The 72,089-nt window shown below is 41.4% G+C and overlaps 1 protein-coding gene across 1 annotated transcript; it reads right to left on the bottom strand.

Moving 5' to 3' along the window:
• Positions 1-13,908: 13,908 nt before the first annotated feature.
• Positions 13,909-44,837, bottom strand: ST8SIA3 (ST8 alpha-N-acetyl-neuraminide alpha-2,8-sialyltransferase 3). Its single transcript, XM_014066092.2, has 4 exons — positions 44,459-44,837; positions 39,084-39,209; positions 16,779-17,336; positions 13,909-14,191 (listed from the first exon to the last, which is right to left on the bottom strand). The coding sequence occupies exons 1-4, from the start codon at positions 44,635-44,637 to the stop codon at positions 13,909-13,911; spliced, it is 1,146 nt and encodes a 381-aa protein (XP_013921567.1). The 5' UTR covers positions 44,638-44,837.
• Positions 44,838-72,089: the final 27,252 nt, after the last annotated feature.

Raw genomic sequence — 72,089 nt, 5'->3', positions numbered from 1 at the left:
CCTACTATACTTCTATTCTATTCTATTCTATTCTGTTCTGTTCTGTTCTGTTCTGTTCTATTCCATTCCATTCCATTCCATTCCATTCCATTCTATTCTATTCTACTCCATTCCATTCCATTCCATTCTATTATTCTGTTGTTGTAAATTGGCCAGAGTCACATGCCATGTGAGGTGGCCCATACAGAAATTTAGTAAATAAATGAAATATAAATATAAAATAATAGAATATGAAGATTGTATACTTTTGCCAGATGATGTGGAAGAAATACTTCCAACCTCATGTAAGAACAGCATTGTTCCGCCTGTTGTGAAATAGCCTGACTGACTTTTTCCAATCATTTGCACAAGCCTAAAAAAACACTTTCTGCTTGCAACAGACTCATGTCAGGAAAACAGAAGTAAATCAGATAACCAAACTTTACTGAATAATAGACAAGTGGCGCAGCGGGTACAAACCTGCAAAAAATTCATTCAGATCATTTTCAAGACTTGGGCTGTCCTATAAGACAGGGGTCTCCAACCTTGGCAACTTTACGACCTGTGGACTTCAGCTCCCAGAATTCCTCAGCCAGCATGTGCTGGCTGAGGAATTCTGGGAGTTGAAGTCCACAAGTCGTAAAGTTGCCAAGGTTGGAGACCCCTGCTATAAGATACTCTTGCAGCTATTTCCTTGAGGAGTCAATCTTCGAATTCATATTACTTGAACAGCGCTGTCAACTTAAGATTCATAATACATATAAAATACAAGTGATGCAAGATTGGAAGGTCCGCCCACCCCCTCCGCCCAACCTTGCGATTCCACAATCTGTTACTGTCCAATATTTAAACTATTGTTCAATTCCACAATATTTTTGTTTTGGGCAAACACCACCAAAATCCAAGAAGAACCGATTTCTGAAGAAAGGTCAAAACTAGCTTGTTTTATGCTGCTTTCAGATTGGTTTTACTTAGACTGGTTTTTCAAACCAAGAGGCACATAGCAAAATAGACAGTTATAAATCATGTAGATTTCTTTAAGATGTGATTTTTTTGCATCAAAATGGAAAATATTAGTTGTTTCAGAAAATCTACTTCGGGCAATGCTGGGCTATCGATCCTGAGGTTAGGTTCCTTAATGAAAGTTGCAGCTCTAAAATATTCAAATACTGAAATATTAGTGATGAATATCACATGCAAATAAATTATTGCAGTAGGACCCTTGCTTGTTAATATGGTTCTGAATTCCCATTTCTAATGCTTGAATGATTTGCCTGCCTGCCTCCCTCCCTCCCTCCTACTTTGCTCTTCTTTACTCTTTTCTTTTTTCTTCTCTCTCCTTTCCTCTCCCTCCTCCCCTTCTCTCATTATCTTTGTCCTGTCCTGTCCTGTCCTCCATGTCATCTCTTCACCTCCCCTCTCCCCTCTTCTATCTTCTCCCCTCCCTTCCTCTCCTCTCATCATCTTTGTCCTGTCCTCCATGTCATCTCCTCCCCTCTCCCCTCCTCTTCCCTCCCCTCCTCATCTTTGCGTGTCCTGTCCTGACCCCTCCCCTCCACTCATCATCATTGTCCTGTCCTGTCCTCCATTTCATCTCCTCTCCTCTTATCATCATTGTCCTGTCCTCTCCTCCCTGTCCTCTCCTCTCCTATCTCCTCCCCTCCCTACCTCCCCTCTCATCATCTTTGTCCTGTCCTCCATGTCATCTCCTCACCTCTCCTCTCCCCTCCTCTCATCCTCTTTGTCCTGTCCTGTCCTCCATGTCATCTCCTCTCCTCTCATCATCATTGTCCTGTCCTCTCCTCCCTGTCTTCTCCTCTCCTATCTCCTCCCCTCCCTACTTCCCTCTCATCATCTTTGTCCTGTCCTCCATGTCATCTCCTCTCCTCTCCCCTCCCATCCCCTCCTTTCATCATCTTTGTCCTGTCCTGTCCTCCATGTCATCTCCTCACCTCTCCCCTCCTCTCCCCTCCTCTCCCCTTTCCTCCTCATCTTTGCATGTCCTGACCCCTCCTCTTCTCTCATCATCATTGTCCTGTCCTCTCCTCCATGTCATCTCCTCTCCTCTTATCACCATTGTCCTGTCCTCTCCTCCCTGTCCTCTCCTCTCCTATCTCCTCCCCTCCCTTCATCTCCTCTCATCATCTTTGTCCTGTCCTCCATGTCATCTCCTCACCTCTCCTCTCCCCTCATCATCTTTGTCCTGGCCTGTCCTCCATGTCATCTCCTCTCCTCTCATCATCATTGTCCTGTCCTTTCCTCCCTGTCCTCTCCTCTCCTATCTCCTCCTCTTCCTTCCTCTCCTCTCATCATCTTTGTCCTGTCCTCCATGTCATCTCCTCACCTCTCCCCTCCTCTCCCCTCCTCTTCCCTCCCCTCCTCATCTTTGCCTGTCCTGTCCTGTCCTGACCCCTCCTCACCTCTCATCATCATTGTCCTATCCTGTCCTGTCCTCCATGTCATCTCCTCTCCTCCCCCTCCCCTCCCCCCTCTCATCATCTTTGTCTTGTCCTGTCCTCCATGTCATCTCCTCACCTCTCTCCTCCTCTCCCATCCTCTTCCCTCCCCTCCCCTTCTCATCTTTGCCTGTCCTGACCTCTCCCCACCTCTCCTCATCATTATGCTGTTCTCCAGGTCATATCCTCACCTCTCCTCTTCTCTCCCCTCCTCTTCCCTCCCCTCCTCATCTTTGCCTGTCCTGTCCTGACCCCTCCCCTCCTCTCATCATCATTGTCCTGTCCTGTCCTCCATATCATCTCCTCTCCTCTCCCCTCCTCTCCCCTCCCCTCCCCATCTTTGTCTGTCCTGTCCTGACCCCTCCTCTCCTCTCATCATCATTGTCTTGTCCTGTCCTCCATGTCATCTCCTCTCCCCTCCCCTCCTCTCCCCTCCCCTCCTCATCTTTGCCTGTCTTCTCCTGACCCCTCTCATCCTCTCATCATTTTTGTCTTGTCCTGTCCTCTCCTCTTTTGGGGAAACCATTAAATTGAAGTCAATGAGAAACAGCAAGTAAATGTCTTGAAAATGAGAGCCATTGAATTAAATAAAACAAAGCTGGAGAATCTGGTCCTTCAGTTATTGAACTACAGAACCTGTCCTGACCCCTGAACCCAACATCTTATACTAGTGATGGCATGCGCTTGCACCCCACTCATCTGGGCCACAATTTGGAAGAGGAACTGCCCAGGGGGCATCTGTGTGCTGGAAAATGAACTTCTGGTTTCTGGCACATGCATGTGTGCTGGCCAGCTAGTCTTCCGGTTATTTGTGTGCATGCATGTGCAACAATCAGCTGGCCGGCAAACATGCTCATGCCAGAAAATGGAAGACCAGCTCTTCCAGTTTCCGGCACTGCCGCACGCACAAAGGTCAGCTGATCTTTGTGCTGATCATTGTGCGGACATGCGCGCCAGAAAGCCAGAAGAAGAAGGGACAACGCTGCATGTGCCAGGAGACATAGCTCCGCATGCCATTTCAGGCACATATGCTCCCGGAGCCTCTGCATGGGCACTGCACTTACCTGGCATGACGAACGGGCCGCGTGGAGACTCCTGGGAGGGGAGTGGCCAGCCAGTCCTTCCAACTACTGGTTCAGTGAATCAGATGCAAAATTAGCATCCAGGTTCGCCCAAACCGGTCCAAACCAGCTGAATTTCACCCCTGGATCTCACCCACTTTTCCAAGACATTCTTGGCATCCTTATGGGCCTCTGTCCCGGGGAAGCACTGGTAAGACTTGATGATATCAATAACCTCTTCTTCATCTGCCTAGAATTCATCAAAGAGTATGGCTTAAGCATTGCAACCCGGCATTGTGTGTTCTGTACTGACAGTTCTTGGCAATGAGGGCTGTAATGGAGAGTCTCATTTTGTAGCTATTCTTTCTCTCCAGCTTGGTTTTTTTCCCCTCTTGGAATGCAAACTGATTAATTTTAGGTTCAGGTATTTCCACAAGATGGCTATGGGGCTGAAGGTAATTTAATGTTAATAATGACTGAGTCTCTTTAGGGTTAGATCCGACCCTTGGGAGTTAACTTAGTTGGTCAATAAAAAAAGAGTGTGCTTAGAAGTGGGATTTGCCTGGCTCAATCCACCTAGTTAAAGGCCATGAAGTTTTAATGAGACGTTTGCAATTCTGGGCTCTTTGGTATAATTGAGCGTTGACTCCCATGTTGGCTAGAGATTATGACAAGTCAACTGTAAGGTTCTGTGGGAATATTCTGGAGAGATAGGAGAAGGAAGACCAGTGGTGGGTTTCAAAAATTGTTCGAACCTACTCTGTGGGTGTGGCCTCCTTTGTGGGCGTGGCTTGCCGCCCATGTGACCGGATGGGCGTGGCTTGCTGCCCATGTGACCAGATATGAAGATGTTGATGACACTTGTCAGAACCACCTTAAATTACCTCACACACAGCACAGAGCATGCATAAGAATATGATGTAAACTTGTTTTTTAAAAGACATCTTTGGTTTGCGTTAAAACAACTTCAACACACCCAATGTTCTGATTGCACCACAAATGCAGTAGTCATCCTTACCTTTCACAGAGGCCCTGAGTTTTATAAATATGAGCATGATAGTGTAGAATAATCATATCCAAGGACCAGTGGTGGGTTTCAAAAAAGTTTTGGAACCTCTTCTGTAGGTGTGGCCTGCTTTCCAGGTCCACTGGTGGACCCTCTTCTAACCAGTTCGGTAGATTTGACGAACCGGTGCTACCCAATAGGTGCAAACTGGTAGGAACCCACCTTTGAGGAAGACTATATTGGGGCTATAAGAAAAGGGATAACTCACAGAAAGAATGGTGTGTGTGGAAAATATCTCAGAAGAGACCCTCCCTAGTTATCTGGAAAGGCAAGGCAAGGGGGAAGAGATAGGCTTAACAAGACTTTGTTACTGTAACCTTAGGAACTAGCCCTCATGCTTTTGGGGTTCTTGTCCCCGACTCTTTTGAAGGGCTCGCAATCTTGAAAGTCTGAAATCCAATCTGTTCCCTTTACTTTCCATCAACACAACTGGGGGGATATCACATTGAAAACTGTCTAACTGATCAGTACCTGTTAAAAAAAAACATGAACTCTATTGTGAAAAATGAGGGGTGTGTGGTCTGATGGCTCAGTGGTTAAAGACGCTCAGCTTGTCAACTGGAAAACTGACAGACCAGTTTGAGACCCAAGCACCATACCATGGGGTGAGCTCCCATGACTTGCCGCAGCTCCTGCAAACCTAGGAGTTTGGAAGCATGCAAATACGAGTAGCTAAATAAGTACCCTTTTGGTGGAAAGTTAACAGTGTATAGTTATTCTGGCCACATGACCATGGAAATGTCTTTGGGCAATATGGAATTCCTTGGCTAAGAAACAGAGATGAGCACCATGCCATTGAGATGAATATGACTGGACAGGGGAAACCTTTAACCTTTGAGCCACGGTGGCACAGTGGTTAGAGTCCAGTACTGCAGGCTACTTCTGCTGCCTGCTGGCTGCCTGCAATTTTGCAGTTCAAATCTCACCGTCTCACAGTAGACTCAGCCTTCTATCCTTCCAAGGTAGGTAAAATGAGGACCCAGATTGTTGGGGACAATAGGCTAATTCTGTAAACCGCTTAGAGAGGGCAGGAAAGCAGTGTGAAGTGGTATATAAGTCTAAGTGCTATTGCTATTGCTATCACATGTCCATGGAGATTCTCGTTCATCCAGGTCATGGTTGTCCCAAAGGTGCTTTTTGAAGCTGAAGCAGCTTTTTGGATGAGAAGAAAAAAGTCTTCAAAGAAAAACCAGAAAGTCCAGTTGCTTCTTGAAAAAGCACCTTTCGGACTCTAATCTTTACCTATTGTGAAGAACATGATAAAGTGCCTGTGATCCAGACTCGACAAAATAATTGAGTTCTTTGAAGTTTATGTAGCATGATTTACATCAACCCCATCTCAATGGCACTGAAATGACTGTTTCTAAGGACAAATGGCCTTGTATTTTTCTCTTAGATTATAATTTTTAACTGCTGTTTTGGAAAAGAAAATATTTAGAAAACAGCTGTACAACTGTTTTTAGAAAACTGTACAAGTTACTTTAAAATTTTTGATTAACTGCGTAGGATTTATAATCTTTCCTCAGGGAATAGTAGTCAAATCTAAATCCTATCTATCTATCTATCTATCTATTATCTATCTATCTATCTATCTATCTATCTATCTATCTATCTATCTATCTATCATCTATCTATCTATCTATCTATCTATCTATCTATCTATCTATCTCTCTCTCTCTCTCTCTCTCTCATCTATCTATCCATCCATTATCTTTTAATGACCTCATAATCCCTTGCAGGTGGAGTCTGGGCAACTGAATGGAGCTGAGTGTTTATTGGCCAGATGCCCTTCCTGTCACCAATGTGGAGTTTTGTTCAGCAGATATATTCTCAGTGTGCCCACAGAGAGAAATATCTGCCTCTACCTAGGATCGAACTCATGGCCTCCTGACCGTGAAAGCCTCAGATATAGCAAAGCAAAAAATGAGAATGAAGAAGTGGAGATTTGTGTAGTTGAAAAAGCAACTAATGAAACTATGGACAGGAGTTGAAATGACTACTACCTACCATACTATCTATGGCTACATGTGAAAAGAAAATGGAGCCAGGTAATACCTACTGAGAACATGGTGGCTTACTATTGCTGGAGCCACTGACAGTGTTGATCTAAAGCCTGACAGGAGAGTGATTGAACTTCACTAACATAGAGGGACTTCTCTTCCCGCCACCCAATGCATTACAGGTTAGAATTGCACAGATAAGCAGTTAATCATTTTAATTCATTGATTCGCATTGATTTTAGATGGATAAAATATTTCTGAAGCAAGATTACATTATGGTTTTTGGATAAAGCACATATGTCACAGCAGTGATCCTATTTGAAGATACATTCACATTTATTCTTGGATGAGGAGACGGGACAAGCACCTCCTTCAAGGTGGTTCCTTGTTTGTTTATTTGGTAAACATGTCTTGCAAAACACATGTTTGTGTGTTCACACACATGCATCTAACCCAGCCAACTCATGCTGCCTCTGCTGCTGTTTGGACCAGCAGGAATACTCTTTAATTGCTGTGATTTTTAAAATCCCAGTTGCAAAAACATCCTTGATCAAATGCTGTATCCTTTTTCCTCATGCTGGGGAATTCTGGGAACTGAAGTCCACATGTCTTGAAGTTGCTGAGTTTGACCAAGTGCTGTTTTAGAGGAATAAATATTAATACCTATCTTCCCAAGAAAGCAGCGATTTACAGTGGATTAGAGTGTCGATATAGCATGAGTTATCCAAACAAACATTCTAAAAACCATTCCAGGTGTTTTGGGGGGAAATCCTTTGAATTTTGGAAATCTTGCTTATCTCTGAGCTTAGTTTTATTACCCAACTGGGTTGTCCCAAAGGTGCTTTTTCAAGAGGCAACTGGACTTTCTGGTTTTTCTTTGAAGACGTTTCCCTTCTCATCCAAGAAGCTTCTTCAGCAGCTTCTTGGCTGAGAAGCAAAACATCTTCAAAGAAAAACCAGGAAGTCCAGTTGCCTCTTGAAAAAGCACCTTTGGGACAACCAGGACCTGGATGACTGAGAATCTCCATAGACATTTACTCAACCAGGTAACATCTTCAGTGTAGCCTGAAGTGTAGCATGTTCTTCATAGAATGCTAGTAGCAATGAAGATGTAATTTAATTGCCTAATGCCATATCTGCAAGAAAGCAACCAAGCTCAGAGAGCACCAAAGTCTCCACAGTTCAGCCCTAAGCTACAAAATATTCTCTTCTGTTGATACTTTTACAAACTTTTAATTCCATCAGAGAAGCATTTGTAGCATATTCACTGAAGGAGCAATATGACATCTGGATACTTTGGGTTGATGTGAGAACCAGGGAATGTCCACCAAATCCTACTAGTTCATTATTTCTTAGAACATTAGTCTTCAATAGGAACAATGGTGTAATCCAATAAAGCATCAAGGAGCGAAAGGGCTACCAGATATAGGCTGCAGAAAACCAGACACTCACTAGATGGCAGAAGAGTAATGCAGAACTGCTGCTTCTTTGCTGCCATCTAGCAGCATCTGAATTTTTTGCTGCTTAAATTTGACAGCCCCGTTCAATTTCAGCAGTCGCTTATCTTAATGGAAAATTGGAGAAATGCCCAACATCTCACTGTAAGATAATGCAAAATTCTGAAATATGGAGCATAATGGACATCTTGAGGCTCATCTGCTCAGCCAAATGGCTTAGGGAATGGATCGTCGCTTCTTTGTAATTCACATCCAAGGCCTCATCAGTTGAAGACATGGAAGGGTTTTGTGCCAGGAAGGGTTTCCCACCTTCCTTGGGAAACAATGTTTGAAAAAAAAACCAGACTGACCCCAACTTCTACTTTACTATGTACAGAGAACCATGGAGATGCCCTTGGATAAAGAATGCAACAGTTAGCAAAGATGAATTAAGTGCAGGAAAAGAAAAATGCTTTAGAAAGAATCTTAAAATGACTCTGTCATGACTTTGTTTAGTATAAGAAAGGAAGGAAAATACTGTTAGGCTTTCAAGGATCTTCCAAGCCTTTTGAGGTATGCCAGGTCAGAAAACAGATTCAACAGGGAACTACTACCAGGACCGCACATACAGAGAGTTTGGGAGCAGGCAATCACTAATCATCACTACTACCACCATCATCATAGCTAAACATCTGACTAACTGACCTAGAGGTGCATTTTGAAAAGGCAGCTGGACTTCCTTGGTTTTCCTTGAACTTCAGAACACAAGAAGCTTCTTGGATGGGAAGTCAAATGTCATCGAAAAACAAAGTCCAGTTGCCTTTTGAAAAAGCAGCTATGGGACAACCATGACCTGGATGACTGAGAATATCCGTAGACATCTGACTAACTGTGTTTCCAACAATAATAATATCACCTGCCTGAGAACAATCACCTAGAGACAAGGAAGATCACGGAACCACTGGTATTAATAAAGCAGCAAGTAGCCAAGAAGGTCAGTAAATATGAAGCTTGAATTGCACATTATAGGCAGAATTTCCAATTTCAGTTGAATCAGAAACACTTCTATCAATCCATCAATGGAGAGAGAGAGAGAGCAACGAACCACTGAAGATCTGACAAAGAAGAAACAGTGCAGTTCTGGGTGCAAATATGGCCCCACCCAAAGAAATACAACAGGAATGCAGCTTCAATAAAGGAGGATAAACATAAAAAGAAGTTAAAATGAATGAACTTGTAATAACAACAGAAATAGTGGACAAAAAGACAAGGAAGATCAAGGATTGGTCAGCACCAGATGAAGATGAACTGCATGGCTTTTGGTTGAAACATCTGACTGCTCTACACCTACTCATTGGCAAGCAGTTTAACAATTAACTATAGGGAGGTGAAATTGAAGATTGGTTAATACCTGGCAAAAACTATCTGATAAGATCTAGCAAAAGAGGCAGCACAGACAGTTACAGGCCAATTACCTGTTTACCAACAACTGATGTGATAGTGAATGCAATTCAGCACTGTTTAACTCAGGGGTCGGCAAACCTAAACACTCAAAGAGCCATTTGGACCCATTTCCCACAAAAAAGAAAACACCGGGAGCCACAAAGGTCCTAACTGGAAGCTCCCTGTTCAATTCTGGAGCTGACCGGAAGTTCAGTTCCCCCACCATAGAGTCTCCTCCTACCGCGGCATACTTTTTCCTCTACCTGTCATAACCGAAAGCCCTATCAATTGTGGAGATAACTGGAAAACCCATAGAGTCTTCTCCTGGCACACTGTGCTTCTCCCCCCACCCAACCGGAAGCTCCTCTCAAAATTTTGGCACCAACCGATGACAGAGCTGCAGCAGAGGGAGGAAAGAGCCACATGCGGCTCCAGAGCCGCAGTTTGCTGACCCCTGGTTTAATTGAAAAGCAGGTCTTTCCAACTGAACAGAAAGGAAACTCTTCAAACAGCAGAGGAACAAAAGATCAGCTCCTAATTTACAAGATGATTCTGGAAAATTGCATGAGAAGGAAGACCAACCTGGATGTAGCTTGGATTACACGAAGACATTAGACTCCCTGCCATGTGATGCAATAATCAAATGCCTAGAAATAACAAGAGACAATAGAAAACATCAGCAGCTTTGGGCAAAGGTCAATGGAACAATGGAAGACACCGTTGCTGGTCAATGGTGATAGATTGGAAGAGGTTAATATCAAGAGAGGAATCTTTTAAGTAGACTCACTTTCCCCACTATGGTTTGTCATTTTCATTTGATTGATTCCTCTGTCAACAATACTGAACAAGTCGGGCTATGACTATCAAACATCTGCCAAGCTATTTTACTTCTTTACATGGATGGTCTGAAGCTGTATGGAAAAATGCCATCTGAAACAGAATCCCTGTCTAACACTGTCCAAGCTATATTGTAAATGTTGTCCAATACATTTTGGACTGGATAAATACACCACCCTTACTATCAACAGTGGGCAAAATAGCGACAGCTGAAGGTATCAAGATACCCTATGGAAATAACATCAAGAGTGAGGATGAAGATCACTACAAATACCCGGGCATCCTTCACACTGACAATATCAAGCTCAGTGAAGTTAAGAAGGAAGTAATGAATCCATCCGAAGAATGAAGAAGATCTTAAAGACCAAACTCAGAGGTGGAAATGCTATGAAAGTGATTAATATTTGGGCAATTCCAGTCATTAGATACACAACTGGAATAATGAACTGGATGCAAGCTGAGCTAGAAACTTGGGTAGGAAGACCCCAAAAATAATGACAGTGAATCATGCCTTCATCTGCATAAGGATGATGATACACTCTGTTTACCAAGGAACATAGGGGCATATGGGATGTTGCAAGATCACAAGATAGTTGAAGAAAATAATAGAGCATTGGAAGAATACACAAAAGTTTGAAAAAGAGTCACTGAAGCTAATATACCATGAAGGTTTACTAAATATCAAAAAAATCAAATTAGCCTATTAAGGAAGACCTAATGAAGAACAGAATAGAAACACCATGGGGCAAATTAATATATGGTCAGTGCATTAAAAAAACCTAATAGGTCAAGCAGATAACAAGAAGACCTTGTAATAGCTAAGAACAGGAAAGTTGAAAGAAGAATCAGAGAAGCTACTTCTGGCTGCACAATACCACATCTTAAGAACAATTGCTTATAAAACCAGAATTGAAAAGTTAGCAACAGACACCAACTCTTCCCCTGCAAAGAATCTGAAGAAACAGTGGATTACTTAGTTACCGTATTTTTCAGAGTATAAGATGCACCAAGATTTTGAAGAGGCAAATTAAAAAAAGTTTTTGCACTCTGCAGATTTCCACCCCCCCCCCTGTTTTTCACGAAAATGGGCCCATTTTTTTAAAAAAAGGAGCATGAATAGCCTTTAGGAGGCTTGTAGAGTGCTCCTGGAGGGTGTCCCCCCCCCAAATGAGCAAAAAAGGGGCTCATTTCTTTGTCAAAAAGAGCATACATAGCGTTTAGGAGGCTTATAGATCCTGGGGGCTGGGGGGGGGCAAAATTGAGCAAAAAATGGCCTGTTTTTCACTCATTTCTGCCCTCCCCAGCACTCAGGAGCACTCTGAAAGCCTCCTAAAGGCTATACACAGCCATTTTGGTGAAGTGGGGTTTTGGAAGGCCAAAAATGCTGTATTCAGTGTATAAGACACCCAGATTTTCACCCTCTTTTTGGGGGGGAAAGGTGCGTATTATACTCTGAAAAATATGGTACTTGTTGCAAGAGGATTGAACAGGCAGACTACAAACAACAGCATGAAAAGTAGAAACAATGGGACATTTGGATAGCTTCAAGCAAGAACTGGTGGAACCACAAAATAGACCAAAATAATAGAAAATGAAGAACCTAACGTGTGCTGGGAAATTGCCTGAAATTCAAAAGGCAAGCATGCCCCAGATTTAACAATGGTGGGTAAGAAAGACTGAAAAAAAGTCTGGTTAGTGGACATAGTAATACCTGGAGACAGCAGCAGAATAAGAGAAGCCACTGGAGAAAAACACAAAATGCAAAGACCTGTAAATGGAGTTAGAACAACTGTGGCAAAAGAAAGCAAAAGTTGTACCCATAGTAATAAGGCCCTTGGGTCCAATTCTAAAACATCTGGAGCAGTGGTGGGTTTCAAATTTTTTTTGAACCTCTTCTATAGGTGTGGCCTCCTTTGTGGGAGTGGCTTGCTGGCCATGTGATTGAGTGGGAGTGGCTTGGCAGTCACGTGACTGGATGGGTGTGGCCAACTTGTAGAATGTAGTGAAACTCACTTAACAAAACTCTTGCTTAACAACCAAAATGTTGGCTTAGAAACTCTGGCATTGAAGTGTGCAAGTCTTAAAGCTGTCAAGTTACAAGATCCTTGCACCCCTAAACCTTTAGAAAAAAACCCCAGGGATGTTCAGACTTGACAGCTTTAAGACTTGTGGATTTCAACTCCCAGAATTCCTCCTCTCGCTCTTCATCTTGATGATGTGCGGACGGGCGGGGGGGAGGGAGCTGGAACTGGTTCTAAATGGCACTGTAGATTTGTGGAACCTCTTCTATAGAAGATATTAGAACTGGTAGGAACCCACCCCTGATCTAGAGCATCACTTGAACACAATTGGCATTGACAAAACCACCACCAGTCAATTCCAGTGGGCAGCTTTACACCTTACATCCCATGACTTTAATTATTAGACAGCAACTGCCTATCCCAGGTCCTTGGAAAGGACTCCTTAGGTGGACAAAAATGGCAAATTCAGTCTAAACCTGTGGCTGACTGTGTAAGCAACCATAATAATACTGTAATCAAATCATGGTTTGCCAAATGCTGCCACATTCTTTCTCCAAGACAATCTCTGTAGTTTTCTACATATGGAATCATGCAAGGGAAAGGGATTTTTTTTTTTAAATTTGCAAGAGATAATTGGCAGACCAGAAACATGCTGCTTTTATTTAAGCAAACACACTGTGTGCAAAACGATGGTGTTCTTGCACAGATACCACGTGCACAGAATTATTTTTATATACTGATAGTGCCACAGGACCACATTAGCTATTTAGTCTGAATTGCACGGATAGTAGCTTGAGCAAGTACTTTCAACAGGAGATCTGAAAAGAAGACACGGCTTTGAAAATTGGGTCAAGGGCCAAATTGCCTTTCGGGGTACTCCGCCGATCATCCCTGCCAGATAGAGATGCTTAATTGCATGGAAAATATTGTTGACCTTTCCTTGATTTTGACCTGCAAAGAGAAAAACTAGACTTTGGGAACAGTTCAATCGTCTCTTAATCAGGAGACCTTCTTGGTGATCTTAATAGGGCTACTGCCTATTCATACTGCCCTAAACCACCATTCAGTCCAAACGTCAGGAAAAATTCTCAGGCTGATCATGAATAAACACAGGCATGTTGCACTATGGATAGAGATAGCATAAATTGACCCCTCCCCCAAAGAAATCCAGAAACAACAATAAGCTAGTCTGAATAAATAAGCAAACACAGTAGTTCTAACCTTTGAGAATGTCCACCCTTTTTTGTTTTTCCTTTCGCAGAATGTGAAAAATATATGACTATGAAAATACTTTAATATTCTTGGCAGCATAGCTAAGACATTCAAAACTTTTTTTCTGCTATAAAGAAGCCTGGATTTTCCTACTTCAGGAAGATAAGAAATACTTCTGTCTTGCAAAACTGGCAAAGCCACCCTCCTAGGCTTTGAAAACAGGTAATTATAAACGGGTGACTTCTCCAGAATTAAATGCCTCCCCTCCTTTTTCCCACCAATGCCTTTCCTTTTAGAATTCTGCTTCGAAGAATCGCAAATTCAGTGGAGGGGCACTTTTCCCCCTCTTTAAAAAAAACGACAGCAACAATCTTTTGGCACTTCAAGTATGAAATCCTTAGGCACAGTGGGATAAAGTCAGTTTCGCAAGTCCTTCGCCGTGCATTCGAAAGAGCTGCTGGAATTCGGCGGGCAGCTGATGGGACTCTTGCCATTTTGTGGTAAACTTGGTTCCTTTCTTGTCAAAATAGTGGTAGGGAAGATCCTCTCTATTGTTTGGGTTGAAGCCAAAAGGCCAAAACCCATACAGGTGGATTTCATCACAAATAGCAGATGCAAGGGTGTACATCAAGATACCTGTGCTGAGACGCTTGGGGGCCAAATGCTTGTTTTTCCAGTACCTGTAAAATAAGAATCCATAAAGTATTATTATTTTGGGGGAATCCTATTTCACATTCATATTTTTTTTCTGAGGTTCTTGAATGCTTTTGCAGAACAGGGGCTTTTTGTTGGGGGCAATTCTCAAAGTTCCTCTACAGAAATATCTACCCATCTCCTAACTTCTAGCTTTTAGTTATTTGTTAAATGTATATGTTCCCCTTCTCATTGTCCCAAGTGACTGGGTGGCTTACAATAGTATAAAGTCATAGATATAAAAACATTAAAAGTGTTAAGATTAACAACAATGTGTTCTCTGATGGGGCGGCCTCTCTGCTTTAGGTTGCTGAGTTCCTCTTCCGCATATGAGTCCTCCTCCACCTCCTCAAATCTGGCCTCTAGCAGTTGCAGGAAGTCATCTATGTCTTACAGTTGGGGGGCTCTCCTCTTGTGGAGGGTGGCTAGCCATTCTCTTACTTCTCTCTCTAGACCCTGTGCGATGGTATTCACCATGGCTTTGGGGGATGGGTAGAGGTGCCCATAGCATTCTAGGTGGATATCAGCTGAATCAAGGAATAGGGCTAGCTGGTCTGAGTCTCCATTAAACTTTCCCCTGAATTGGGGTGGGTCATTCAGCCCTAATCCCCCAGCCTCCTGTTGCCCTTGGTATTCTTGTGACTGATATGGCTGGTCATCTTCTTCACCCCTAGTTTGGAGAGAGGGAAGGGGTTGCCTGCTCTTGGCAGCTTGCCTGCAGCATGGGAGAGGCACTAGTTGCCATTTTGGGCTCCCTTTCCTTCTATCAGGAGGGGGAGGGGGGCTGCGCTCCAGTCTGCATCTCTTCCCCCCAGCAGGATCAGATGTCCCTCCCCTCTCTTTTGGGCAGCATGATGACCCCTCATCAGCAAAGGTGGCCTGGTCAAGATCCTCCTTCAGTTGCTCTATTGCACTCCCTAGGGATTCCATCTGGGACTTTTGGAGCCTGGCTTGTTTCCAGTCCCACCTCCAGTCCACCCTTGCCAGCTTGCTTGAGACCTTTCCCTGTATCTGGAGACTAGGGCAAGGGAATTCCAGCTCAGCTGCTTTAGGGGTTGATTTCCAAAAGTACTCATCTGTTCTTGCTTCTGCTGCTGGGGAAGACATCACTGCTTGGCATTGCCGCATACCTCCAGCTGTAATCAGTCTTGTTTTTCAGCCTCCTGTTGCCTGATTTTCCCTCTAAGCACCCCAAATATTGGGGGAGTGCTCAGAGAGCCCGGGATTCAGAAAACCCAGAAATCTTAATAGATTTTTAAAAGTCAGTTTTGGCTCTCTGTGAAGTTCCCAGAAGATAACCTAATTAATTTATGAGCCTCCAGACAAAGTTCAAAAGAAATCCAAGCATTTATTGGGATCGACATTCTGGCATGGACTCCTGTGGAGCCGAAACTGCTTTCACTTAATTGCGTTTGCACTTTACCCCCTGTATCTCCTCCCTTCTTCTGTCCTGCGTCATAATTCATATTCTCCAACTAGGCTGTAGACATGAGATCTGACTCCATCCGAAGGCATGCATGGAATTTTCCCTTCCATGCCAGCCTGATAATAGTCATGGCAATGCTTTAGAAGTTGACATTCAGGGCATGAAGGAGGAAGGGCTGAGCCTTCTCCACCAACAGCTCCCCCCCAACTTCCAACTATGCAGAGGTCAGGGTCTGGAATGGGTTGAGAAAACGGGTGGGGGGGTGATTGGGCAGTACCGGCAGTAACCCAACAGCGGTTGAGAGATATGGGGAGGGGGAAGGAGAAAGTGGGCTTTCCTGGTATTGGGGGAAAACGGCCCTTGACTCGTCCTGGAACTTCTCAGCCAGTACCTGCCAGGCAGAAGCATCGCCACCCTCGGAGAGCTCATTTAAGTTGTTGTTTCTTCTCCAATCTATTCATATACTTCTTAGTTTTTTCAGGTAGCCAATAGGTTCACCAATTTCCCACCTCTTACAACTGCCATAATTTGAATAACCTTTGGTTACATCGAAAACAATCTAAGCAAACCATTTTTGTATTGAATTTATATTTTACAGACAAAGAAATAAGAATATAAATGTAAATGAAATATAAAATACAAAGTCAACACAAAAATAGTTTGTTGCGAAAGTGACTGCCTGCGAAGGATTCTGTATTGGGTCTGAAAGGCAAAAATGGAAACAGTATGCCCCATCTCATAATTTAGTAGACCAGGTCACCTTGATAGACCAGTCTCACTGGAAGAAGCACTTAATGTATTTTTGGACTATAAGATGCACCGGAGTATAAGATGCACCATGATTTTGAAGAGGCTTGTAGAGTGCGCCTGGGGACTGGAGGAGGGTAATGAGCGAAAATGCCACGGTTTTTGCTTGTTTTTGTCCTCCCCAGCCCCCAGGCGCACTTTGCAGGCCTCCCAAACTCTCTGCACATCATTTTTGTGAAGCGGGCGGGGTTTTGGTAGGCCAAAAATGCTGTATTCAATGTATAAGATGCACCCAGATTTTCACCTTCTTTTTTTGGGGGGGGGGTGTCTTATACTCTGAAAAATACATAATGTAAACAAATAGCACCCAAAACCTATTGATACACAACAACAAATCGCACCTGTTAACATGTTGCATTATATTTCCTGGCCAAGCCAACTGGACTTTTAATTGTCCTCGATGCTCAATGAAGAAGTCTACCAAAGTTCTAGTAATAGTGGCCGACGTATGGAAGAAAAAAGCTGGAATCCAGAGAATAGCTCCATCCAGCTTCTTCAAGCTTAGAAAAAAGTTATTGCGATCTTGAATGGTCAAAAGATTATTGTAATACTTCTCCAGAATGCTCGGGTTAAAAGTGGTGATGTTGGTTTTCCTTCCAACGTCTTTCTGGAATGCTTCGGTGGGCGCAAAATTGCAACGCAAAACAAAATCGTATTTGTCTATTTCCTGCCCACACTGGCTGCCGAGAAGAATCCCACTGTTTCCCACAACAGCGCAAATGTTGTAGTGCTTGTTCTGAATCGGCGAGACATCTGGAAGCAACAAGCGGAAGCTGTTGCTAATGGAGAAGACGTACTTGTGGCTGGAATAATCGTAATGCATCAGCTGTCCAATCCGTACCATGCTCTTTGTCAAAGAAAAGTTTTTGATCACGTCAACGTGCTGAAGGATTTCTCGCCTGAAAATAATAACAGAGAAACAATGACAATAAATGGTCTGAAAAATACATCGATTGGCCTTGTTTTAATATTAAAAAAAAGACACGGGGATCTTGAACCTTTCATATACAGGCACTCCTCGACTTACAACCACAATTGAGCCTAAAATTTTTGCTGCTAAGTGAGACGTTTGCTAAGTGGATTTTGCCCCATTTTATGACCTTTCTTACTTCAGTTGTTTAAGTGAATCACTGCAGTTGTTAAATTGGTAACACGGTTGTTGAGTGAATCTGGCTTGACTTTTGCTTGTTTGAAGATCCCTGTCAGTCCTCCAGCCATCTTTTCTTTTGGATCTTTGGCCTGCCGCACTTTCTATTATTCTACTGTGGGAAAATGGGAGGGGGGATTGTATGGAGTTAGATGATATGTAGCCATAACAAAATTCTTTCTAGAAAACCAAGGTCATCCTTTGTCTTTGCACCTCTGCACCTGATCAGAATTGGATGGGTGGAACTGCTGGCATGGCAGTGGAAAATTGGACCATGTGATGGACGCGTGGGTGTGGGGGAAAAAGATCTTGAACTTTCAATTGTGTGGGAGAAACCAGGAAGTTTTCAGATTCAGGTTTTCCCAGATGTTTCCCTGGTTTTCTGTTTGATTACATTTCAGCTTGATTCTACTGGGTTTTCCAGAAAATAAAACAGGGTCTTATTTTCTTTAGAATCCTGCCCCCCGAAATAAGTGTTTGGCCTTATTTTGGGGGGAGGGCTTATTTTAGTTCATGCGCTCAAATGCCTGATTGGTCTTATTATCCAGGAAGGTCTTATTTTCAGGGAAACGGTAATTATTCCATTTTATTTTCTCCTGATGATACTAATAAAACCTGTTCATTCATCTGGGGTGTCCATTTTAATCCCTTGAGTGAGTATGTATGTATGTATGTGTGTGTGTGTGTTTGTGTGTGTGTGTGTGTGTGTGTGTGCACGCGCGCACCCATCCACAATTGTACAGTCAATCCAAACTCCTACAATAAATTTGAAAACTGATCAAAATGTAATTTATCTTTTATTTAGTACTAGCTGATAACCCAGCACTGTCTGGGTATTTATTTATCTCAACCTTCCTTCTATTAATGTTGCCGCAATTTGTAATGTTGGATTTTATCCCTTACCACAGGGAGCCCCCTTGTGAAGTACTGTGAAGCTGTTACCATGGCAACTCCACAGCACTGTACAACCGAAGCCATTTTAAGGCAGTACAGTAGAAGGCAATTTAAGGCACAACAGGCTGTATCTTAACAGAACACCCCCCAGGAGTGTTGTGTGTGTGTGTGTGTGTGTGTGTGTGTGTGTGTGTGTGTGTGTATATATATATATATATATATGTATGTATGTATGTATGTATGTATGTACGTACGTACGTACGTACGTACATACGTACGTACGTACACACACACACACACACACACATTTGTGTGTGTGTGTGTGTGTGTGTGTGTGTGTGTGTGTTTGTAGTCACGGGTGTAGATATGCTGGTCTTGTTGTATTCGGGTCTTTTCCCATGTAAGATTGAGATTGTCTTGGCAATGTTTGAACCCAAAACTTGTGCCATTTTTTGCCTTTGCGGAGCCAGAGTTGGTGTGGCCTGTGCATGACGCATCCAGCCCATGTGTCACCAGTTTGATAGGCTTGATGTAGACTATATTAGGAGCTCTGGTGGCACTGTGGTTATAATGCACTATTGCAGGCAAATTCTGCTCATTGCCAGGAGTTCAATTCTGACTGGCTCAAGGTTGACTCAGCCTTCCATCCTTCTGGGTCAGTGAAACGAGGACCCAGATTGTTGGAGGCAATGTGCTGACTCTGTAAACTGCTTAGAGAGGGCTGTAAAGCCCTATGAAGTGGTATATAAGTCTAGGTGCTATTGCTATTGCTACATATTATATAAATAAATTCTAGAATCCAAATTTGAGAAGTATTAAAGAACATTTCCATGCATAAAATCATAGGGCAGAAATAAGTTTCCAAATAAGATTGAATAGTAACATTTTAGATATCAAGTTATTCCAGGCATTGAAACATATCCTCACAGTTAAATTGTCTTTCTATACAAGGGATTAGAGATCTTTTCCAATAAAAAGTGTATACAATCCTTGCAGTTGTTATCATAAACAATGCCATTTCAGTATATTTGGAGTGGGGGGAGGAAGGAACTAATCATATATTTTTTCTGAAAAAGGGGACTTAGACTAGATCTATGATTTTAATCTTATTTTATCCCCCCTAAAGTAATCATAGATCTGGATATGCAAATGACCATAATATTAGGGGTGAATCTAGTGCTTCCCTAATAGAGGATTTATTGGCTTTATCTCAAAATGGGCTCTTTCAAAAGCAGGTGTGCAATCTGGAATCAAGAGACCATCTGCCAATACTCAGTTGTTCTGCCCTTGTTGGACTCAAGTCCAAAAATGACACAGTGAACTCTAATTGAGTCCAAACTGTTATCTTGGGTTTGGAACAGTTCTTATTTTATTTTTCACTAGCCAACAACCTGGCATTGCCTGGGTATTTATTTTTGGGGGAAAATATCCGGACCAAACATAATTTCTAATGTTGGATTTTCCCCCTTACCACAGGGAGCCCCCTTGTGGAGTACTGTGAAGCCATTACCATGGCAACACGACTGCATTGTACAGTAGAAGGTATTCTACGGCTGTACAGTAGAAGCCATTTTAAGGCACAACAGGCTGTATCTTAACAGAACACACACTCCAAAGGGTGTCTTACCCCCACAATATTTTTTCCAGAGAGTAAGTCATCTGTGTATCAAGTTTGGTTGGAATTGCTAATTTCTCCTTAGTTCTAAATTGTTTATCTCCTTGGTTTGTTTCCACCCATTGCGTCTTGTCCTACCCTCAGGTGCTTTGGAGAATAGATTGACTCCCTCTTCTTAGTGGCGCCCATGAGATATTGGAATACTGCTATCTTAGCCAAAGCATGATAAGTCAGGTCTTCAGGGCTGTCTGTAATGCTAGCAGGGTGGGATCCACTGAAATCCTGAGGGAAATTTCATTCCAGAAGGCATGCTCTGAGCCCGGAGAAGATACACTTCTGGGCTCCTGATTGATGGCATTATTTAATTGAAGGAATTCAGACATGCCAACCCTGACAGATGGAATTGGCTGTGCCATCTAGGACATTTTCTTGATTGCCCTTTCCCCCCTTCCTTTCCTTACTGCCTATAATGCAGATAGTGAGCGCCTTCACCTCTCTTCCCATGGTGTTATAATACCATCTAATGGGAACTCCAAGCACCATAGTTCCCTGATGCCTGAGTTGTGCCATACAATTTCAACAGGAGGACATCAGTGCCTTGATGTCAGTCTACCTCTGGGAACTTCCGATGAAATCACTGATCTCCTTGGCATTGCCATCTTGCTCCAACCTGTACAATGTCCTGATTCAAACAATTTGTCAAGAATATAAAGTATGCATATGCAGGAATTGGAATCTTCTATCAGCTCAATTTCTGCCATTGCTTAATGATGGGATGCTCTGGCATCCATTAGCATTTGAACTTGCTATCTAGGAATTCTGGAAGTTTTAGTCTGAGAGACATAGATGACCCTCACTCTGTCAAGGATTTAGGAATACTCATTTCAAAGATCTAAGGCCCAAAGCTCACTGTATCAGCATTGCCAAAAAGACATTGAGAGTTGTTAACTTAATTTTGCAAAGCTTCTTCTCTGGTAACATTGCATTGCTAACTAAGGGATACAAAACCTTTGCCAGACCAATTCTCAAATACAGCTCGTCTGCCTGGAATCCACACTGTTTATTGGACATTAATACAATTAAGGAGGTCCAGAAGTATTTCATGAGAATAATACTCCACTCCTCTGCCCGCACTAGAATTTCTTATGCCACCACATTTTTGGGCTTGGACAACCTGGAACTACACTGTCTACAGTCTGACCTAAACTTAGTACACAAAATTGTCTGCTACAACGTTCTACTTGTCAACGACTACTTTAGCTTCAACCGCAATAATACACGGGCAAACAATAGATACTCAAAGTAAACCACTCCCAATATGACTTCAGCAACAGAGTGGTCAATGCCTGGAATGCACTATCTGACCCTGTTGTTACATCCTTAAACCCCCATAACTTTAACCTTAAACTGTCTACCATGGACCTCACCTCATTCCTAAGATGTTTGTAAGGGAGCATGCATAAGCGCACCAGCATGCCTACTGTCCCTGTCCTATTGTTCCCATCTATTTGTACTCATTTCTTATGTATATACATATACCTGCTTATACCTTTATATTTATATGTTATATTCATACTTATACTTGTTTTACTGGAAGAAAAAGTGAAAAAGCGGAAAATCTGGACTAGGGAAGAAAATATCTCTATTATCAAAGCTTACTATCAGTCTGAGCAGGCAAAACGTGGATTTCAAAAACAAATGTGTCAGATTTGGAAGATGAACCACATGGATTGTTATATCAGTAAACAAAGGCTAATGGACCAACGACGTGTAATTCTAAGCCACAAATTTTTCACTTCAGCAGAATTAATAGGAATCGAAGAGAAAGCAACTAATGGTCTCAGAATGCCAACCAAGAAGAGTAACATCAAGAATGATCTATTTATGGATACTTGGAAAGAAATAACTTGCTGCCTGTAGAACAGAAAGGATGCTGCCAAAATTGAAGAGGAACAAAGGACCAACTGCTGTGACGAACCAACCTGTTCATGGCTTGGATAGACTATAAGAAAGCATTTGATTCAGTTCCCCATAGCTGGATCAAGAAATGCCTGAAAATCTTTGGCATCAGCAGCAACATACAAAAATTCATGGAAACTTCAATGAACCTCTGGAAAACAAAGATTATAGCTAATGAAGAAGAACTGGGTGAAGTTGAAATTAAACAAGGCATTTTCCAGGGCGATTCCCTTTCACCCCTACTTTTAATACTCTCAATGCTACCACTGACAATCATTTTGAAGAAGATGAACTGTGGATACAAACTTGCAAAGAAAGGACTGAAAATCTTGCACTTGGTGTACATGGATGATTTGAAGCTGTTTGGTAAAACAGAAGCTGAACTGAATTTATTAATTGAACGCACAAAAGAATTTAGCCAAGACATTGGTATGCAGTTTGGAATTGACAAATATGCAACAATGGCAACCAAAGCAGGCAAGGTCATAGAAGATGATGGAATAGAATTTGAGAATGAAGAAATATAAAGGCAGTAAAACCAGAAGAAGGCTACAAGTACTTGGGGATTTTAGAGATCTCGGACTTAATGCATAATAAAGTCAAGGAATTAACTTCAGCCAAGTACATTCGATGAATTCGCAAGATACTAAAGTCCAAATTGAAAGGAGGAAACATCATAAAAGCCATAAATACCCGAGCTATACCCGTGATGCAATACTCTGCAGGAATAATTGACTGGGCCCAGATGGAATTGGACAATTTGGACAGAAAAACAAGGAAGCTTATGACAATGAATCATGCTTTGCACCCTAAAAGTGATGTTGATGTATCTACCAAGAACAGAGGGTGGTCGAGGACTCCTGCAAGTAAAACAGACTGTGGAAGAAGAAAAACACAGCTGGAATGATTACATCCAGAAAAGTGAAGAACCAATAATTAAGGAAGTAAATAAAGGAGGCCTTTTAAAGACAACTAAGTCAAAAGCTGAATATAAGAAAGAAGTAATTGAGAAGCAAGCTGAAAATTGGGAAAACAAAGCTATGCATAGCCAATACTTGAAAAGTATTGAAGGCAAAGCTGACCAAAAGCTAACTTGGAACTGGTTAAGATCAGGAGCACTGAAAAAAGAAATAGAAGATTTTATTTTGGCAGCTCACGAACAAGCCTTAGCCACAAACTACATGAAGGCAAAAATTCAACATGTTACCACCAACAGCAAATGTCACCTCTGTAATGAGAAAGACAAGGCAGTTGACCACTTGATCAGTGGGTGCAGCAAAATTTCACAAACTGACTACCTACAATGCCATGACCGCGTTGCTAAGATCATTCACTGGAAATTGTGCCAAAAGTTTGGATTTGAGTACAGCAAAAAACACTGAGACCATCAGGTTGAGAAGGTTTTAGAGAATTGAATTGAATTGAATTTATTGAGTTTGTATGCCGCCCTATTCCCGAGAGAATGAGAAAGTCAAGATCTTGTGGGATTTCAGAATCCAGACTGACAGGCACTTGGCCCACAACACACCTGACATAACAATAGTTGAAAAGAAAAAAGTATGGTTCATTGACATTGCAATACCTGGAGATGCACGAATTGAAGGTAAACAGCAAGAAAAAAAATCACAAAATACCGGGACTTGCAAATTGAAGTTGAGCGACTATGGAAAAAGAAATTGTGTGTTGTCCCGATTGTAATTGGAGCCCTTGGAGCAATACCCAAAGGGCTACCTCGCTATTTGGAAATTTTAAATTTATCAGACTTGAACATTTTGATTCTACAAAAAACCACCCTACTTGGAACAGCTTATATCCTTTGACGCTAGCTTAACAGTTCCTAGGTCCTTGGTTAGGATTCGAGCTGTTGAGTTACCAACCAGCCACAAAGGCTGTGAATCTTACCAAAGATTAACCATGCAATAATAATCCTACAAGTAAAGCAGACTGTGGAAGAAGAAAGACACAGCTGGAATGATTACATCCAGAAAAGTGAAGAACCAATGATTAAGGAAGTAAATAAAGGAGATCTTTTGAAGACAAGTAAGTCAAAAGCTGAATATAAGAAAGAAGTAATTGAGAAGCAAGCTGAAAATTGGAAAAGCAAAGCTATGCATAGCCAATACTTGAAAAGTATTGAAGGCAAAGGTGACCAAAAACTAACTTGGAACTGGTTAAGATCAAGAGTACTGAAAAAAGAAAGAGAAGATTTTATTTTGGTAGCTCAAGAACAAGCCTTAGCCACAAATTGCATGAATTCAAAAATTCAGCATGTTACTAGCAACAGCAAATGCTGCCTCTGTAATGAGAAAGATAAGATAGTCGACCATTTGATCAGTGGTTGCAGCAAAATTTCACAAACTGACTACCTACAAAGCCATGACCGAGTTGCTAAAATCATTCAAAAGTCAAGATCTTGTGGGATTTCAGAATTCAGACTGACAGGCACTTGGTCTACAACACACCTGACATAACAATAGTTGAAGAGAACAAAGTTTGGTTCATTGACATTGCAATAGCAATAGCAATAGCAGTTAGACTTATATACCACTTCATAGGGCTTTCAGCCCTCTCTAAGCGGTTTACAGAGTCAGCATATTGCCCCCAACAATCCGGGTCCTCATTTTACCCACCTCGGAAGGATGGAAGGCTGAGTCAACCTTGAGTCGGTGAGATTTGAACAGCCGAACTGCAGAACTGCAGTCAGCTGAAGTAGTCTGCAGTGCTGCATTTAACCACTGTGCCACCTCAGCTCAATACCTTGTGATGCACGAATTGAAGATAAGCAGCAAGAAAAAATCACTAAGTACTGGGACTTGCAAATTGAAGTTGAGCGACTGTGGAAAAAGAAATTGTGTGTTGTCCCGATTGTAATTGGAGCCCTTGGAGCAATACCCAAAGGGCTACCTCGCTATTTGGAAATTTTAAATTTATCAGACTTGAACATTCTGATTCTACAAAAAACCACCCTACTTGGAACAGCTTATATCCTCCGACGTTACCTTAACAGTTTCTAGGTCCTTGGTTGGGACTCGAGCTGTTGAGCTACCAACCAGCTCCAAAGGCTGTGAATCTCACTAAAGATTAAATAATAATAATAATAATAATAATAATAATAATAATAATAATAATTTAAAAAAGAAAATAAACAAAGAAAATAAAAATTGCAAGTGCCTGAGGTATGAGATTTTATTACGAAATTATTTCCCACCAATTCAGGTAAACGGTGTGGGAGCAAGAACCATTTTACACACCTATTTCTCAAAGTACATAAAAAGAAGTTACAGCTGTGTTAATTTGTGAAAAAAATATCGCCAGCGCTAAACACCATTTTTGATGTTTTTTGAACTGCAAACAGATGGCTGAAAAATCTGCTTGATATTTTTAGGTTGTTTTGCTTATCCCTCTACTATTGAATTTAGCAATATTAAAGAATAGTTATTGAAATCTCAAAAGTTTGTATAGTTAGTTAAGTCCAATAGAATTGGATTTACCTGATATAATATAATGCAATTATAGTTTTGGGATAGTCCTGCAAATTGAGAATTTTAGATCCTGGAACTTTTCCTTTTCCTGGGAGAAGGATAGTTTTCAACTCCAAAAAATTCAATTTATATTTGCATGTGTATTCACTGAGTTTTTAAAAAGAGTGTAGTCCCTGGCTGCAAAAAAAGGCTACTCACTTTTGCATTAAGTAAAAGGCAATTGTTTCTCAAGCTCTTTTGATTGAGAAGTAAGTAAACCTAGATTTATTCCAGTGAAAACCTAGCATTTTGTCCTTGACATTACTACGGCATTCTCTTTTTGATTATGCACCCTTGTAGAAGATTATTTCAGTCATGAATGCTAATATTATAATTCTTTACATTTAAGGTAAATGATTCTTATATTAGAAAAAACAACAACATTAAATGGAATTGATGGCAGGAAATGCTGCAAGTAACTGCCTAGCCTTATTTTGTAGATACATATTTTCTCTTTCAATAGCAATTGCACCGACGTATATAGTGCTTTAAAGTCCTCTCTAAGTGGTTTACAAAGTCAGCCTGTTGACCCCAACAATATGGCTCCTCATTTTACCATCCTCGGAAGGATGGAAGTCTGAGTCAACCTTGAGATGGTGAGAATCCAACTGTCAAACTGCCGGCAGCCGGCAGTCAGCAAAAGTAGTCAGCAGTATTGTTGTCATATAACTCCTTGTGTAGGTGTGGCGGTCACCCATGGCCCAGTGCATAACAGGGCATGCAGAGCCACGCTGAACCACACAGGAAAAAACAAACTTCATAACATCCTGATAGTTCATAACATAACATCCTGATAGTTCATAACATAACATCCTGATAGTTCACTCTAGATGTGCCTTACCCAACGATGGCCAGGATTTGACCATATATAGACAGAACTTCCCTGAGCAGTAGATTAGCAATTGTAGTTTGACAGGCTGTCTTAAATCACATGCTGATTGCTCCTCCTGCCTTTGTCCTATCTCAATAAAAGGGGCTCTTATACTCCAATCTGGGTCGCCTCATCCCGAGAAGGCTTGTGTCCGTGTCTTTTCTCAACATTGGCCTCATGAGCGAACCACGGGTATTTCACACAGGACTGCATTCTAACCACTGCACCACCACGGCCCTATCCTCAGCTTTTCTGGTGCTCACACCTTAACAATAGCAATAGCATTTAGACTTATGTACTACTACCCCATAGTGCATAAATCTGGAAAATTTTACAATGTCAGCATTATTTGCATATCTTCCCCAACAACCTGGCTCCTCATTTTACCAACCTCAGAAGGATGGAAGGCTGAGTCAACCTTGAGCCCCATCAGGATGAAACCCCAGGCTGTCGGCAGAATTTGCCTGCAATGCTGCATTTAATCTACTGTGCCACCAAGGCTCAATTTGCTAAAGTAGAACTAATCCAGAATGAGTTAAAGTCTTTCTCATTCTGATGCTTGAAGAAGTGGTGGACTGGAGATGACAGAAGCTGGCAACCAATAATCCGCATTGCCCCTGGATGAAAAAGTTGCTTATAAGGACAACTGGTAGAATGCACGCGGCACAGAGCTCCTGCCTGATGAACATTTCGTACAAGCAGGCCGATGTGTTTCTATTGATTTTTTATTTGCATGTACAACATAATAACTCAATTGGAATACAGGAGCCAGTGTTATCCCAGATCAGTACCGTTTTACACTGACTAAAGTGGTTTTTTTCCCCAGTTTTTCAGGAAGGATATTTTCCTCCTCCCTTCCTGGACCTGTCGAGAGTTGACCTATTCTACCATTAAACTGCATCAGCCCCCCATCTCAATGTTTCAGTTTTCAGATCCTCACAAAACTATCTGGGTTAATTTGAAATCTAAAAGGAAAAGAAGTCACGATAACTACATTTAAAAATGCTTTGATAATTAATTTAACTAGTGCAGGGATGACCAGCCTTTTCTGGACCGAGTGTCCAAAGTGCTTGTGTGTGGATGCTCATGTGCACACCTGAAACCCCAAAATGCAATGCGCCCATGGGCCCTGCTCATGCGCCCCATTCCCCACGCATGCATGCACAGCCCCCCACATGTGCCCTGCCCCCGTGCATTGCATGTGCCCCCAGCATGCTCCACACCCTCAGTACATGGGTGGCAGAGCTGAACTGAGGCGACGGCTCGCGTGCCATCAGAGAGGGCTCTGTCTGTCACCTCTGGCACTCGTACCAAAGGTTTGCCATTAGGGGACTAGTGCTTTCTTTGCTTCATATTTAATCAAACTTTTACTGCTAATAGAGAACAACTAAATAAGTACAGCAGGGGTCCCCAACCCCCGGACCATGCATCATCACCAGGCTGAAGCCACCCAGAAACTGGCTGTGCAAGCATGTAAAGCCCCATCTGTGCACATGTGGGATCCAGACAGTGCATGAAACTATGTCCCCATAGGTCTGTGGCAAAACTGCCCTCTGCAGAACTTGGTGCCCAAAAGGTTGGAGGGTCATTGAAGCAGAGTATTTCTCTAGGTCAATAATATTAAGACATGTCAGGGCAAAAATAACATAGCCGGTGGGATGAAGTCCCAAACTTTTCAGAAAGTGGAGTTGCCTCTTGAAAAAGCACCTTTGCGACAACCATGAGCTGGATGACAGAATCTCCATAGATACTGTGTGGCAAAGGATTCCTTAAATATAATATCTGGTTTCATTGGAGGTTATTAAGAAGATACTGGACAGCTATTTGCCTGGAATGCTTGAGCCAGGGGTTGGAGTGAGGATTTAACTAGAGTTGTAGAACTCTGTTATGCAGTCAAGGATTGGAGATAGAGAGAAACTCGTGTGTGTGTGTATGTGTGTGTGTTTTGCAATTGTGCTGATAAATAAATAAAGGGAGACTAGTATAGATCTATTTCAAGCTATTGAGCTCTCATCAGCTAGCCATACCCTTACTGGTAATCAAACCTGGGCTGTATTACATATTAGGGAGTTATATTAGCCACTAAGCCACAGGCTCTCCTTCTTTATTAGCTAAGCCAGGGAAATAGGTATGTATTGTGTCACAACACCTGGTATGCCCAAATATGGGAGGGAGCATACTGCTTCCCTTTTCTGTCTATCGGTTCACTCTGGGAGCCATCAAGGCAGAAAGTCATTTTTTTATGTTGCCTTGTTACAACTGCCTAATATGTAATACAGCCCAGGTTTGATTCCCAGTAAGGGTATGGCGAGCTAAATAGCTTGAAATAGATCTATACTAGTCTCCCTTTATTTATTAATCAGCACAATTGCAACACAAATGTAACAAGGCAACATAAAAATAAACTTCGGCTGACTGTCAGCTCCCTGCAGTTTGACAGTTCGAATCTCACCAGGCTCAAGGTTGACTCAGCCTTCCATCCTTCCGAGGTTGATAAAATGGGGATTCAGATTGTTGGGGGCAATAGGCTGACCCTGTAAACTGATTAGAGAGGGCTGTAAAGCACTGTAAAGAGGTAGCTAAATCTAAGTGCTATTGCTATTATACATAATCCTCAATTTACAACCATTTGTTTAGTGATTCAAAGTTACAACAGCACTGAAAAAAATGACTTGCACACATTTTTCACACTGACAACTTTTGCAGCATCCCCACGGTCATGTGATGAAAATTCAGATGCTTGGGAACTGACATGTATTCATGATAGCTGCACTGTCCTGGGAGGTCATCTGATCCTCACTTGTTACCTTCCCCACCCTCTTCTGAGAAGCAGAGTCAATGGGGGAATCTATATTCGCTTCACCGCCAAGTGATGCATTTAACAATGGCAGAGATTGACTGACCTATTGTGGCAAGAAAGGTTGTAAAACGGCAAAACTCACTTAACAATTGTCTCACTTAGCAATAGAAATGTTGGGGTCAGGATATAGTCCAAAGTTGAAGGCTACCTGTATTTTAAGATTGCTCCTTTAAAGGCAACTGAATATGTTGTTGTTTCTTTATAGTTTAAATATTGGCTTTTGATGAAATGTTACATGCATGTTTTAACAGTCATCAGGTTGAATCCAATCACGTTTGCTTACACAACTGAACTACAGAAAGTTGTACCAACTTTAATAAATTGATTTCACTAGAGTGAATCCAGGTACAGATAATTATTTGGAAGATGCTCTGTTCTATAAGTCACAGAATATGGAATAGACATCCTATTCAGTGGTGGGATTCAGCTGGTTCGGGCCAATTCAGGTGAACCGGTTGTTAAATTGCTCACTGGCCCTTCCCCTTACTGCCCCGTCTCTTCCAGATGTCCTCACGTGCCCCGTTTTGGCTCCCAGGTAAATGTAGGGAGGCCTACCAGGCCCAAAATGGGGAATGCAGCCCGTTTTTGCTCCCAGGGGGGTGCAGGAGACTGAGTGACCACCATGGCTACGCCCACCCAGCTGGTCATTAGGGCAGAGAACTGGTTGTTAAATTATTTGAATCCCATCACTGATCCTATTCACATATAAGGATAGAAGAGAGGATAATTCACCTGTTCCAAGTATTTTCTGGATTGTGAAGAAGGATTATTGATGTCCATACTTGCAAACAATTGATTGGAGGGGATGAATTATGGAATGTGGTCCAAGTTAGATTAAAAGTACTGTTTCCACAATTTCTTTTACAATAACATTATAACTAGGATGTTATAGTATTTACTTTAAGAAACACTTTTCTTCATGCCTAGCATACAGCAAGACCACTTTACCCTGTAATCAAGAAGCCAATGTAATTTTCAAACTCTGCTGGACGGTGAATGAAATGTAGTTTTGATTGGAACTGCAATTTGATTGCTACACAATTTTGAGAAAACCTTTTCAATAAAATAATAATATCTTCTGTTTCAGGAGGCAAGAAAGAACTTGGAAAAAGGAATTCCTTCTGGCTTGTGCAGACCTTCAGCTTTAAATGGCTTGAAGAGTAATGGAGCTGAAGTCCTGGAGTGAGACTTTTCAGAACAATAACTCGGCCTCTTGAGCAATATTTATGTGTCTATCTTTTGCAGACACAAAACTCTTTAATATTCTATTTGGGGAACATTGAGAATATTAAATTTTTCCCTAAAGTAAACAAGGTTAATAAAAATGCCATTAGAGTTTGCATTTGCTCATCATAAATAAACAACTTGGTTTTGATATAAATAGTTATTTGCTATATTCATCTTCTTTTTGATACTGAAGTGTACAGCTTGTTCCAGTGGTGAAATTCAATTTTTTTTAGTACCGGTTCTGTGGGCATGACTTGGTGGGTGTAGTAGGGAAAGGATACTGCAAAATCTCTATTCCCACCCCACTTCTGGGGAAAGGATACTGCAAAATCCCCATTCTCACCCCACTCGGGAGCCAGTCAGAGGTGGTATTTGCTGGTTCTCTGAATTACTCAAAATTTCTGCTACCGGTTCTCCAGAACTTGCGGAATTTCACCCCTGGCTTGTTCCATTTCCAAAATTCTGCAGTGTGGCTCAAGAACCTTTCCAAAAGCTGAGACCACATTGCTTTTTAATGAGATAAAGGGATACATTTTTTAAAGAGGAACTAATGTAGTAGTAGTGTAGTGTAGTGCTACACTGCAGTATATGTAGTTCTTCATTGAGAAGTAAAAGAAGCACTAGATATGGTAGCACCATAGCTGTATTATTGTGATTAATGCACCCAATTTGAATTTAGTATTCAAATTGTAAGTATTGAAATATGTAGGTTTTTTCTATATAGGAATATTGAATTGAAATAGGAAATATCTCCCTATTTCTAGGTTGGATCAAAGAGAGATCTAATCTAGAATTAAGGAGACATTTCCTATCTGTGAGAGCAATTAACCTGTGGAATGGCTTGTCTCCAGAAGTTGTGGGTTCTCCAACACTCAAGGTTTTTGAGTAGAAATTGGACAGCCATTCCTCCAGAATGGTATACGTTATCCTGCTCAAGCAAGGGGTTGGATTCAGGGGGTGGATTGTGGCAGTCACTATTGCCAGTTTGCTCATGGGCGCACTGTATGCTTGATATGCACTGCGTGCGCATGCACAGAGCAATACAAATTGCTCTGTGTATGCACAGAAGTAAAAAACAAGATGGCAGTGACTACAGTGCTGCCGGGAGAACCGATTTGTGGGTGTGGCAGGTCTGGGTCGCTGCTGGTTCCAGCGACCCGGACCACCAAACCACTACTGGTTTGGTTTGGCCAAACTGGTCCAAACCACTACAGACTGGTTTGGTTTGGCCAAACTGGTCCGATCCAGTAGGAACCCACCACTGGTTGGACTAGAAAATCTCCAAAGTCCCTTCCAACTCTGTTATTTTTTATTTCTGTCCTGTTTTCATTCATGTCTTGGTCTTATCTCACCTTCAGTGGATGCCCTAATAGTTATCAAAAATCAAGTGAGTCTGTTGGTCCATTAAAAGTTGTGCCGACCTTGGAGTATAGAAACGTAGCTGTGTGATAGAAAATATATGTATATCTGACTAAATTATTCTTAAAATCTGTATTAGTGTAGATTCTTCCATTTCTCCTGTAACATCCAAGACGTCTTTCCTTGTGTCTTGAGGTGCCCTTTGTGCATGTGTGGAAGGCAGGGGTTGCCCATGTTTTGAGTTGTCTTCCATCATAGCATGGAGTATGGCAAAACAACATATGTAGTATGATGGTCCAACACAGACTGAGTATTACAAAAAGCTATCTCCATTTTTTTTAAAGGAAATCTATATGAGATATTAAAAACGTATCATTCTAAAGCAATGTTGGAGATTGTGCACAAAGATGCAAGAGTTTTATTTTTAATTTTGCTGGACCTTTAGTGTTGATATCACAGAGTTTTTCCCAGGTGGGGGAAAATAATAATAAGTGGGAAAAATATTTGGATGGGGTGGAATGAAGAAATATCAAGAAAAGTCTGTGCAATTCCTCCTCTTGCACCTCTTCCTGATTACTAATTCAAGACTATCTTACATATAGATGTGGTTCCAGATAGAAATCCATGGCTCAGAAATAATTATAATTATAATCTTCTTCTTCTTCTTCTTCTTCTTCTTCTTCTTCTTCTTCTTCTTCTTCTTCTTCTTCTTCTTCTTCTTCTTCTTCTTCTCTCTCTCTCTCTCTCTCTCTCTCCCCCCCTCCCTCCCTCCTCTCTCTCCTATTTTTGGAGACTCCCTGGAGAAATCCCTTGCCTTTTCTAGAGAAGTTTTTTCTAAAATGATTTGCCAGTGCCTTCTTCCTACACTTCCCTTTTAGAAAGCTAGCTTGGTCTAGTGCAGGGATCAGCAATCTGCAGCTCTGGAGCCACATGTGGCTCTTTCATCCCTCTGCTGTGGCTTCCTGCCACCTGTTGGCACCAAAATTTTGAGAGGAGCTTCTGGTTTTTTGGGGGGGAAGAGAAGCAAGGCATACTAGGAAAATACTATATAGCAAGTGGTGGATTTTCTGGGTGGCTCCAGAATTCATAGGGCTTTCGGTTAGGACAGGTAGAGGAAAAAGGATGCCATGCTAGGAGGAGACTCTATGGTGGGGGAACCAGACTTCTGGTCAGCTCCAGAATTGAACAGGGGCTTCTGGTTAGGACGTTTGTGTGTTGAAGGTTGCCGACCTCTGGTCTAGTGGCTAAGGCACTAGGCTGGAAGCCAAGAGACTATAAGTTCTAGTCAATCTTAGGCACAAAACCAACCAGGTTGGCTTGAGCCAGTCACTCTCTCTCTCAGATCTTGGGTTAGGCGTAGGGTTAGGTCTAGGCTTAGGATTAGGGTCAACCCTTGGAAACAGACAATGGAAAACCATTTCTGAAAATACCTTGTCCAAAAAACTGAAGAGATTTTTCCAGGCAGTCTCCATGAATCAGACACAATGCTGGACTATGTACTTATGGGCTATTCTATGTGTAGTATTTATGTGATGCCTGTTTTTTTTTTTGTGTGTGTGTTTTTAATTTGTTGATTGGGATATTGATGGCCAGCTATTAAGTAGTTGGTTGTTGTTGGTTTTTCCCCCCAATGAACAATGACATACTTTCAATTTCACAGCTATTAAGATTGTTGGCCGGGTAGGTACAAAAATAGCCAAGGAAATGATGGAAGGCTAGGAAATGGGCCCCTTGTCAGTCCACAGGAGTTAGCATCAGATAAACAAGTACTTAGGAACCTAGGACTGGCAGCAAATTTCTGGAAGAGAATTCTGAAAATCATTCAGAACACACAACTGTGATTTATTTATTTATTTATTAGATATTTACTACATCCTTATTATTTTATAAGTAACTCAAGGTAATGAACATATCTAATATTTCTTCCTCCTCCTTTCCCCCCCCTCCACAACAACATCCCTGAAAGGTGAGTTGGGCTAAGGGAGAGGGACCGTTCCAAACTTACTCAGCTGACTTTCCTACTTAAGAGGATTAGAATGCATAGACTGGTTTGTTGGCCAACATTCTAACCCAGGGGTGGGCTGCTGGGGGTTCACAGGGGCTCAGGAGAACCTCTAGTTAAGATTCTGTGCAGTTCAGAGAAACCCCAAATCCCACTCCTGGCTGGCCCCATCCTCCCCACCCCGCCACTGCCAGGAGTCCCCACATGGCCCATTTTGGATGCAGGTAAGTACAAGGCATGCCCAGAGGCTCAGGGAGGATGAAAACCAGGCCTACCAGAAGTTTGGGAAGACCAAAAGCAGGCCTCCAGGGGGCCTCTGGAGCCTGGTTTTCGCCCTCCTGGAGGTTTGAGGAAAGCCTCTAGAGCCCTGGGAGGGCAAAAACATCTCTCTCCACCATGGTACAGGAGACTGACTAGGCAATGCCCACCATGGCCATGCCCACCCAGCAACCAGGCAGAGAACCCCTTGCTAAAAATTTTGAAGCCCACCCCTGTTTTAACCACTATATCAAGCTATGTTGACATATACTATGCTAATAATGTTATTGTAAATTACAAATTACACACAAACACATTAAATATGAACATATACCAAACATACTGAATTTGATATAACCGCATTTGTATTTGAAAGCCAAATTTTTCAGCTTTATCTGTAAAAGTAAAATACTGTATTTATCTGACAAGGCAATCCAATCTTACCTCCAAATGAGTTAGTTTTAAAATGGAAAGATAGCTCAGTTTTAATAGCACAGTAACAGAGACAGATTATTCATTTTTTTCTGCTTAATATTCATTTGGGAATAGGTTATTTTAAGTACAGTTATCTTCCTTTTGGGTAATTATGAGGAAAAAAATTGGAGAGAGATTTATTTTAAGAGTAATATAATATAAACTGCATTGCATATTTAGGAAATTTGTTGATTACAAACTAAGAATGGTGTATATTTTTTCTCTGTTACACATAGAACACAACTTAAATTATTTATAATGAAATTAATATTCTTGATAGGAAGATAGGAATCTTCCTTTTGGGTAATTATGAGGAAAAAATGGAGAAAGATTTATTTTAAGAGTAAAATAATATAAAATGCATTGCATATTTAGGAAATTTGTTGAATACCTGCTAAGAATGGTGTATTTTTTTTCTCTGTTACATATAGAACACAACTTAAATTATTTATAATGAAATTAATATTCTTGATAGGAAGATAGGAATCTTCCTTTTGGGTAATTATGAGGAAAAAATTGAGAAAGATTTATTTTAAGAGTAATATAATATAAAATGCATTGCATATTTAGGAAATTTGTTGAATACCTGCTAAGAATGGTGTATTTTTTTTTCTCTGTTACACATAGAACACAACTTAAATTATTCATAATGAAATTAATATTCTTGATAGGAAGTGATATTTCTTCTTCTTTTTAAAAATCTGTTCTTGATATAACGGTATAAAGAAAGTTGTGGTACAGTTCCCTGGAAATAACATGGCATTGTGACCCTCTTGATGGAGAAATTCTATAATGAAATTGAAGCTGAATGGACTGTTGCTCCTTTAATGAAATTTTATATTGTGTTTGTGTCTGTCCTATAAAGAATATTAGAATGGGACCTGAGTTGATAACATGTCTCACCCAAATTCCATTGTATTTGTTTTCCATTCCAACTTTTAAAGCTATGTAATCCACCATCTAGCTACTCTTCTGTGCAATGCCGAATAAAATGTAATCAAATCAACTGCTAACATACCTACTCTTCTTACCCAGAACTGAAGCTATTTCCATTCCATTTTATTTGATTTGATTCCCATCTCCATCACTCCAAAATTGTATTTAGAACAGTGCAATATTGAAACAGCTTGATTAGTTGAACAACATAGGTAATTTCTGGTTAGGTGGGAATCCATATATTTCCCTCAACATGGGTAGCTGTAATCTTGACTCTCTGTTTAGCTAACGATTAACACATTATTACAGAGATTTAAAGAATGAATAGACTGCGAAGGGATGGCTCATATTTCCCATATTCCCTCTCTTTTTTGAAAAAAAAAAGAGATTCTCCTCATGATATTGACAGCTAAAGAATATTTGGGAGCCACTGATTTTACAGTCAAAGCTAACCAGGATTTATTACAAGTAGAATCTTTAAACACTGATTATACCGGGCGTCCTCAAACATTTTAAACAGACTGTTGGGGGACACCAGACCAGCTGGGTGGGCATGGCTAGGTGGTCCTGTGAATGTGTGGGCATGGCCAATTTAGCAGTCCATTAAATAATACACACAAATTAAACTTAAATTTGTTATGTTCCTGGAGGTGGAAAGCAGGTTAGTGAAGGGATGAGGCGGCCTTAGGGTATGTGTGAGGGACTTCTCTCTCTCTCTCCCTCCCTCCCTCTCTCCCTCTCTCTTTCTGCATGTGTATGTGTGTGTGTGTGTGTCCTTCTCTCACTCTCTCTCTCTCTGGAGTCTGGGGAGTTCAAAAACGGGCCTGTTTTTGGCCTCCTGAGACTTCCGTGCATCCGTTTTTGGCCTCCTCGGCCTCCAGAAGGCGGGACAGGACTGGTGGGAAGATAGAGCAACGGGAGCGGGGCAGCCTTGTGGCCCTGCAAGGGCCAGATTAATGGCCATATCTGGCCTGCGGGCTGTAGTTTGAGGATTACCCTGGATTATACCAAGAAACTTGATCATTTTTTTTACAGTGCCATTTGAGCTGAACAATAAAGTGGCTAAAATAGATTCGATTGAGAAACATTTCCATTAGCAAGGAGTCCTGCCAGTTAACCCCAGAGTCTGCCACCATCAGTTTCAGCAGCTACATAGTCATCCTAGCAGAAACATTGGTGGTGGTGATCGTGGTGGGAAGCTGTGGAGAAGGAGGTAAATTATGCCAATCTTCCAGACCAATGTCTCTCAACCTTGGCAGCTTTAAGATATAAGAACTTCCACTCCCAGAATTCCCCAGTCTGCATGCTAGCTGGAGAATTCTGGGAGTTGAAGTCCACATATCTTAAAGTTGTTAAGATTAAGAAACAGTACTCTGTACTACTGCTTCTTACACAATTCCAGCCCTAAAGGCTGAACTGAGTTTCCCTTTCAACCACTTCATTCTGAAACAGATAAATTTCAATAAATATAATTCAGACTCGGTAGCCTTCTGGCTGCTTTGGCAAGTTAGTATATTTGGTTTATAGCAGCAGAGACTTCATTAAGGCAAATTAATTCTCCAGGAATTATGGACCTGACATGGAGGAAGCATGCAATTTCATTTTTTATTGCTATAGTTCAGTGATGGCAAACCGTTTTTGGCTCGCGTGCCAAAAGTAGTGGGGTCATGTGCAGGCATGCCACACCCATAATGCTTTGCGCATGACCCCAGTGTGCATGCGCACACGACCAGCGCTCCCCACATTTTGGGTGGGCTTTTTTCACCCTCCCCAGGCTCCAGAGGCTTTATTGGAGTCTGGGGAGAGCGAAAACAGTTTCCCCTGCCCCCCCAGAGAAGGCTTCAGGAGGTTTCAGCTTCCCTAAAGCCTCCAGAGCATGAAAAACTGCCCCTATGGGCAAACTGGAAGTTCAGCAATGGACTTCCGGTTTACTCGTAGTGTTTCCCCCCCCGCTCTGGAGCCTTCAGGGAAGCCTTCTGGCCTCAAAAGAAGGCTGAAGTCAGCTGGCCATCATAGCAATAGCAATAGCAATAATTATGCTTATATACCACTTCATAGGGCTTTCAGCCCTCTCTAAGCGGTTTACAGAGTCAGCATATTGCCCCCAACAACAATCTGGGTCCTCATTTTACCCACCTCGGAAGGATGGAAGGCTGAGTCAACCTTGAGCCTGGTGGGATTTGAACAGCCAAACTGCTGAACTGCAGTCAGCTGAAGTAGCCTGCAGTGCTGCATTTAACCACTGCGCCACCTCGGCTCGCATGCACACTGGCCAACTCACAGGGCAAGCCTCGCGTGCCCTGACAAATGGCTCCGTGTGCCACCTGAGGCACATGTGCCATAGGTTTGCCATCATGGCTATAATATAATGTAAAGGTAAAGGTTTCCCTCGCACATATGTCCTAGGCATTCCCAACTCTAGGGGGCAGTGCTCATCTCTGTTTCAAAGCCAAAGAGCCAGTGCCTTCTGAAGACATCTCCATGATGATGTGGATGGCATGACTAAATGCCTAAGGCGCACAGAGTGCTGTTACCTTCCCACCAAAGGTGGTTCCTATTTTTCTACTTGCCTTTTTACATGCTTTCGAACTGCTAGGTTGGCAGAAGCTGGGACAAGTAATGGGAGCTCACTTCATTACACGGTGCTAGGGATTCGAACTGCCGAAGTGCCGACCTTTCTAGCGACAAACTTAGTGTCTTAGCCACTGAGCCACCGTGTCCCTTACAGTTATTTCTATCTTACTCTTCAATTAAATTATAGTTATATTGCATTCATTCTTTAATTGTCTTGCACTCTATTTGGTAGTCTTTATGTCTTCATGGATGCATTTAATGTACAGTATATGTTAATACCATCCTGGGACAGAATAGAAAGCTTAAAGCAGAAGTCTCCATTGGTTTAGAGCAGAGGTGGTGAAAGATGGCCCCTTTATGACTTGTGGACTTCAACTCCCAGAATTCCTGAGCCAGAAATTCTGGGGGTTGAAGTCCACGAGTCATAAAAGAGCCATCGTTCACCACCCCTGGTTTAGCGTCTTGGTATAACCTGACCTATTTTGAATGTACAGGGAGCAAAAGTGCTAAAAAAAGAATAACATTAGCCCACTATACCATTTCTTTGAGGTTTCTTTGTACTGTATCTTATATACTCTTGGCAGGAGAAATTACAACCTCATTCCTTATTAGCACACCTTGGCTTAGTTCATATAATTTAAAACAGCAAGAAATCCAATTCAGTGTCCCCAAATGATCCTTTCCTCTCTCAGCCTCAAATGACTTGAGAGACAATCAAAATACCTGGTGGCAAATGAGTTTCACACACACGGACATAGAAAGCATCTCGATATTTGGTACAATTATTCCCCAGGACACTGAAACAGAACTTGGATATCTTTTGACAACGTTCAAGGGCACAATTGTCTGTTGCCGTGTGGCCGTGCTTAAAAACTAGCCTTAGGGTGGATGTACCCCAAATCTGGAATCATCCTGATCCTAGCGTCACTTTTCACTTTTCCCCCCTCACCTTTGTTGTAAGAATGCCGTTCTGTTGAATGTCCATTTGGGCGACTTGTTGTCCTGCACCTCCTGATTCAAGGAGTTTGTGTTGGGTACAAAGGAAGGATCAAGGAACTTCAGAGCAAACTGTGACCTGAAACAGACCCCACATTTATGCAATCAGTGAAAATGTTCCTTGATATCAAGGGGCAAATTAAGGATGTTATCATTTCTACTCATCCTAATCACCATTGTCCATTAGAAGAAGACATTCTGTGGGGTATGACTCTCAACATCTAAGCATGTTTAGATGGGTGGGAATTACTGTTTCTCTTTTCATATGAACAGGCTGTTAGAAAAGCTATTTTTCTATAGGGAGGAAGGTCTTCATTTCCCAGAGGAAAGCACAGGTAGTCCTCAACTTTAGAATAGAATAGAATGGGAGAAGAGAAGAGAAGAGAAAGAAGAGAATAGAGCAGTGGTGGGATTCAGCCAGTTCGCACCTATTTGGGAGAACTGGTTGGTAACTTTCTAAGCAGTTCGGAGAACCGGTTGTTGGAAGAAATCTCATTTTGTTTTTTTCCACTTTACAGGGCTAATCCTGTAAGGAAGGCAGGAAGGAAACATTCTGGTGTTGTTTCTAGCCTCATCTTTATCGCCCTGCTTACAGAAACTGCCTCTCTGGTTAACCCTTAGTACATTGTAACAGCTAAGGCGAAGTGCCCATCAATGTGAGTGATGTTGAGTTGGCCATGCCCACCCAGTCACATGACCACCAAGCCCCATGTACCATGCTGGTCATTAGGGCAGAGAACCGGTTGTTAAATTATTTGGATCCCACCACTGGAATAGAGAATAGAATAGAATAAAGAAGAGAAGAGAAGGAAGAGACTAGAGAATAGAATAGAGAAGAGAAAGAAGAGAAAGAAGAGACTAGAGAATAGAGAATAGAATAAAATAGAGAATATAATAGATAATATAATAGAATAGAGAATAGAATAGAATAGAGAATAGAATAGAATAGAATAGAGAATAGAATAGAGAATAGAATAGAGAATAGAATAGGACAGGACAGGACAGAAACCAGGACAGAAATCAGGACAGAAACCAGGACAGAATAACAGAGTTAGAAGGGACCTTGGAGGTATTCTTGTCCAAACTCCTGCTTAGGCAGGAAACCACTTAAAACCACAACCGAGCCCAAAATTTCTGTTGCTAAGCAAGACAGCTGTTAAGTGAATTTTGCCTCATTTTACAACCTTTCTTGCCACGATCAAGTGAATCACTGCAGTTGTTAAATTAGAGATATGGTTGTTAAGGGAATCTGGCTTCCCTCTCCAACTTTGCTTGTGAGAAAGGCAAAAAAAGGGGATCATGTGATCCCAGGATGCTGCAAATGTGATAAATATGTGTTGGTTGCCAATCGTCAGAATTTTGATCATGTGGCTGTGGGGAATGCTGCAATGATTGTAAGTGTGAAAAATGATTGTAAGTCACTTTTTTCAGTGCTGTTGTAATTTCAAATGATCACTAAATGAATTGTTTTAAGTTGAAGACTATCTGTATTCCAAATATGATCTTCTTACAGCCCAGCTGTCAGGAAATATATAACAATTAGGTTGCGTTAACTATAAAAATTGTATGCTATGATTAATTGGAAAATGAAATCAGAATAGTTTAGCAATTCAGTTCCTAATTCCTGAAATAACTGACACCGTCACCTGGATATGTTTTGAAGGTTTTCTTTTCCTGTAATATGGATACTTCATGATTCTGAGTATTCCACAGCACTTAACCAAACTTTATTGATCTCCAAAGAGCCAAGCTGGTTAGTACTTGGAAGAGAGACAACTATATGAGTCCATAGAGGCTAGACTTTAAAAGTTTATGTCTATCTATCTATCATCTCTCTCTATCATCTATCACAAATGACTTCTACAGTGCTGCACTTTTGACCTGTTCTTCCTCTTCTCTAAGCTAATCTCTCTTTTCAAAGATCCAATATTTCTTCCATCTAGTTTTCCATGAGTATCTGCTCTCTAACTGTATGTTCTCTACTTCCAGGCTCTTTTTTTTGTTTAACAGCTCCTCATTGTGTCTTTCATTTCACTGTCTGGTTTGTTCCCTTCCTTGCAAGATTATGTTTCTGAGATCCTCTCTGTTGCAGAGATTAATCACATCGTCAGTTATTTGAATGTTGACTTGTATGCGTCTAAACTGAAAGCCTTTGTGAAGTTATCCTTAGGAAAAGGGGAAACATGCATCTCACTAAACCAAAAATTATAGATGTTAAGTCATTGTCCAAAGATAAACAAGGGTTTAAGCTGAGAGGAGCCCTTGGAAAATCAAGAGGGAAGGGGAAAATGAAGCTACCAAGCAACTAAGTGGGGGAACAAAAACGTTCCAAAAAGCAGGCTCAAATTCTGTGATATTGAGCTACAATTTCCATTACTCTATAGCAGAAAGTAGAGATTGTGAGAAATATAATCCCCAATTTCTGGTACCTTCCAGATTCAGGAACACAGAATTTCTCTGTTGTTGGATGATATTAACACAGCAGTTTCCAAAAAATGGTTCAAGAGCCGAGGTGGCGCAGTGGTTAGGGTGCAGTACTGCAGGCCACTTCAGCTGACTGTGATCTGCAGTTCAGCGGTTCAAATCTCACCGGCTCAAGGTTGACTCAGCCTTCCATCCTTCCGAGGTGGGTGAAATGGGGACCCAGACTGCGGGGCAAGTTGTTGACTCAATTTGCTAAAAAATCTGTAAACCGCTTAGAGAGGGCTGAAAGCCCTATGAAGCGGTATATAAGTCTAATAAATAAAATAAAATAAATAAAAGCTTATAAAAATTATAACTTTTCTAAAGGTTGTGCAAAATTCTTTGATTTCAGTGGAATACTTTACTAAATTTTCATGAAATGTAAACAAAATGACTATTCATAGGATCGCTTGCCTTTATAATATGACGGTAGCAACCAGAAAAATAAAAACATGAATAGAAACCTGTCAAAAATGAATTTAATTTATGAATCAACAAGATATTGAAAATAAAGTTTGGTTCCATAGTTACTTTCCCTAAACATCTGAATGTGATTAGGATTGACTTCCAACTGAAAATTATATGAGTACTTTGGTAAGATATATGGGATATTAGTCCTAATATATAATAATACATAACAGTCCCACGTGCAAATATTTTAGTAAGTCCACAAATTTGTGCAATAATCATATCTGATGAGTTACTTGAGAATTTCAAAATTTCCTTTAAAAAAAAGGGTGGGCAAAATATAGACTTCAATTTTTTTACTGAATCACAACTCCTAGAAGCCTAGACAATCTGTTAAATGTAGTTCAAATATGTGGTGGCTCACCTCCTCTTAATCTAAAACATCCTCTAGTCTGCATATAATTTTCTAATTTACTCATTTATCTATCATGGTTGTGTCAATAACCTTTAAAATACCAGTTTACATATATGGTAACCTCTCCATAGCAATGCCATTAGAAGTTGGAATAAAATTATTTTCCCTTGTCCCATGATCTGAACCAATGCACTCAAATAGCAACAGACCATATGCTAAATTGCAAGAAGCAGTCTTCGTAATTTGGATTTCAGTTAAACCTGAGAATCAAGTTCTTGATGGTACCAGCTATTAGACAGTAAGCAGACAGACCTTAAGAGTAGTGAGCTTTCTTTCGTTAAGGAGATGGTTACCTGCCACATTATATATAACTATATATTCTTTCCATAGCCAGGAGGTCTATTACATGAACATGTAATGGGTCCCCCCTCTTCTTTCTATGTGTAGAAACCTGATCAGATATTTCTGGTGAGTCTCTATGACAAGGAATGCTCTGCACAGAAAATATACAAGCCAGGCTTCCCCAGCCGATTGGAGCAAGTTGGGAGTTGCTACATATTTAGGAATCACTAGCTTGGAAAAGGATGCTACAATAAACCAATGGTTAAGAATGACTACGGAATGGCTTTTATATGATATATGCTAAGTCAACGTTAAGCTCACAGAACAGAGAAGCAGTTTCCCAGCAGATTCCATAAAAATAAAAAGGACCCTTGTAAGCTTGGTATTGTTTACTCTGATCGGCAGAGTAAGCTTACTAATGGGTGGCATCTTTCATTCCTTGGGATGCCTTTGAACCACTGGGAACAATATTCATATGGAATGTTTTAAACCCGGAGTCTTCAGAACTAATGCCAGATGGCCAGGAGTCTGAAGAGCAGAAAGCGGAGGCGCGATCAGCACCATGGACAGTGGCCTCGCTACCCAGCCGCGAGGGTTACCGCCTTCTGCATCTTCCGCTTTCGGCACCTCTGACCAATTTTAACTCTTCCCAGCCATAAATTACAAAGACGATCCCCCCACAACGAGCGTGTGTGTGTGTGTTTGTGTGTGTGTGTGTTCGTTCCACTGGCCGAGAAATCCTCCCAAACTGCCCCAGTCTAAGGATTTATTTGTCTTTGGGCTCCCAAAGGCGGCGAAGAATGAAGAAGCTTTTAATTATTCCCACCACTTCCGGCTCACGCCTTGGCTGGAACCCCCCCTTCCCCTCCCCCTTCCCCTCCTCATTTTCTGGCCTTTGGCTGCTCCCCCGGCTTTCAACGGGGGAACCAAAACACCGTGGGGAAGCCCGGCGATGGGGAAGGAAAAGTCAAACAAAGGAACCCCCTTCGTTTGTCTCCTGCCCCGGTTGGATAGGAGAGCCCACACCGGACCGGAGTTGCAGGGAAGGCAGATGGGAGAGGAGGAATTGCGAGGGAGATTAGAGAATCACACACCCACCCCCCATCGCTTTCCCTTCCTTCCTTTCTCATTTAAACACTGCGTATCTGCGATTCCCCAGCGCCGGAGGGACACACACACACACACACACAGACACACAGACACAGACACACAGACACACACACCGGGGTCGTCTTCCCCATCCACGGCCGAAGAAACAAGGCGCCTGCGCCATTAGTCCTTCCTCCGTCCGGAATATACATGAACCGGCCAAACCGTCAGCTGCCCATCATATTATATGTCTAACACCCCCACCTCACACATACACACCTTACCCTACCCCATCCCCCTACCCCCGCCGGCCACTGATGCAAAAGCTCAAAGCAGCGCGCCCCGATCGATTTCCACACAAAGCAGTTTTAAAGGAGGGGGGGGGTTGTATTGTACGGTTGGCACAAAAGCCAGAAAAAAAAGGGGTAGCGGGTATCCCGGAGCGTGGATTCAATAATAATAATAATATTCCCCTCTCCCCTCCTCCTCCTCCTCGCTTCTTCCTCAGCCTGCATACCCTCTACCCACCTCGCCAGCATGCCTTTCCTCGGGGAAGGGGGAGGGGGGAAGGGAAGGGAAGGCAATCTATGTATGATTTGACAAGCACTCACCTAAATCCGGCATGGAGCATGTACATTCTCGGCACTCCCGTGTTGGCATATTTGGGAGTGGTGAAGATATTGTCTTTTTTCAGGGACACGTAGCTGATCAAGGACAAAATCAAGAGAGCCACGCTGACCATCACTAGCCCCAGAACACTTACCACTCTGACCATCTTGCAGCTTCGCATACCTAGGGCGGGAGGGGGGAGGGAGAGAGAAGGGGGGAAAAGAGAGAGATATACCCTGGGTTGTGAGAGCTACATTGAAGTTAACACACCCAGAAAGGAGGGATGGATGGAGCTGATGCGTGTGTGTGCTTGAGAGTGTGTGTGTGTCTCGATATGGCTAAGAGCTAAGGAGGGGGAGGGAAAAACACATGCAACTAAAGGATTAATGCACAGTGTACTGGCACACAGATGCACATGAGCTCAGGCAAATAATTATCATCATGAAATAATGCTGGTTAAGATAAGGATTGTTCAAGAAAGAAACTGAAGGCTTTATATTTAGCGGCTCAAGAACAAGCTCTGCAGACTAATTGCTGCCGGACAGCAAAATTCATCATGTAACAAACAACGGTAAACATTGCCTTTGTAGCAGAAAAAATAAATTACGCTTGATCAGCGGCTGTAGCAAAATTCCACAAGCTGACCACAAGCAACGTCATGTCTGAATTGCTAAAATTATTCATTGGAAAGTTTGCCAGAGGTTTGGATTTAAATATATTAAGAACTACCGGAATCAACAAATTGAGAAGATTTTGGCAAAGAGTGAGTTGTGAACTTAGGGGACTTTAACATTCAAACAGACCTTGTTTATAACATGCCTAATATAAAAGTGACTGAAAAGAAGAATGTCTGTTTCACTGATGTTGCTATACCAGGTGATGATGGGATAGAGGAAAAGTAATTAGGGGGCAAATTTGCAAAATGCGGGGACTTGCAAATCAAAGTGGAATGCTTATGGAAAAAGAAATATTCTGTTACATCACCAATTGTAATGGAGCTCTTGGGGCAATAAATAAAGGATTCCCTTAAGATTTGGAAATTTTGAACTTATTGTACCAGAGCACCCTAATTCTACCAAAAATGAATGAACAAACAAGCAAACATTTTTGCTTGGAATGCTACTTTAATGTGTCTTAGGTTCTTGGCTAGGACTTGAGTTATTAAGTTTCAACAATTAGATTGTGAACCTAATTCTAGATATGTAATATTTAACATCATGTCTCCTTGAATGGTGATGAAACATTTGCAACCAAATTGTCACGCTCGGAACTCAAACCAGGAGCCTAATTTAATATCAATATTATGAAATTTGGTCCTATCTGGAGACAGCAGAAAAGAGAAAGAACTGTAGAAAATAAACAAAATACAAAGACCTACAAACAGAAATGGAACAAGTGTGGCAAAAGAAAGCAAAGCCAGTGCCAATAGCAATAGGTGCCTTGGGTGCCATCCCAAAACATTTGGTGCATCATTTGAATACTATTGACCAAATCACCATCGGTCAATTGCAAAAGGCAGCTTTGCTTGGAACAAACGTCAACATCTGCCTATCCCAGATCATGGGAAGAATTCAGAAATGCCAAATCCAGTCTAAACATCTGACTGACTGTGTGATCAGCCATAATAATAATGCAGTATGGAAACAACAGCTTTGAAATAGCAGTAGGAGGGTTGTTTAAAAAAAAGGATCCTGAAAGGAAGAAGAGAATGCTGCTTTTTTTGTGCAAGAAACTCCAGAATCTAGATAGATAGATGATAGATAGATAGATAGATAGATAGATAGATAGATAGATAGATAGATAGATAGATAGATAATGATGATGGACATGGATGATGGATGATGATGAAGACTATCCAAAATTGGAGCCATGTCCTAGAAAACTTTGGAGAGACACTTATTGTCCCATTTGAGGTTTGGCCATAGGAGAGCAGGACCACAAATATCTCTGGTTAAGGAGAAAAAGCTCCAGAGAGCAACAGCTTTCTTGAAAAAAAAATTATGCTTACAAAATGTCACTGTCAGAGTTCCAAGTAATAGATCCATAGCAAGCAAAACTTCAAGGCAGGTGGATTCCTCAAAGAATAGCTTTATTGGAAATATCATATTGGCACATATTTGGTGAAAACCGACTCTGAAGTCTCCCACGGTCTTCACCTAATTAAAAGTTTTTCTACTTTCTCAAAACAATCAGTCACATAATCCAATCACAGTGCGGGCTGGCAGCTGGGTAGCATCACTCCACCTTCCTCCGACCAGGTATGAGAATGTCCTTGGTTCTCAAGAGAAAATATTTTGTTTTGAGAGCCATTTGCAGCAGAGAAGAAATATTATCCGAGGCATTACTGATGAGTTCTTTATAAAGCTAAATGCACCAATATTAGAACTTCTTAGGAAGACAAAAGAGAAGAGTCTTCTTGGCATTTAGATCTGCAGCAAGGGGAGGGAGGGAGGAGCCAGATGGGAAGGAGATCCAGGAAAGAATAAGAGGCTGGGAGAGTAGACCTTGGCGACTTTTTTTCTTTCCAATTTTTTTTTATTTTTTATTTTTATATATCTCATTGCATAATGGTTTGATTCCTGAGTGTCACACAGTTCAACACAAATAAACATAACAGTATTATTTGTAATAACTACATTTCATTTTCATTTTTAGTTTTACCAACACATAACGTCCACTACCATCCTCCAATTCTAAACCTTCTCACAGTTCTGCCATATGTTGTATCATCTTAATATCTGTTTTTACTATTTCCCCCCTCTTATTTCTACCTCTATTTTAGTCCTTTCTTCCCCCTTCCCCTATCATTCTAATATTCAAAGATGTGGTCCTTCCTTTTTTCCCTATTCAATATTTCAATATGCACTTCTAACATCCATCATGATCCTTCAAGCATTTAATGTATATTTGTTGTTAATCACATTTTTTACATATTTAATATTTTCCCAACCCTTCAATCCTTATGATTCTGCTATTAATACTCTTATTTTCATTAAAATATGTTCTTTCTTTGTCTAATCTCAAATTACTTAATCCTAGATTTTCACTGTTAATCATATTTTTATACATATTTAATAACACCCTTATATAAATTCTGTTTATCTAATTTACAAACTATTTTTCAACCTACAGTATTTTTTGGAGTATAAGAAGCACCTTTTTCCCTCAAAAAAGAGGGTGAAAATCTGGGTGTGTCTTATACACTGAATACAGCATTTTTGGCCTCCCAAAACCACACCCTCTTTACAAAAATGGCCATGCATAGCCTTTAGGAGGCTTCCAGAGTACTTCTGGGGGCTGGGATGGGCAAAAATGAGTGAAAAATGGGCCATATTTTGCTCGTTTTTGCCCCCCAGCCTCATGAGCACTCTATAAGCCTCCTAAAGGCTATGCATGCCCTTTTTGACAAAAAAAACTGACCCGCTTTTGCAAAACAACGGGCCGTTTTTGGGAGATCTGCAGAGTGCAAAACCTTTTTTTTTTTATTTGCCTCTTCAAAATCTTGGTGTGTCTTATACTTTGGTGCATTTTATACTCCAAAAAATATGGTATGTAATTATAATAATAATATACATTACATTGCTACCTTACTAATATATATTCAAAAATGATTTTTACCTCTTACATCACGTACAAAGCAATTATCCAACTTATATAGTTCTAATATTCATATACATTTCTGGGTGGGGAATTCTGGGAATTGAAGTCCGCCAGGCTTAAAGTTGTCAAGGTTGGAGACCCCGGTCTAAATAGCTAAAATAAGTTCTAGATTAGTGTTTCTCAACCTTGGCAACTTGAAGCTGTCCGGACTTCAACTCCCAGAATTCTGGGAGTTGAAGTCCGGACATCTTCAAGTTGCCAAGGTTGAGAAACACTGTTCTAGATAAACCAAGGGAAGCTATATAACCCATCAAACACTGTACAGGTTAGTCAACTTACGGGCATAACTGCGACCAGAATTTCCTTTGCCAAGCAAGGAAGTTGTCAGCTGAGTCACACTCTATTTTATAACCTTTTTGCCATAGTTCTTAAGAAAATCACATCAGTTTTTAAGTGAATCATGTGGTTGTTAAGCAAATCTGGCTTTCTCCATTGACTTTTCTTGTCGAAAGCTGTCTGAGAAGGTCACAAACGGTGATCGCATAACCCTGGGGATGCTGCAACTGTCACAAACATATCCTGGTTGACGAGTGCCCAAATTTTGATCATGTGAGCCCGGGAATGCTGTCATAGGTGTGAGGAGCTGCTGTAAGTCATTTTTTTCAGTGCTGTTATGACTTAGAATGGTTACTCAACAAATATTCTGAGAATTGCCTATAACTTGCTTGAGATAGGCAACAATGATGAAGCAAAAGTTATCTACGTGCCACTTTAATATCTGAATTCTAATAGGAAACATAGAATTTTAGATACGGAGCTCTGTTATTGGTTGCAGAGGCCTTTCCGGAAGGCCTCTGATGGTGAAAAGGATGTCAGGGATGACTGTGAAGTACCCGTGGTTCGCCCATGAGGCCAATGTTGAGAAAAGACACGGACACGAGCTTTCTCGGGGTGGGACGACCCAGATTGGGGGTCTGGGAGACTCTTTTATTGAGATAGGACAAAGGCAGGGGGAGCAATCAGCATGTGATCCAAGACAGCCTGTCAAACTACAATTGCTAATCTACTGCTCAGGGAAGTTCTGTCTATATATGGTCAAATCCTGGGCGTCGTTGTGTAAGGCACATCTAGAGCGAACTATCAGGATGTTATGTTATGAACTATCAGGATGTTATGGAGTTTGTTTTTTCCTGTGTGGTTCAGCGTGGCTGCGCATGCCCTATTATGCACTGGGTCATGGGCGACCGCCACACCTACACAAGGAGTTATGTGACAACAGATGACACGCGCGAACAGCGACAAGCGGCTGCAGAAGTGGCCCAGCAGTGGACTCCTGCTGGGTGGTGCCGTTGGTGCTGTTGCCACAAGATGAGTCAGTGGAAGACACACACCCCAAAAATAAGACCTGGTGCCAAAAACACCAGCCTGAGGATGGCGAGTGAGACCTCGCCGAAACTTATATGCTTATAAGTGCTATGTGCTTAGAACTCTAAGCATTGTTAGAGACCCCACACATCCACTTCATGGTCTATTTCTGTTGTTCCCTCTGGTAGGAGGTTTTGAAGTATTTCTAGCAGGATTACCAGATTCTGCAACTGCTTTGTTCCTTATGCCATCCATCTGGTAAACTCGCAAGATTCATTTTTTTCGCCATGTACATTTAAACATCTGGACTAGACTGTGTTGTTTTGCTGTGTCATATAATATCTGTAGATATATGCATAATTTTGTATTTTTAAATATTTTTTGTCATGTTTATGTAGTGTATGTTGGAGGGGGGGAGCAATGAAATTTCATTTTAATGTATGGCCATCATGCTATGATGCTTTGCTATGCTATGCTATGCTATGCTATGCTATGCTATGCTATGCTGTGCTGTGCTGTGCTGTGCTGTGCTGTGCTGTGCTGTGCTGTTCTGTTCTGTTCTATTCTATTCTACTGATTTATGGACAGTGGAAGCTCTGGTTGATCTGAGTTGTGCAAAGCTTCAAAAAGATGTTTTGCTTCAATGATGCTTCATGTGAAACTCTTCATTGAAGGGCTTCAAGATGCAATTTGTTCTCTTGCTCCTAAAGAGCAATGCACATTGTTTTGATTTTTGCCCTTTTGACAGCCTCCAACAGCACTTCCAGTAGTTGGAAGAAGCTTCTCTTCACCGTAGAAATATCTTGTGGATAATATTAGAGAGAGCGTCTCGAAGTACCTTGAGAAGTCTGAATCTCATGGAAATGAAGAGCACTTTTGCCGTATGAAGTATTTTGCCCAACCAAACTGCTCAGAGAAGAAACCCAATTTATCTAAATCTATATATACATAAACCAGGTCTGGAATCTAATCTGGATGAGGCAATGCAAGACCGACACAGACTTCAGTGGATAATTAGAACTGCAGAAAAAACAATTACTGCCAGCCTGCCTTCCCTCGAGGACCTGCACACTGCACAAGTCAAAAAGAGGGCCATGAAAATATTTAAAGACCCTCTGCAGATCCTCAAAACGATGCTATAGAGCACTGCACACCAGAACAACTAGACACAAGAACAGTTTTTTCCCAAACGACATCACTCTGCTAAACAAAAAATTCTCTCAACACTGTCAAACTATTTGCTAAGGCGGCATTACTATTACTATTAGTCTTTTCATCGTTCCTATCACCCATCTCCTCCTATCACTTATGACTGCAGGACTGTAACTTTGTTGCTTGTATCCTTATGATTTATATTGATTATTTCCTAGTAGGATTGGATTGCTTATTTGTACCCTATGACGATCTTTAAGTGCTGTACCTTGTGATTCATGACGAATGTATCTTGTCTTTTTATGTACCCTGTGAACTTAAGCACCAAAGACAAATTCCTTGTGTGTCCAATCACACTTGGCGAATAAAGAATTCTATTCTGTTCTATACCAAAGTAATCAAAATGTTTTCAATGACCTCTGTAGGACAATTTGTTTCCTCAGTGCACTTTCCTGAATAGAGTTGCTAGAGTTCAAGTGAAAGTTATGAATGAATCCAATGTGGCGTGTCACAAGTCAAGTAGAAAACAGGAGAAGACTTGACACAGTATTTGTGGTCCCACCAAAGTGGCTTTAATTGATCCAGCTCATCGCTGCTCTTCCCATAGTGCTTGCTCACCTGTAAAAAGCCCATGCCTGGCCAGGTTTTCTCCTTCAAATGGAAGGTTGGATGAGATAAATCATGGAGGGTGCACCTTTCTTCCTCTGTCATGTAACAAAAAGGAAATAATCTGGGCCTAGCCCAGGTACTAGCAAAACAGCCTGTTCCAAGGCATTCTGGAGGGCAAGCAATCATACCGCTGTTGCACTTCTTCTGACAACCTGTAAACCAGCTTCCCAAAGTTAATTCACCATAAGTGGCTTCCCATGTCAGACAAACTCTCTTCCTGTAGAGCTACACAAGAGCAGGGCATTTCCAAGATGTTCCAATATGCTGCGCTGGTTTGAACACCGAAGGGGAAAAAAAAGCTTTTCAAAGTCATATGGACAATTGCCACAAGTTAAGAGAATTTCCACAGTGGCTCAGGTCTCTCTCTTTGTCCTTTTATTTTTTTGGATCGTCCTGTTTGAGGAGGGAAGCCCCAGGACCACGGAGCTGTTAAATTCTGCATTCCACTGTCTTGAATGCTGTCCTCCTGGGTTCTTTCAGACATGATTCATGGAACTTTTTTTTCCCCTCTTCTGGTTGTAAAATGTGATTGCAGCCACAGTGGGATATGGACAAGAGCAGTAGAGCTTTTGAAAGGAGAACTTCATACTGACGACTTAGAATGTGCCATTAAAAAAAAAGACCCATAGGCTCAGCCAATTTGATTGCTTCCCTGCTTAGCTCAGCTGGGGCACAAGAGCGGAATTACCCCTTATTTAGCCACCCCAGGGAAGGTGGCTGTGGTGCTAAATTACTTATTTTATTCCATCCCCCTGGTTTCCTTTTCTTTCACCATAAGAAAGAAAGCAGAAATATTTAGGGGGGAAAAAACCCACCTCCACACTACAATGGAATGGATCATCCAGGTTTAGTCATGCTTTGGACAGGTATAGTAAAGCAATTGTTCAGCAACACGGAGGATTTTAATATGGAAATAACCAGAGAGAGAGAGAGAGAGAGAGAGAGAGAGAGAGAGAGAGAGAGAGAGAGAGAGAGAGAGAGAGAGAGAGAGAGAGAGAGAGAATTCCCTTATGATGGGCTCTAGCATGAACCCAAAAGCTTTGAACAATAAATTTTGGTCAGTGACTGATTCAGATTGGATCCTGCACAGAAATATTCACTGAGCCAAGAGAGATTTCTTTGGAATGACACCTGTTGTGACATATGACAGTATCTTTTATAAACATATAGGCATTTGCATATTTTGTACTGTTTCAAGAGTTGTGTTTTAAGATGGATAGTCATGCAAATCAAATAAATACTATTTTTAAAGCTGGTACTTCTATTGAAAAACAAGTTTAAAAATATGGCTATCAAAAATTGGCTGCAAAAATCCAGTCACCACTAGGTGGCACTTGGGGTTTCCCATATACCTTTGCTACCCTCTGGTGGTCATCTGGGCTTTGGAGAGGCGACATTTCAAGCTCATGCTTTCTGCAATAGAAATAGTAGCTTTAAAGTAATATTTAAAATCTGGCAGGAACAGTTAAATAATCCCAGTATGGAAGGTGTCCCACTGTAATAAATTCAGCTGAATGTCTCTTGTGTTGGGATATTTTCCAGGAGGAAACAAAGGGCAGGGATTTCTTCTTCTTTTTTTGAACAGGTATAGTAAAGCAATTGTTCAGCAACACGGAGGATTTTAATATGGAAATAACCAGGTAATTCAATCATGTGCATGCATGATCAAAGCCCTCTAAATTAATAAGAGCTCACTTCTTGTATGCAAATATTAATAGAATGGCAGTGAAAAGTGGCAATTATATCTGATCTAGACAACATAGAAAATATATATATAGCCCAGATCTGGGGACAGTTTACAACTAGCACAACATCCACGGCAAAAGTATTAAAGGTGCAAAATACATTGCGGAGTCACAAAGAGGTCTATTGTAGACTATAGAATAACAGTTTCTTTTGTTTATCTCAAAGTACTCTCAACAAAATTAGGGTCGAACCACGCATTTAAAATGGGTGGCTTGACGAGGAGCATTGGGGCTTTAATCCTGTAACTGAATTTTATGCAGAAAAAGCAAATTGTTGAAACCATGAAAGAAATGATCTCAAATGATCTACATGCCAGAGCTCACTGCAACAGCATTGCCAAAAAGGCATTAAGACTTTTTAACCTAATTGTGAGAAGCGTCTTCTAGGGTAATATTGGACTGCAAACTAGGGAATACAAAACTTTTGCTAGACCAATTCTTGAATACAGCTCATCTGTCTGGAACCCGCACTGCACATCAGACATTAATACAGTCCAGAGTCCAGAGATATTTCACGAGAAGAGTCCTCCACTCCTCTGCTCGCAACAGAATCCCTTATGCCATCAGACTTGAAATTTTGGGCTTAGACAGTTTAGAACTTCACCGCCTTCGATCTGACCTAAGTGTAGTACATAAAATTATTTGCTACAAGGTCCTACCTGCTAATGACTACTACAGCTTCAACCACAACAACACACGAGCACACAATAGATACAAACTTATGGTAAACCGCTCCAAACTTGATTGCAGAAAATACGACTTCAGTAACAGAGTTGTCAATGCCTGGAATGCACTACCTGACACTGTGGTTTCTTCCCCAAACCCCCAAAACTTTAACCTTAGATCTACTGTTGACCTTTACCCCATTCCTAAGAGGTCTTTAAGGGGTGTGCATAAGTGCACCAGCTTGCCTACCATCCCTGTTCTAATATTCTCTTGTATTTGTATTCATTTCATGTATTCATAATCAAGTCTATACTTATATCTGTTATCTAATCCATGCTTGACGAACTAAAATAAAATAAAATGAATACATGCCTTTTAAAAAAGATATGTAAAGAAGCAGTATTTGTGAATGGCACAAAAGGAGAACTGTTTAAACTCTTCAACTATTCTAGGTTTTGAAAATACCATGACGACTTTGAAAGAAAGAGAGAGAGAGAGAGAGAGAACATCCATCTGATCAGGATGTACATCTACTAAATGGGCTGGAATTTAATCTTAGATTAAAGCTTTGATTAACCATTTGATACCATTTGATCATGCAGCACTTCCTCTTGCCAAAACATGACGAAAATGGCTTTTTAGCAGTTTTAAGACCATCTGCAAGAGCACAGATGTTTTGGCTGTTGATCAACTCCCATTGCCCTAATAAGCATGGTTTATGGCAGGAGATTCTGAGAGCGGTAGAGGAAAAAAATATCTGAATTTTAGGCTGTCTATGGCCACTTTATCTATTAAATATATTTACTGAGGTTAGGGAAATAAGCAGGCAATCTCCTAATCTCCTAATCTGAGATCCTAATTCTTGGATGAGGTGACAGATATAATCTATATAATCATGGGTGAACCAGAGTCATTTCCATCTTATTCAATACAACATAGTTAAAAAGCAACAAAAAATCTACTGAATCCAATGGTGAACCCCATCCAGATGGCAGCCCTTCTGTAATTTGGAGATCGGTTTTAATGTCTAGAAACTTACATTTGCATAGGAGTTTGAGCATTTTGAAGTGATATGAATAATCTTTGGGTATTGAGCTTACCTAAAAGGAAGTGATGATCTTTTTAAACTAAGATCAAGAGGTTGAAGTTAACACAATGAACACAATGAACATGCAGTCTTTGCATACATAAATGATTAGTAGTAATAAGGGCTGTTTTGCTGACTGGAGAAATGGTAAATCCCCACCTTAGGAATTATTGGGAAAGGTAGCATTGTCTAGAACAGACCTGTCAAATTCATGGCCCACGGGCCAGATGCATCACAGTTTAGCGAAGGGGGAAAAAACTCCCAATACATCATGTGACACCACCTTGATGACATGAGTTTGTCAACCCTGGACTAAAAACTGGAGCCCTAAATTTGTTCCATCATCATCATCATCATCATCATCATCATCATCATCATCATCATCATCATCATCATCATCATCATCATCTCTTCCTTTTCTTCCTCCAGTGTTTTTCTAACTTGGTCTCTTTAAGATGTATGGACTTTATCTCCAGAGGTCCTCAACCAGCATTCCCACAACATCTTTAAGTTGATATCTGGACTTGTGTTTGTGTGTTTGTGACTATTTAAATGGAATCCTAATATCTTTTAAATGACCCTAGTGCAAAAACGAAATCAAGTAAACTTAGAATTAAACAAGTCTACAAATTTATTTTGAGTATCAATTCAAGAGAGCTGGTAGTCCTCAATATTTATTTCAGGAACATAGTTTAAATATGAGAGAGAGAGAGAGAGAGAGAGAGAGAGAGAGAGAGAGGGAGGGAGGGAGGGAGGGAGAGAGAGAGAGAGAGAGAGAGAGAGAGAGAGAGAGAGAGAGAGAGAGAGAGAGAGAGAGAGAGAGAGATATCATTTGGGGCTATTTTGTTGAACACTTTATAAGAAATAGTTATCCATCAGTTGCAATTCACCAGGAACCTAAATATAACCTCTACTCAACTTTATGTAGCTATTTAATTCAATCATCCATTGACCCATTACTGGGAATGATCATATCAGATTCTTCTTCCGCCTGTTATCTACAGATTTTTAATCTAAATATATGGATTTTCATTTATGAAACTATATTTTGTTACATGAACCAGGCAATGAAATTTAGAGGACTGTGAAATTTGGAGGATAATTACAGTCTAGTCCACATATTGATGAAGGAGATGCAAGTGAGGTAAAAAAAAAAAGAGTGAATTCTTAAAGAAATCTTTGTAATTACTTATCTTGATTAAGTTTTCATATCTGTACTAGTTTTACTGAATGTATCGAAACAGTTAGTGGTTAAACAAGGAGACCAAACTCATTGGTAGCCTCACATTGCAATGCATAAGGACATGTATTCAATTTTTGCAGCTACTACAATTGTTGGCCAAACAGGGACAAAAATAGCCAGATAAATTATTGAAGCCTGGAAAACAGGCCCCTTGTCAGTCAACAGGAGTGCGGATTTACCACCAGTTTATCAGGTACTTAGGAGCCAAGAGTGCAGTAGCAGACGGAAACAACAATCAACAACTTAATAGGCAGCCAACAACACCCTAATTAATGACTAACAGCTGCACACAATCTGGCACCATATAAATACAATGTGTAGAATAGTTCAGGGCACATATTCCAGAGAGAGAGAGAGAGAGAGAGAGAGAGAGAGGGAGGGAGGGAGGGAGGGAGGGAGGGAGGGAGGGGGAGAGGGAGAGGGAGAGGGAGAGGGAGAGAGAGAGAGAGAGAAATTCCCTTATGATGGGCTCTAGCATGAACCCAAAAGCTTTGAACAATAAATCTTTGGTCAGTGACTGATTCAGATTGGATCCTGCACAGAAATATTCACTGAGCCAAGAGAGATTTCTTTGGAATGACACCTGTTGTGACATATGACAGTATCTTTTATAAACATATAGGCATTTGCATATTTTGTACTGTTTCAAGAGTTGTGTTTTAAGATGGATAGTCATGCAAATCAAATAAATACTATTTTTAAAGCTGGTACTTCTATTGAAAAACAAGTTTAAAAATATGGCTATCAAAAATTGGCTGCAAAAATCCAGTCACCACTAGGTGGCACTTGGGGTTTCCCATATACCTTTGCTACCCTCTGGTGGTCATCTGGGCTTTGGAGAGGTGACATTTCAAGCTCATGCTTTCTGCAATAGAAATAGTAGCTTTAAAGTAATATTTAAAATCTGGCAGGAACAGTTAAATAATCCCAGTATGGAAGGTGTCCCACTGTAATAAATTCAGCTGAATGTCTCTGGTGTTGGGATATTTTCCAGGAGGAAACAAAGGGCAGGGATTTCTTCTTTTTTTGAACTTCACATTTTTTAGAGATGGTAGGATGTCAGTAGTCCCCAAGAGGGAGTGAAAGTAAATGAATCATTGCAAGAAATTGAGGGATATCATCCGTTCTGAATGGCGAAAAGAAGTCCAGAATAGCATCTTCATTGATTTTTCTATAATTGACACAGAAGCTGAGTTTGCCTTAGGGCCTCCAAATGAAAGAGGTGGTAAGGCCTATGTACAGGAAGCCGCTTTCTGTTACAACTGGGGCAAAATTGCTCCTCAATTAGTTGTGTTTTTCAAAAGGGCAATAATGCTTCAGACAAGCGTCTAGGTTGATTAGTCTGCATTTTCCATGGTTCATTCAGGGAAATTAAGCCGTTCTCGTGACATGGCATGGCTGGAGAGGAAAAAAAAAGCATAGCCACTGAAGGACCTGACATACTTATTATAGGTCTATGCCTTCATAGGGAAAGATATTAATACAAAACACAAGGGCTGACAGCTCCTGCTTTCTGACCCTGTTGTGCAAGATTCCTTCCTAATTGGGTGCCAATCAGAGGTGGTATCCAGCCAGTCCTCTCTGGTTTGGGCAAACTGGTAGTAGCAGCTGCAGGAGGCTCTGCCCATCTGCCCCAACGTAATGCACAACCTTCTCCGCACACGTGCTCACATTTGCGAACCGGTAGGGAAGGAAAGTACCGTATTTTTCAGAGTATAAGATGCACCTTTTTTCCCCTCAAAAAAGAGGGTGAAAATCTGGGTGCGTCATACACCGGATACAGCATTTTTGGCCTCCCACCGCCACCCCTCTTTGCAAAAATGGCCATGCATAGCCTTTAGGAGGCTTCCAGAGTGCTCCTGGGGGCTGGGGAGGGCAAAAATGATTGAAAAATGGGCCGTTTTTTGCTTGTTCTTGGCACCCCAACCCCCAGGAGCACCCTATAAGCCTCCTAAATAATAGCCTAAAGGCTATTAATGCCTTTTTTGATAACAAATGGGCCCATTTTCATGAAAAACAGGCTGTTTTTGGGAGGTCTGCAGAGTGCAAAAACTTTTATTTTAATTTTGCCTCGTCAAAATCTTGGTGTGTCTAATAGTCCTAAAAATATGGTAAATCCCACCACTGGTGCCAATGAAATATAATACCCTGTAGATTTCCTCTGTCAGGTGAGATGTATGCCTGATAGAAGTTTCTGGAATGCACTTCCAAAATAGGGTGTTACCCGAATCTATATTCATGGTGTGATGTGCCATTTAAAATATTGAGTCAGTATCCATTTTATTATTATTATTATTTATTTATTATTTATTTGTCTTGTATGCCGCCCACTCCCGAAGGACTCCGGGCGGCTTTATTAACTGTAGTTAGGTTTTCTATTTCCAGGATGATTTTCTTATGGCTTCTGGCTTTCCCCCCCTTGTCTTATTTTGTCTGGCAAAATTATCTGCTTTATGAAAATATATTCAAATGATAATTGACTTTAAAACCAGATGGATATTGTCAGAGCAACTAATTAATTGCCACTGTAGTTTGTTTTTTTTAATGGGGTTGGCAAACTAAAGCTGCTTTCAGTTTTTCTGGTAGTAACTCCATACGTTGTTCATATCATTTATTGATTTTATAATAAAGTTCATGTCCGTTCTATGATTCTGTGAAGAGTGTGGAGAGCAGCCTAGGGCAACCTGTGACCTTACCACAATGGGCAGCTTTTGGCCTAATTACGTGCCTAAATTCAAAGTCGTTCTGCATCTCAATTCTGTCCTTTGGCGAAAGTAAACACTGTTCCTTACCTTGACAATCTGGTAGGTGGAGAAGGGAGGGAGGGAAGGAGGGAGGGAGAAAGAGAGAGAGAGAGAGGGAGAGAGAGAGAGAGAGAGAGAGAGAGAGAGAAAGAGAGAGAGAGAGAGAGAGAAGGGACAATGAGATCCATCTACCCCAGGGGTATCAAACTCGATTTCATTGAGGGCCGCATCAGGGTTGTGTTTGACCTTGGCCAGGATGGGCATGGCCAGCTCAATGTCACTCGTATTGAGGGCGCTTGTGGTAGCCTTAGTGCTCTGCCAGTGAAAACGGGCTCCCGATCTCTGTCTTCAGCTGCAACAGTCTCCTGTAATCTTCTGCCAGTGAAAACAGAGCTTGTATGTGACACTCCCAAACTCCATTTTTGCTGGCAGAGAAGTGGTGGGTTTCGGATCCCGTTCCAACTGGTATGCTTGGAAAGGGCCCAGCGTCGCCCAATGGATGCGTGCAGAGCACACTTGCGTTCTGGCTGCCAGCAACGCTTCTGCAAGCTTCTGCGATGCTCCAGCTATTCGGCATAGCATAGCACAGGCGCTGTAAGTGCCATACACATGTGCAGAAGCGCCGAAGGCTTTAAAGGACAGATAAGGAGCTCTGGTGGGTGGCTGGACCTTCCGGAGCACTGTACCAGAAGAGTACCTGGTGCTCTGGGCAGGCTCTGGTACGCACATACCGGGGCATACTGCCTGCAACCCACCACTGTGGCAGAGGCACCATGGGCTGGTCCTTTGCTGTTTCCAGGGTAGCCCCCACAGGAGTTTGACCCCTCTGATCTACCCAGGGCATATTTCTCCCCACCCACTAAGTGGGTTCACTGACAAAACCGCGCTCGACTAAACCGCGCCCGACTAAACCGCGTCGCTGACGTCAGCAACAGTGCGACAACAGCGCGGAGACAGAAGCACGCTGTAAACCCTAAACCTAAAATTAATCCCTAAACCTAAACCTAACCCCCCTAAATCTAATCCTAAACCTAACCCTAACCCTAACCCTTAACCTAACCCTAAACCTAACCCTAAACCTAACCCTAAAGTTAACCCTAAACCTAACCCTTACCTTAAGTTGAATCGGCTTGCTTTCAAAGCGCTATTTAAAGCGCCCTTCTTTCTCCGTGCTGGCTGTTGTCGCCCTGTTGATGACGTCAGTGACGCGGTTTAGTCGGGCGCAGTTTAGTTGAGCACGGTTTTGACGGGTCACGACTAAGTGTCATATATCCTTCAATAAGGTAAAGGTTCCCCTTCTCCTTGTGCGAGTCATTCCTGGCTCTAGGTGGTGGTGCTTATCTCCGTTTCAAAGCCAAAGTGCCAGGGCTGTCCGAAGAGGTCTCCGTGATCATGTGGCCAGCATGACTAAACCCCAAAGGCACACGGAACGCTGTTGCATTCCCACCAAAGGCAGTCCCGATTTTCCTACTTGCATTTTTACGTACTTTAGAACTGCTAGGTTGGCAGAAGCTGGGACAAGTAACAGGAGCTCACTCCGTTACATGGCGCTAGGGATTCAAACTGACCATTCTGATCGACAAGCTCAGTGTCTTAGCGAGCCACCACATCCCTATATATCCTTCAATTGATTCTCTCAATATGCCCAGTGTAGAAAAGAAATGTCCTCTTGTAGAACGCATTTTTGTAAGCTATTGCAGGGGTCCCCAATTCCCTCAGTATGTGGCCCAGTACTGGCCCATGGCCCATTGAGAACCGGGCTACACAAGCAGTGGGCGAGCTTGCAAGCGTGTGAAGCTTTATTTGTGCAAACATCGCATGCACATGCGAAGCCTTCTTCTCCCCCCTCCTCCTTCCTGCCATTACCTTCTGGTCCACTGAGCCGGAAAGATTAGGAACTGCCAAACTATTGAATCAAAGTCTTGAGGATGTCAGAGATGCTGTAATGGATCCTGCCTGGATCAGGGAGTGGAGCCAGATGCCTTTCAAATTACCTTCTACTTTAAGATGTTTTGACCATTTGGATGTGCATTTGTTGCGCATTTGTAAAAGTATGTTCTCAAGCTTCATACTGAGCCCAGTATATTACCAAAGTAGTTATGTATTTCCAACTGGAAGAAAAAAAATTAGCGTATGCGTATTGATGTGCTTGTGGGACACACCATCCTTCGATAAAAACTGCTTGGATTGATGTAGTATTGATTTTCAACCTGTTGGTCTCCAGAAGTACAGGTAGTCCTCAGCTGATGATCACAACTGAGCCCAAAGTTCATGTTGCTAAGTGAGAAATTTGTGAATTTTGTGTCTCTCCCCCCCCCCAATTTAAGGATTTTCTTGCGACGGTTGTTAAGTGAATCCCTGAAGTTATTAAATTAATAACCCAGTTCTTAAGTGAAACTAGCTTCCCCATTGACTTTACTTGATGGGAGGTAGCAAATGGAGATCACATGACCCCAGGACATTGCAACTGTCATAGATGTGAATCTGTTGTCAAGCACCCGAACACAAATCACCTGGCCATGGGGGTGGAGGGATGCTGCAACGGTCGTAAATGTGAAAAAAATGTTTGATTGGGAGTAACATTGATTGGAAGTAACACCTAAGCATAGTACACAAAATTATCAGCTACAACGTCCTACCTGTCAACGACTACTTCAGCTTCAACCGCAATAATACATGGGCAAACAATCGATACAAACTCAAGGTAAACCACTCCAATCTCAATTGCAGAAAATACAACTTCAACAACAGAGTGGTCAACTGGAATGCTCTACCTGACTCCATTGTTACAGTCTCAAACCCTCACAGCTTTAACCTCAAACGGTCTACGGTGGACCTCACCTCATTCCTAAGAGGTCCTTAAAGTGCATAAGCGCATCAGTGTGCCTACTGTCCCTTACTTACTGTCCCCATTTATCTGCATCTACTTCCTTTGTACATGTTTATGTTTATACTTATACCTGTTACCATGTACATGTTTGACAAACAAACAAATAAATAAACATTGCAATGATATCAAGAATCCCAGCAAGTATCATTGTCTTCAGATGTGGAAACCCTTTGCAGACAATTTGGTCCTGTTGGATTCTGGATTTCTTCCCTTCTCACTTCTGGTGTAACCGAGAGGGTAAACGCAGGTGAGCGCAGCCTTGTCTCATAGCTCAGGAAGCTATTAGCTCTTCCACCGAAGACAAGTGCTTTGGGGAAGGTAATGATCCTCTGTGGTCTACCGATTCTTCGGATGGACAAAGGTCATGCTAAAGTGGAAATGGAGCCATCCCCCAAAGACACCAGCTAGCATATGTTAATGAACAAGTTGTAATACCAGCTGTAACTCTAACTGAAATGGAGTAATAATTCACTCTGTAGTGTGGAAGACCCATAACCTAATGACCTTCAAGGCCACTCGTTCTTCTTTCCAAGTGCTGGACACAAACTCCACTCCCTTCTCTTATGATTTTTTATTTTTGATCTGACCTTGGAGCAAGATGAATGAAATGCCATTTCCACAGCGGGATCTTATGGTCTTCTCCCCTGCTGTCCTTCCAAGATTCTCAGCATTTCCCCTGGAGGAGCCTACAGGTCATTTGAAAAGACTTGGATGCTCATCAAAGATTGCCTTGTTCTGTTGTGGTCTGCCGGCGGCCTGCAGAGCTGGCAGCAGAGTCTGACAGTGAGGAGGTTGGGGAGGTGCATGGGCCAGTCCTGGAGTCTGGGGAAGGCTCGGACAGGGCTCTGCGTCAGAGGCAGAGAGGAGGCCAGGGACATCTGGGAGTTATGTGCTGCCTCTAGAGCTTCCAGAGTTGGACACCAGTGAGGCAGAGGAACAGGGGGAGCCTGTTGCAAGTGTGCACATGCACAGAGCTGCCCGAAGGCAGGAACAGTTAAGACAAAAGGGATGACTCGGGAGTAAGGCTTGGAGATGATTGGCCCCTTTAATAAAGGACATACAGGAGGAGCACAGGGACATGAGTCTTTGCAGGAAGCAACTTTGTTCGTGCTGGTCGTTTAAATTCTGAAGCTCCGTTTTGATTCTTTGTTCTGTGTGGCCTTGCAAGCTAATTGCCAATTAGGTCTTTGGCAGCTTTTCAAGGAAGATAAAGGTGGGTGCTTATCAGCCTTATCCCAAAAGACTTTGGCAGACTACTGTTGGACCCTTTGCAACTATTTGTGACTCATTACAGGTTGTGAATGAATATAATTCACAGCCTTTGAAATAAAAAGAGGGTTTTGGGAACAAAGTGTGTGCTTTTTACTGTATCAGGAAGCTTAGGTCAGAACATGTTCCTCCAGGAATGGAGGAATTAATTCTATTTCTATTCTATAGGTAATCCTCCACTTATGACCACAATTGACCCCAATGTTTCTGATGCTAAGTGGCACTGTTGTTTAATGATTTTTGCCCCATTTTACAATTGTTCTTGCTACAGTTGTTGGGCGAATCATTGCTGTCGTTTCAGTTAGTGAAATGGTTGTTAAGTGAATCTGGCTTCCCTACGAACTTCGTTGAGACCGAAGTGATCACATTAGCCTGGGACATTGCAATGGTCATAAATATGAATCAGTTGCCAAGTATCTGAGTTTTGGTCACATGACAGTGGATATGCTGCAAAGGTTGTGTGGAAAGCAGTCTAGACTGGAGTAGTATTCAACACAAACTCTGTTCTGTGATGTGGGTCACTCAATGCTAAGTCTGATGGAGTTATTGCCAGTTAAAAATTATCTCAAGGATACCCAGTCAGGTATTATAAAAGGGGACCTACCTGCCTGCCTGCCTTCCTTCCTTCCTTCCTTCCTTCCTTCCTTCCTTCCTTCCTTCCTTCCTTCCTTCCTTCCTTCCTTCTTTCTTTCTTTCTTTCTTTCTTTCTTTCTTTCTTTCTTTCTGTCCGTCTATCATCTGAAAAGAAGGACTAGGGGAGACATGATAGCAGTGTTCCAATATCTCAGGGGTTGCCACAAAGAAGAGGGAGTCAAACTATTCTCCAAGACACCTGAGGTAGAACAAGAAGCAATGGGTGGAAACTAATCAAGGAGAGAAGCAACCCAGAACTGAGGAGAAATTTCCTGACAGAACAATTAATCAGTGGAACAGCTTGCCTCCAGAAGTTGTGAATGCCCCAACACTGGAAGTCTTTAAGAAGATGTTGGGTAGCCATTTGTCTGAAACAGTACAGAGTTTCCTGCCTAGGCAGGGGGTTGGACTAGAAGACCTCCAAGGTGCCTTCCAACTCTGCTATTGTATTATTGTATCTATCCTTCCTTCCCTCCCCCCTCCCTCCTTCCCTCCCTCCCTTCTCTCCTTCCTTCCTTCCACTCTTCTTCTTTTCTGCAGTTTATTCATTTATCAAATTTCTATGCCATACAGGTCATGTAAGTGACTCTGGGCAGTTTACGAACAAGATAAATAAAATATAAAACATGACAAAGAGTACAGTCAACAAAATTAGAAAACAAGATTTAAGTAAAAAGTGAAAACCAAAATTAAAAAGTTCACAAAGATAAAAGGTTAATCAAGGGCAGAGAGTGCCCACAAGCTACCAGCCACCCCCAGGGTTGCTTAAGCTCTTAGGCTCCCTTGCTAATTGGCAGAGCTCAGTTACTTGAGCCATGGTGGCGCAGTGGTTAGAGTGCAGTACTGCAGGCTACTTCTGCTGACTGCTGGCTGCCTACAATTTAGCAGTTCAAATCTCACCAGGTTCAAGGCTGACTCAGCCTTCCATCCTTCCAAGGTAGGTAAAATGAGGAACCAAATTGTTGGGGGCAATAGGCTGACTCTATAAACCGCTTAGAGAGGGCTGTAAAGCACTGTGAAGCGGTATATAAGTCTAAGTGCTATTGCTACTTCCTATTTTTATTTCTGGGGATGCGGTGGCTTAGTGGCCAAGACGCTGAGCTTGTCAATCAGAAAGGTCGGCAGTTTGGCGGTTCGAATCCCTAGTGCTGCATAACGGAGTGAGCTCCCGTTACTTGTCCCAGCTTCCGCCAATCTAGCAGTTTGAAAGCATGTACTGTTTATCCTTACATTAGAACCCCTTCTTAGAATAGTGAGGAGTGATATACAAATTAAAGGGTTATGAGGTAAAGCTCAGGAATTCAAGGTCCAGGCTTTTGCCGACCTTGTTTTTATTCTGGAGGATCCTATGGCTTCTGGGATACAACTTCTATGTAAAATAGAGGAGTATGGTATGATAGCGGGGCTACGTATAAATAAAGAGAAGACAAAACTGTTAATTAAGAATATGACTTTGAACCAGAAAAGGGAAGTACAAAGCCTGCTAAGGATTAACATGGCCCATAAAATACAATACTTGGGAATTTGGCTCACGGAGAGATGTTCCTCTATCAAAGTAGATAACTATATGAAATTACTACAACAGGTATCTAAGGACATGACTAATTGGAGTGGTAAACAACTATCTTTTATGGGCAGGATTGCGGCAGTTAAGACACATGTACTACCACAATTTTTGTTTTTGTTTCAAACGGCACCAACTAAATTCGACAATTTTTTAAAAAAATCCTTGGAGACAATAATGGCTCGATTTATATGGCAAGGCAAGAAAGCATGAATCAAAGCCCAAATGTTGCAAAAACGTAAAGAACTGGGAGGCTTCAGAGTACCCAACTGGGAAGCATATTATAATGCAGCAATTATGATATGGGTGAAGGATTGGGTGACGTTGAGTAGAAGGCGCCTATTGGCTATAGAGGGACACGACCTCCCCCAGGGATGGCATGCCTCCCTCTGGCAAGAAAGAGATACCCCCCATAGGTACTTCATGGGACATTATATTCGGAAGATTTTGATGGGGGTGTGGGAAAAGCTGAGGAAAAAATACTATCTTAGGGTTCCGTGCTGGTTGGCACCGTTAGAGGCCTTAACACATCCTAGTGTATTTAATTGGACAAGAAACATAACATATAAAGACATCATGACAGAAGATGGCAACATGAAAACAAAGATGGAATTAGAGCAGCAGGGCAGGAATCTGGAATGGTAGGAATATTTACAGATTAGAAATAGGTTTAAAAGCGATAAGGTACGGTTTGGGATCTACCCAAACCCCCAGGTGCTAAGATAAGATTTTGTTTGGTGGAGATAAGAAAATGTTATCGAAGATTTATCAGTTTTTGACCTGTCAAGATGCTAAAGAAGAGATGGATAAAAGCCTTCTAATAACATGGGAGAGAAACTTTGGTTATGAGATTGAAATGGGCAAATGGTGGGATCTATGGAGTAAGACTATTAAACTTACAATATCTACAGCATTTAAAGAAAACATATACAAGATGGCTTATAGATGGCACCTCCCCCCAACGAGGTTAGCCAAAATGTTTCCTGGGTTATCTCCACTGTATTGGAAATGTGGAAGAAGGGATGGCACATTCTACCATATTTGGTGGTCTTGTACTGAGGCCACAAAATACTGGAGAAGGATTCAAAAATGGCTAAAAGAGGTTACTGGGGCAAGCATGGAATGGAAACCCGAGAATTTTTTTTACTAAGCATACAACCAGAAAACATGAGTAAATCTATATGGTACTTGAGCCTACATATAATTGTGGCTGCAAGAATAACCTATGCACAATTTTGGAAATCTACTACCGTACCGCCTGAAGATGCCATAATTAAAAAGATCTATGAATGTGCAGAAATGGACAGAATGACGGGTTGGCTGAGGGACAAAGGAGAAACAGAACATTATCTTAGCTGGAACCGATGGTATATGTGGGCAACAAGGAGAACAGCAGGGACTTAAAACGGGGAAAGTTAAATAGCAGTTGTTAACAATGGGAACTAAAAGTGAACATGGGTATTGTAATAGATCCCTGAACTTTGTAACGAGAAGATGTTGCTTAGAGACTAAACAATGAGGAAGGGGAAAAAAAAGTTGGGCTGTGAATGACTGTCACCGTGGGGGGAGAAGGGGGGTGTTGTATGTTTAAAACTGTATTTGTATTTGTATGTTTTATCCGTAAAAAAATGTATACCTAATAAAGACTATTTTAAAAAAAAATGCAAGTAGGAAAATAGGGACCACCTTTGGTGGGAAGGTAACAGCGTTCCGTGTGCCATCAGTGTTTAATTATGCTGGCCACATGACCACAGAGACGTCTCCGGACAGCGCTGGCTCTTCAACTTAGAAACGGAGATGAGCACTGCCCCCTAGAGTCGAGAACATCTAACACATATGTGTGAGGAGGACCTTTATCTTTACCTTATTTTTATTTCTATATCTCTTTCACTTTATTTCTTTTTCTATGTTTTACTTTTATTCTTTTATTTTTAAAGTATGCATTAGTGCTTTTCTGTTTTTCATTATAAATGTTCAATAACATTATTATTAAAAAAAGAAAAAGATATCCAGATAGGTTATGACAGGTCCTCTGCTCTGAAGTCCAGAAAGGTAAGTTAAAGGGAGGTCTCCCTCTCTGTACCTGACAAGATTTATTTTACAAGGATCAAGGCTTCAATCTCGTAGGGGAATTAATGATATTTCTTTTCATGAAGAAGAGAAACCAGGCACACAGTGCAAAAGGAGTTGTTACCACTTTTGCAACTGACCAGAATTTCAAAATAAAATAAATCCATTGATGGAGGGATCATTTAAGAAAAGTCCTCATATTGTTATGTATTCATTAAGGAAAGGGAGAAAGGAAGAAGGCAATCATTTTAAGTCCACAGTAAAATTCTGCTTTGAACATTTGCACCTTTCAAAGCGAAATCCTTTGATGTTGATGAAATATAGACTCAAAAGCCGGACTGCTGGAAAACCGGGTTCTGCGTGCACGTTTTAATCTTTTAAAAAGAGATGCTTGTTAGCCTTTGCTGGGGCATGTGAAGTTCTATGAATTCATTATAAGAAGCAGTTTTATTAATCCTCTGACATGCAGGCTTGGGACCTGCCAGCTCGCTTGCTTTTGTACATTCAGCAAACAGAGCTCCCCTTGAGGAATGGAGCAAGGCAGAAGCAGCCTGTGTACTAATAATTGTCTTCCCTTAAGAATCTTCCCACCACTTGGTCTTACAAAGTCAGCTGCTTTGTAACTGCAAAGGTAGACACTCTCCGAAGGAGGTGCCCTTATTTTCAAGGACACTTTACTTCCTGGTAAAAGTACTTATGGGTTCCACTAATCTCATGCTGCTCCTTATTTAACTCTTCGCCTTTTCCAATCTGATCCACTTAACAGACCTACAAGGTAGGCTGGGCTGAAAGACGATGGGCTCAATGTCAGATGACCAGTTTGTTTACTGTGTGAGGCTTTGCAACAAGAATACACACCAACCCACCCACCCACCCACACATACACAGAAAGAGGGAGGGGTAAAGTTTAGCTAACAATACGAATTTGTTGCAATATAAGCTATTCATTTGGATTAAATTAAAAAAATATAATTGATATGTAATTATTTCCCTATTCTTTTACATTTTTTAAAAAATACAGTTTGGTGGCAGAAATCTATGAAGGTTCTCAGTCATCCAGGCCATGGTTGTCCCAAAGGTGCTTTTTTCAGGAGGCAACTGGACTTTCTGTTTTTTTTTCTTTGAAGACATTTCGCTACCATTTAAGTGTTGTATCTTATGATTCTTGATGAATATATTTTATTTTTTCTTTATGTACACTGAGATCATATGCACCAAAGACAAATTCCTTGTGTGTCCAATCACACTTGGCCAATATTCTATTCTGTTCTATTCTATTCTATTCTATTCTATTCTATTCTATTCTATTCTATTCTATTCTATTCTATTCTATTCTATTCTATTCTATTCTATTCTATTCCTATTCCTATTCCTATTCCTATTCCTATTCCTATTCCTATTCCTATTCCTATTCCTATTCCTATTCCTATTCCTATTCCTATTCCTATTCCTATTCTCACTTGGCCAATAAAGAATTCTATTCTATTCTATTCTATTCTATTCTATTCTATTCTATTCTATTCTATTCTATTCTATTCTATTCTATTCTATTCTATTCTATTCTATTCTATTCTATTCTATTCTTTCCTATTCCTATTCCTATTCCTATTCCTATTCCTATTCCTATTCCTATTCTCACTTGGCCAATAAAGAATTCTATTCTATTCTATTCTATTCTATTCTATTCTATTCTATTCTATTCTATTCTATTCTATTCTATTCTATTCTATTCTATTCTATTCTATTCTATTCTATATTCCTCTTCCTATTTTATTCTATTCATCCAAGAAGCTTCTTCAGCTCTGACTGTATGGTGGGGAATGGAGGGATTTATATTCCTTGCAGACAGCTGGTCATCCTTTTGCATTCTTTTTTAGGAAGAAAACCCTTCCAATGGTGTGGGAGTATGAATGTATTTACAGAGGAAAAATTGCAGACTACAGGAATCAGGAGTTCTACTCGAGTGACCCTGAGGACACAAATAAACTTCCAAGGGCTTCAATAACCCTCTAAAAGGATGCAAATGACCAGATGTCTGGTCATATAAATCTTTCCATTCCCCACCATCCAGTCAGAGCTGAAGAAGCTTCTTGGATGAGAAGCGAAGTCCAGTTGCCTCCCTGAAAAGCCTTTGGGAGAGTTTTGTGGCAGGTTTGGGGTGAATTTTAAGGACCACAGCTCCATCACTAGAAGTTTCCAAGAAGAGATTGGGCAGCCATTAGTCTGAAATGGTATAGGGGGCTGGACTAGAAGATCTCCGAGGCCCCTTCCAACTCTCCTATCCTGTTAATCAAGCTATAGGTTCGATTTTTGACATGATTTGCAAGAGGGAGAGACAAACATTGGGAGTTTTGAAAAGTTGGCTTGCATGCAGTAAATGTATACTGTTCGATAGACATAATGACCCATTGGTGGTTGTAGATTTTTCATTAGGTTTGTAAGGGGGCAGGAACACAGCCGTTCTCTACCAATGGCAGCAAAACACAAGTGGAACAGTGGTAGGATTCAATTTTTTTTACTACCAGTTCTGTGGGTGTGGTTTGGTGGGTATGGCAGGGGAAGGATACTGTAAAATCTCAATTCCCTCCCCAATCCAGGGGAAGGTTACTGCAAAATCCCCATTTCCTCCCGATCAGATGGGACTTGGGAGGTAGAGAATAGATGAGGGTGAGGCCAGTCAGAGGTCAGAACCTGCTGAATATCACCTCTGGAGTGGAAGGCTTTGATGGACAGAGTAAAGGAACTTCTGTCTCTTTGTTCCCACAAAATATCAGAGTTTGACATGGATATTAGTCGAATGGTCTCATCAAGAGACTTGTTTAGAGCCGATTCAGCTGGGCACTTTTGAGACCTTATGAGGCCATTTCCATCAGAAAAATAATTCCCCTGTGAAGAACCGTAACCCCTCAAAGATTAGAGAAGGTACAGAAAATGGGAAAAGATTACATAGCAATATATTTATGAAGAAAAAAAATGAAGTATTGGTCCCCTTCGCTAAAGGGACGAGAAGGTGAATATTTCTGCTGCTTTCATCTGTGCTGATTTTTTTTTTTTTGACTGGAAGATAAAACTGGTTGCCACTGTTTTCCTCAGGGACATTGATCAACTTTTGATTCTAGTCTACAGTTCTGGTATTTTCTAGTGCAGTGTTTCTCAACCTTGGCAGCTTAAAGTTATATGGACTTCATCTCCCAGAATTCCCCAGCCAGCTGACGGAAGAACTCTGGGGGTTGAAGTTCACGCTTCTTAAAGTCTTGAGGAATCCAAGTCTTGAGTGGTTTCCAATTCAACTACTGAGGAAGTGCTTGAATTCTGAATCCAGATAGCGTCAGCCAATTGGACATCTATGCCAAACTCCAATCCAGAGACGAGTAACTTTAACAATTCCCCATGTTTAGATACAGGTATTCAGATGCTATGGTTTGCTCAAGCATTCTTTTGCTCACATCGTGGCTGTCCCAAAGATGTTTTTTTTTTTTTTTCAGGAGGAAAAAACTGGACTTTCTTGTTTTTTCTTTTGAAGATGTTTTGCTTCTCATCCAAGAAGCTATTTCCGCTCTGACAGTGGGGAATGGAAGGATTTATATTCCTTGCAGACAGCTGGTCATTTGCATCCTTTTAGAGGGTCCTTGAAGCCCTTGGAGGTTTATCTGTGTCCTCAGGGTCCCCTGAGTAGTAAGCCTGGTTCCTGTAATCTGCATTTTTTCCTCTGGAAATCCATATATCCATATCCAAATATACACACACACACATACATACATACATACATACACACACACATACATACATACATACATTAAATATATATATTTAAAGTCACAACCCCTGGTATGCCCAAATATGGGAGGAAGATCACACTTCCATTCTCTGTCCTTCGGCTCATCACAAGAGACCATCCAGACAGAAACCCAATATTTTTTACTGTTGCCTTTTTGTTACATTTGTTATATTTGTGCTGATAAATAAATAAAGGAAGACTAGTATAGATCTATTTCAAGCTATTTAGCTCTCATCAGCTAGCCACACCCTTGCTGGGAATCGAACCTGTGCTCTATTGCCTCTTAGGCAGATGTGTTAACCATTGAGCTACAGAGCTCAACTCCTTATCAGCCAGGCCAGGGTGAAAGGTATATATTTAAAGTCACAACCCCTGGTATACCCAAATATGGGAGGAAGATCACACTTCCATTCTCTGTCCTTCGGCTCGTCACAAGAGACCATCCAGACAGAAACCCAATATTTTTTACTGTTGCCTTTTTGTTACATTTGTTATATTTGTGCTGATAAATAAATAAAGGAAGACTAGTATAGATCTATTTCAAGCTATTTAGCTCTCATCAGCTAGCCACACCCTTGCTGGGAATCGAACCTGTGCTCTATTGCCTCTTAGGCAGATGTGTTAACCATTGAGCTACAGAGCTCAACTCCTTATCAGCCAGGCCAGGGTGAAAGGTATATATTTAAAGTCACAACCCTTGGTATGCCCAAATATGGGAGGAAGATCACACTTCCATTCTCTGTCCTTCGGCTCCTCACAAGAGACCATCCAGACAGAAACCCAATATTTTTATATATTTATATATATATACACACACACACACAACAACAACACAAGGTTGTTGTTGCTTTAAATAAGTGGATGTACTTATCAGGTGTAATTAACTTCACTATAAGAAGGAGTTAAGAGAGCTCACTCTCTCTCTGCTTGTCCTATGCTTGATGACTTGATGACTGGAATGTGAACTGCGACTGTAAGCTATTGTTTGTTCTTTGAATTGTGTTTGGACTAATATCTACTATCTACTATCACTGCTTGTGAAGCAATTATCAGTAGTAAAGCTACTTGTTTTTATTAGCAGTGTCTGAAACTCTATTCGTGTGTTTCTACTAGCAACATTCTTTCTCTCTAGCTGTACATTCCGCTGCATTACTTTCT

The sequence above is a fragment of the Thamnophis sirtalis genome, unplaced genomic scaffold, assembly GCF_051295495.1.
Source record: "Thamnophis sirtalis isolate CommonGarterSnake01/CBP01778 unplaced genomic scaffold, rThaSir2_p1.2 scaffold_5, whole genome shotgun sequence".
In the NCBI taxonomy this organism is placed as follows: domain Eukaryota; kingdom Metazoa; phylum Chordata; class Lepidosauria; order Squamata; family Natricidae; genus Thamnophis; species Thamnophis sirtalis.
Note: the sequence above shows the minus strand (reverse complement) of the source record. Positions and strands in the feature narration are given on the sequence as shown.

Coding starts and splice junctions, on each gene's coding strand:
- ST8SIA3 (XM_014066092.2), bottom strand. CDS start 44,637: ATGCGAAGCTGCAAGATGGTCAGAGTGGTAAGTGTTCTGGGGCTAGTG. Junction 17,337..39,083: donor ACGGCATTCTTACAACAAAG/GTGAGGGGGGAA, acceptor TATTATTTTCAG/GCGAGAAATCCTTCAGCACG. Junction 14,192..16,778: donor ATAATGCAACATGTTAACAG/GTGCGATTTGTT, acceptor CTTATTTTACAG/GTACTGGAAAAACAAGCATT.